Below are 72,089 nucleotides of genomic sequence, written 5' to 3'. Positions count from 1 at the left end.
CACATTAATCTTGACACCGGCAGTGGCCATGAAAGCTCTTCCAAAGATGATAGGAAGCTCATTGTCAACCATGGGGGCTTCCTCCATGTCTAGGACTATAAAATCCACCGGTATCACAAACCTTGCAACATTGACAAGCACATTTTCCAAGATTCCTCTAGGATACCTCACGCTTCTATCCGCCAATTGGAGAGTGATTGAAGTTGGTTTCAAATCTCCTTCAAGACCAAGCTTCTTTAAAGCCGAATAGGGCATTAAATTGATACTTGCCCCAAGATCCATCAAGCAATTGTCAAAAGTAGTTTCTCCAATCTTGCTTGGAATAGTGAAGCTTCCCGGATCTTTAAGCTTTGGTGGAAGCTTTCTTTGAATGATAGCACTCACTTCTTCACAAAGAGCCACTTGCTCATGTTCTTTGAACTTTTTCTTCTTCATGCACATATCCTTCAAGAACTTAGCATAAGATGGGATTGTCTTCACGGCTTCAAGGAGTGGAATGTTTATATGAACCTTCTTGAACAAATCAATCATCTCCCTCAATTGGCTCTCTTTCTTGAGTTTTTTCTCTTGTTGCCATATAGCTTGAGGGTAAGGGAGAGACACTTCTTTTTCTTGAACAATCTTCAAAGGAGGGTTGAAGGTGATACCTCTTTTGAATGGCCTTTCAATTAGAGTAGAAGGAGAGGCTTCATTATCATGAGTTCCAACCTTGGCATTAAAATTTTCCTTCAAGGCTTCTTCTTGCTTCTCATCGGCATACGCATTCTTCTTATCATTCAAACCTTCTTCTTCACCATTATTAAAGCCTAAGATGACTTCTCCATGTGACAACTCTCTTGCTTTCCCCTTTGATCTTCTTTCAAAACCGGGTGGCTCCCTTGGAGTTACATTTTCCTCATTGGTAGGCATGTACACATTGTTCTCCACTTGCCTTCCACTTCTTAAAGTGGTAATAGCTTTGGCTTCATGCCGTGGGTTATTCTGCACTTGGCTTGGAAACGCACCTTGCTTCCTTTGACTCCACTCATGGGCTAGTTGCCCCATTTGTACCTCAAGCTTGCTCACACTTTGTTGGATGACATTGATCTTCTCATCTTGCTTTGCTTGATTGTTCACAAAGGCTGCCATCATTTCTTCAAAGGTAGGTGTCTTTCTTGCTTCTTGCATTGGTACTTGGGGTTGTTGAGATGGTGCTTGATAAGGTGGTCTAGGAGCATGATAAGCATTGTTTGCTCCTTGATTGTTGAAGTGTGAGCTACTTGCACCTTGATATCCACCTCCTTGCCTTTGGTAACCTTGACCTTGTTCACGGTTTTGATTTCCACCCCAACCAAAATTAGGGTGGTTCCTCCATCCGGGATTATAAGTGTTGCTATAAGGATCATTCTTTGGCTTTGTTTGGTAGCCAAGGAGATTGCATTGCTCTATCAATTCTGGACACATATCGCTTTGTGAACACTCCGTTGTGCTATGATACACACTCTCGCAAATCAAACAAGCTTGCTCCATGGCTTTGACTCCCAAACTAGGCTCCCAAATTTGGCTTGGTGGTGCCATTTGATTGAGGGGTCTTCCTTGTGCTTGTAGAATCATGTCAAGCTTCTTTTGCATATCTCCTTCTATCCGCTTCAACTCTTGTTGCATTTGAACACTTGGAATGTCAACATTATACATGCCTCTCCTTTGCTCTTGCTCCCTCATAGGTACTTGTGCACTCTTCATCATCATTGGCTTTCTATCCGAGGCACTATCATAGAGTTGAGAAGACTCACTCATTTCATCTAGGATCTTCATCGCTTCATCTTCGGTCTTGTTCATGAAAGATCCCCCACAAGCATTGTCAACTCTCCTCCTCGTGTCTTGTGAAAGCCCGGTGTAGAAGGCACTTAGAACCGCTACCTTAGAGAGACCATGATTGGGAACACCACCTTCTATATCCTTGAATCTCTCCCATGTCTCATAGAATGACTCATTTGGTAGCTCTCGGAAGTTCATCAACTCATTCCTCAATGAATTAGACTTGTGAGGAGGGAAATAGAATTTGAGGAATACCCTTTGCATGTCTTCCCAAGTGTGGATACTACTTGGGGATAACTTGTACAACCATTTCTTGGCTTTATCCTTCAATGAAAAGGGAAAGAGCCGAAGACGTAAGTTGCCTTCATCAATACCCAAAAGTTGAACGGTTGAGCATGCTTCATTGAACTCTTGGAGGTGCAAGTATGGCTCATTACTTGGCAAGCCAAAGAAGAGGGGTAAGTTTGCAATAGTCCCCGGCTTTATGTCAAAAGCAACGGCACATGGTGGAAGCATGATGCAACTTGGATGATTGGAGATTGTTGGCAAAGTGTACTCCTTCATGGGGCGTGGTTCATCCATTGTAGGTATCCGGGCTATTTTAGCTTGCAACTCTTCCGCCAATTTCTTTATGAGATCAAGAGTTTCTTGCGGTATCTGAGTTTCTTCACCACTATCTTCAAGGATTTGATCAATAGATATGTTGTCTCCACTTGGTGTGCTTGGAGATGATGGAGTAGAATATGTTGAGTTGATCCTTGGGCTACTTGTAGGTGATCCGTGAGACATAAACACCTATAAAATTTCAAAACAAAGGTAAGAAAATAAGTCAAGATACAAAAAGAAACCAAAAATGAGAAATTGAAAAATTCTGAAAATAGGGGAAACGACCGGTCGGCGACACTTGCCGACTGGTCGGTGATCTTCTGACCCCTAAAATGACACTTGCTGACTGGTCGGAAATTTCTGACGACTGGTCGGCGAGACAAAAATCACACGAAATTAACACAAACGACTAGTCGGCGAAGACCAACGACTGGTCGGCAAACAGAGATAAAATAAAAACAAGGGAAATTTCAAGCTAGTCCCTAAGGCTACCCAAGCTAGGGATTGGTTTTCACACCAATCCCTGGCAACGGCGCCAAAAACTTGTTAGCATTAAAGCCACCCTCAAGTGCAAGAGGTACAAGTTATAGAATAGGGGATTAAGTAAGGATGTCGAACCCACGAGGATTGGTAAATCCTTTCCTAGCTAGGGAAAACCTAAGGAAAAACTAGAAGAATATGCAAATATACAATCACAAACAAAGGCTCACAAGTGAACCAAAGTTCATGGTGAGTATGTGCAAGATGGTGTGTAGAGATTTGATATTGATATTGAGATTGGTTTCTATTCAAATTGAAACAATGAAAGCAAGTAATATAAACTAAGCTAAACAAAACAAGTTGTTATCAAATGGATGGGAGTTAGGGCATCGGGTTTCATCTTTTGCCTCCCTTGCAAGCATTAAAGCAATTGAATATGAATGATACAAAGCTAATTGTCCAACTACCCTCTTAGCATCCGGATAGGACTACTAAGGCTTAAACCCTTTTCATTTTATTAACTCTAACCGGATAAGTCTAGAGCTAACTACCTAGAGACAAATTCAATTACCGGATAGGTCTCAATCCTTTGCCCCTAAATGCATAAAGCTTAGAGTTTAGGTAACCAAGCAAGCAAACCAATCCTATCTCTAGGTAATTTTAGCTCACTACCCTCACATGCACACATGGTGTGCTTTCATGCTCCCTTTTTGCCTAAAGGTAATCAATCTCTAGGAAAAACTTCATGTCATGGAAAACACATAACTCAAATTGATTAGGTCTAAGTAATGCATTGAACTATTGACTTAGCATGTGAGAATGACAACATGAATTTGCATTAATTTATAAACAAAAGCATCAATCCAAGCAAGTTTGGCTAGGGCTTTCAACCCTAGCCCCAACTAGTTCACTACTCACACATAGCTAGATACACAAGCGTCAACATTCTATTAAACATCAAATACATAAAGAGATAGGGAGTAAAGGGTGACTATTGATGATGCCGGAAGAGGTGGTGGAGATGGGTCTCCAAGAACATGATGTGGTGGTAGTCACCTCCTTCTCCTTGCTCCAAGCTCTTGATATTGGTGAGAATAGTGAAATTTGGGATCTCTAAGATGAGTTGTGGTGTTGGGTGGTGAAGGAAATGGAGGATGTAGTGGTGGAAATGGAGGTTTTAGAGGTGGAGATGGTGGTTTTGGTGGTGGAGATGGTGGTCTCTTCTCTAGAGAGAAAAATGGATCTTGGATAGGATGAAGATGATTGAATGGAGTCAAGAATTCTGAATAAATCCCCTTTGGCCTCTCCTTGATCAGCTATGTGTGTCCTCCTTGGTCCCAAAGTGTGCAAGAGATGCTCTTACACCTTGTCCCCCAAATGGTCCCAAATAGACAAGGTGACAAAAGGACAAGGTGTAGGGAGATATTTGAATTTCAAGTGATGGGATATTTTCACAACCATGGTCCTCCTTTGCTGGAGAAAAGACCCTCCATGAGTGGCGGCTCGCCGTAAAAGTTTGCCGGAAAAGTTTGCCGGAAAAGTCGCCGGAAAAGTCGATTTGCAATTTTCTTCTAATCTCCGTGTCTTCTTCTCCTAGCTTCAAATCTCCACATTTCAAGCCTCAAATGGTCATTTTATTCTCAATGCAAGGTTTCCTACAAATAAAAGGAAATTGATTAAAATGGGTAAAATGGAGTGGAAGACAAATCAATTTTCATAATTATGGGGCACAATTGCATAAGTAATTTGTGACTCAACCATCCAGCCGTCCAATAAACTTGTAGTTTTGTTATATTGACCGTAGAAGTGTTCCGGACACTTTAGGTGGTCTAAGATGAAGTTTCACCTCGATTGGCGTTACTTTCAGATTGTTGGATTGATTTGGGAGTTCTGAAATTAATTGTTTTTAGTGTTCAGGTACTAAATTGAGGTCGTATTTTATTAGGTGTTTGACGAAGTTGTTTAGACGGATGGTTACGCTTGTGTATCTCGTATGGCATATGAAGACGCAGTGGGATTTAGAGGTGAGTAAATCTCACGTGGTTCATTTACGAACCGAGTTATTTAATTGTCGGAATTGATTGATAATTGTAAATCTTTCTAAAATAAACATTTGTTTGAAATAATATGAACTCGATCGACTACTATTCATAGGGCTACGGCTCACAGGTAAAAAAATGAATTTAAGTATAAAATGAATTTTTTTATTTTAATACGTATGAACTATAGTTGATATTAGTGGTCATTCTTGCATGAATGACGTTAGCATTTAAGCCACCCTCAAGTGCAAGAGGTACATGTTATAAAATAGGGGATTAAGTAAGGATGTCAAACTCACGAGGATTGGTAAATCCTTTCCTATCTAAGGAAAACCTAAGGAAAAACTAGAAGAATATGCAAATGTACTATCACAAACAAAGGCTCACAAGTGAACCAAAGTTCATGGTGAGTATGTGCAAGATGGTGTGTAGAGATTTGATTTTGATTTTGAGATTGGTTTCTATTCAAATTGAAACAATGAAAGCAAGTAATATAAACTAAGTTAAACTAAACAAGTTGTTATCAAATGGATGGAAGTTAGGGCATCGGGTTTCACCTTTTGCCTCCCGTGCAAGCATTAAAGCAATTAAATATGAATGATGCAAAGCTAATTATCCAACTACCCTCTTACAAGGTTCTAAAAAACGCTAGGCGCTAGTCGGGCGGAGCTCTGAAGCCTAGCGCCCAGGGGCCTAGGCGGGAGCCTAGGCGGGGACTAGGCTGTTTTTTTATTTTTAATTTTAATTTTATTTTTATAACATATAATATCATTGACAACTATTTCTATATATAAATATAACTACAAAATGCTTCTATGTAGAACAATGAACAATCACATTTTAACAATTAAGTAATTAACATCAGTAAGAAGTTACAAACTAATTACTGAGAACCAATTAACTAAGTAAGCAAAGTCAAATAGATAAATAGTTCAATACAATTATTCAATTAATAGATGTAGTTCGTGTCAAAACCAAATTGAGGCAATTGCTGCAACACCTGTCAAAACCAAATTGAAAAGCAGAGACTTTGCTGCAACTCAGCAAATTGAAGTAGAAAGAGGCTCAAAGGAACTCTGAACCCGAATTTCTTCTCTTTCTTCTTTCTTTTCCTTGTTTTTCCATCTTCTTTTTCTTCTTCTCCAGATCTGCAACATTTTCATACCTAGTTTGTTGTTGAGCATAGTGGATCGGCTTTCTTCCTCTCTCTCTCTCTCTCTCTCTCTCTCTCTCTCTCTCTCTCTATTATCTTCGAACCCAAGTCCGATCCCCAATCTAAGAAAAAGATAGTTTGATATCAGATCTTTACTTGATCCCTTATCTCAATATTATGCTCAAATCGTTTAGGATCTTGAATTGTTTTTAATCTTATTGGTTCCTGTTGTTTGTTGTGGAATAGATGTGTAGCAAATTGAAGCAGAAAGAGGCTTTGCTGCAAAAAGAACCCGAATTTCAGATCTCAAACAGTGAAAGTGTGAAACAGATCGAAGTTTTGAAACAAATCAAATTTCAGATTGGGACACTTACCAAGTTTGAAAGTACATGGAGATGTTGAGCAGAGATTGGGAGGACCAAGGGAGCGAGAGAGTGAGACTTTGAGAGAGGGAGACAGAGAGACCATACCACTGCCGTCGCCCATCTGTGTTGAGGAGGATTGCCACCGTACCGTTGGAACGCTGTCGTCGATGAGGAGCCCAGAAGGTCGTCTTGATATTCAACAACGATGAAGAAAAAAAACAAAAAAAGACTTCAGCGGTTAGCGCCCAGCCACAGTCGGGAAACGCCTAGCCCGATTACCCTCCGCCTAGAGCGCCTAGGCGGACGCCCAGCAGCCCGGCACCTAAGGCAAACGATTCGGTCGAAATCGGAACGTCTCCTCCACGCCTAGCGCCTAAGCGCCGCCTAGGCGGCCGACTAGCCCGACTTTTAGAACCCTACCCTCTTAGCATCCGGATAGGACTACTAAGGCTTAAACCCCTTTCATTTTATTAACTCTAACCGGATAAGTCTAGAGTTAACTACCTAGAGACAAATTCAATTACAAGATAGGTCTCAATCCTTTGCCCCTAAATGCATAAAGCTTAGAGTTTAGGTAACTAAGCAAGCAAACCAATCCTATCTCTAAGTGATTTTAGCTCACCACCCTCACATGCACACATGGTGTGCTTTCATGCTCTCTTTTTGCCTAAAGGTAATCAATCTCTAGGAAAAACTTCATGTCATGGCAAACATATAACTCAAATTGATTAGGTCTACATAATGCATTCAACTATTGACTTAGCATGTGAGAATGACAACATGAATTTGCATCAATTTATAAACAAAAGCATCAATACAAGAAAGTTTGGCTAGCGCTGAATGGCTAGGGCTTTCAACCCTAGCCCCAACTAGTTCACTACTCACACATAGCCTGATACACAAGCTTCAACATTCTATTAAACATCAAATACATAAAGAGATAGGGAGTAAAGGGTGACTATTGATGAAGCCGGAAGAACTGGTGGAGATGAGTTTCCAAGAACATGATGTGGTGGTAGTCACCTCCTTCTCCTTGCTCCAAGTTCTTGATATTGGTAAGAATAGTGAAATTTGGAATCTCTAAGGTGAGTTGTGGTGTTGAGTGGTGGAGGAAATGGAGGTTATAGTGGTAGAAATGGTGGTTTTGGAGGTGGAGATGGTGGTTTTAGTGGTGAAGATGGTGGTGTCTTCTCTAGAGAGAAAATGGATCTTGGATAGGATGAAGATGATTGAATGGAGTCAAGAATGCTGAAGAATGAGTCTTTGGCCTCTCTTTGATCAGCTATCTATGTCCTCCTTGGTCTCAAAGTGTGCAAGAGATGCTCTTACACCATTGTCCCCCAAATGGTCCCAAATTGGCAAGGTGACAAAAGGACAAGGTGAAGGGAGATATTTGAATTTCAAGTGATGGGAGATTCTCACAACTATGGTCTTCCTTTGCTAGAGAAAGGACCCTCCATGAGTGGCGGTTCAGTGGAAAATTTTGCCGGAAAAGTCAATTTGAAATTTTCTTCCAATCTCCGTATCTTGTTCCCCTAGCTTCAATTTTCTGCATTTCAAGCCTCGAATAATAGTCATTTTATTCTCAATGCAAGGTTTCCTACAAATAAAAGGAAATGGATTAAAAAGGGTAAAATAGCATGGAAGACAAATCAATTTTCATAATTATGGGGCACAATTACATAATAAGTAATTTGTGACTCAACAAATGACTACGTGTGTGTGTGTGTGTGTGTATCTATTTACTTGGAATATATATATTGGATGGTGCGACATTGGTGAAGTAATGATTAAGAGTTGATTGAATTCTTATTTCGAGCATTTCTCTTTCGAGCATACAATTATCATGATGTGTTGATTATTGTGTAAAAGTGTGTTTTTCTTGAGGAAAGTATTTGAGTCAAGTGGACTTTCAGATGTTCGGTTGAGTATCGTTTATCACATTGGTGATCGAGGCAAGTATTATTGTAAGGCTGAACCTAGGCCGAGGTGATAGATTTCGATTCAGTTCGAGCTCTAGTCTGTTTGCATGCGTGCAGTCATAGTGGTAACTAAGTTACTGCATCATGAGTACATAGTCTGTTTGCATGCATGCGGTCATGGTGGTAATTGGGTTACTGCATCATGAGTACGTAGTCTATTTGCATACGTGCGGTCATGGTGGTAACTGGGTCACTGCATCATGAGTACGTAGTCTGTTGTATGCATCCGGTCATGGTGGTAACTGTGTTACTGCATCATGAGTACGTAGTTTTCGGAGAATATTTCTAGTGTTCTTTCTTTAATTTATAGGTGAGATTTGGATTACTATGAATTCTATTGTTTAATTTAATTGTAATCCCCTGAACCAAAATACACACAGGGATTACTATGATTTTGGATTGAGTGCTTTTGGGTGATCTCCTGAACTAATTTTCTATGCAGGGATTACTGTTTTTATTTAGTTTATTTTGGAGTACAATTGTGGTTATTTAGGTTTACTCATACGAGCTTGCAAAAGCTTACCGGGTTTGTTGTTTTAACCCGGTGCACTATTCCATGGTGTAGGGTTTATTGTGCAGGTTAGAATATCGATTAATCGTCATTGAAGCTGAGGTGTACCTTCTGTAGCATGGACATAAAAGTGTATTGGTTTTAGTCTTCCGTTGTGTAGTGAGTGTGGTGGGTGTGATTACTTATTGAATTGTTATTCAGTTTAATTTGTAAACTCGCGGTAATGTAATATGTGTCTCTAAAGAGCAAGTCAATATTGACATTGTGAGCTCAGTTTGTTTAGTTGCATAATTTAAATGACAAATTTTCTAAGTGTCTTCTTGCGTTTGTTGAGTTTTCACGTTTCGGATTTGAATTCCTTTATTCAAAATTCGGGGTGTGACATATAATATAGATAACTCATGCGTTTCGCCAGTCAAGAGAAAATTGTGCCTCTGCACATGATATAGATTGAGTCATACTATTGGTATTGAGAATGACACTCGTAAGCATCATAATTATGAGTCTTTCTAAATGTATCTAGTAAATATCTAAATACACCTAGCAAATCAATTTTGTATGAAAAACAGTTGTATCCCTATAAGAAATGACGTTAAAAGTCATGATAAATTAAGATAATAACAAAAAAACCATAAAATTGAAAATTGTGTGTCTATTTGTAATTTTGTATCCAGCAATTTGGGACTAGGATTGAAACTTTGAAATAATGTCAATTGTAGTAGTACTACAAAACTTTTACCTATACAACAAATGAACTCTTCTACTAGCGCACTTGTAATTAATGTTTGTTTGCGACATGATGCTAAATTTGTGAGTTATTGTTGCTTTTCCTTCTTGTTCCTTTTGTTTCATGGCTGGGTTCACCTACGTTGGTGGTTTTGGAAACTGATCTTTATGAAGTAGCTTTGCTGAATTGGTCAAAGATTCAATGTTTGCTTTAGACCTTGTAGGAAAAATATAGTCGAGCATCATGATCTTAGGGTGTTGCTGATGTTTTGGAGTGTCCTGATCTTACTTGAGGAGCCGAGAATGGCTCATGGCTCAACGACCTTGACAATAGGGTTTGACATGCATACACTTCAATACTAGGAGATAAAAACAACTCAGTGGAGAATAACCATGCAACACAAACTTAAAATTGAAGATTACAAATGGAGAAACTCATGAGTTTAGGACTAGATATTCATTCATCTCACCCAATGTTTTAAAACGCTGAGGCGTAGGTCTAGGCGTTTCGAGGAGAGCCTTAGTAAGGCATTCGCTTTGAGGCGTAAGGCTTAAGCCTTGCATATAAACTGTAGATACCTCTACTAGCAATGCTATTCTCTACATCACCAAGCATAAGTAACCTTCTCTTAGTGGGCCCACGAGCCATGGTGGGCCCCAATCACGACATGCATGCCGTAACTCGACATACAACCTACCCCGTGGTGGTCGGAGGCGGCCAAGACCTCACCGGGAAGCAACCTTCCCGGCCTTGCCAACTTGCCTTCACAACATGCTTTAAAGACTACAAATGGGACTCTTAGTCCCACATTGAAGAAAATGTAAATGAGAGGGTTCCCTTACCTATAAAAGGGACCCCTCTTTGGCCGCAAGGCCCAACACATATAGTTAAGCTTTTAAGTGGACGTAGTCTCTCGCTAAGGCGGGAGACGAACCACTATATTTCTTGTCTCGCTCTCTCTCTCTCTCTCTCTCTCTCTCTCTCTCTCTCTCTCTCACGTTAATAAGATCCCCATGGATCCAAACATTAACATTGGCGCCGTTTGTGGGAAGCCAACACAAAGGCTTCGTCATGTACCATGAACTTTGACCCGAGCGTCGAGTAAACGCTTGATCAACATCAAATCAGGGCTGGTCAAAGCTTGGTCAACGCTGATAAATAGAGGTCAACGGCCATTTGAAAAGGTCAACGTTGCACAAATTTTTTTTTTTGAGGTGCCAATTTCCTCTTGACACCCACAAATCTTCTTTGGGCACTCTGTTTCTTCTTTCAATCAATCATCAGCACTAATAGCGAAGCAGGACTCCGCCAACCGCTGGGCACCACAGCCGGCGACGACATCTATCTCCTTTTCCATCCCCATCTCCAATCATCAATCATAGCTCGTTGCCACCGCCAAACTCTAGTCAGCGACACTTTTTCCGTCATATCCGTCAGCAGAAAAGCCTCTAGTCAGTGGCACTTTTTCCGCTCATCTCTGTTAGCGGAAAAGCCAGGCTCAGTCAGCGGTAGAGCAGGCTTCTGGGCTTCTGTCGGCGGCACGGGCGCACTCGGTCGGTAGCAGCACCAAACTCGCACCTTCTGTCAACGGCACCACTAATCTCGGTAACACCAGCCTCTGTTAGCGACACCCAGCGACCAGCGTTCACTCTCTGTCAACCACCATCACGTCAAACTTTGCTCGCTAGCTCTCTGTTCGTTGCACCTCACTGCCTCATTAATCAATCATCAGCGCCAGTAATGAAAGACTGCCAAGCACCAAGCTCTGGCAGCTCTAGCAGCGATCAACGCTTGTCGTCATCCGCCAGCCGCTACCATTGGCCACCTACGCTACCCCCCACTGATGGCCAAATCACCGCCGAGCTTTGCTACTGGCTAAAGATCCATTGAACTTCACTGCCAGATAGCTTCACCACTCCGCTAGCCACCACTCCACTAGATATCCTTCGCTGGGCACCACCGTCATTGCCAACTTTGGATACCCAACTGATCGCACAACCACCACTACTTTTCCTTCTTGGCCGGATGCAGTCATGACGTAGCTTTAGCACATACACCACAATACCACACAGCATTCAACATCTGCTCAGCTCGCGGTATTCACCGATCAAAAACTGGAGCTTACTGGGAAACTGATTTGGCCATCAAGCTGATTTCTCCTTCAGTTAACCAACCCACGCTTGCTTGAGCACCTGCCTTCAGTCATGGCTTCAAGCTTTGCACTTCAAGTTACTGTGCTGTTCAAAATAGTCAAGCTAAGTCTCCCTCCGCTACACACTTATCTTATCTTTACTGATATGTACATCTGGACACCACGTGCTTACTTGTGGATATAAGCATGAATTCTAGTGTCGCCACGCTATATGCTTATTTGTACATACTCTGTATGCATAAATACCAGTAAGACTGTGCTCACTACTACAAAAATTGAATCAGACGACGGCTGAAAATCGTTGTCTGATATGGTGGCTAACCGTCGTATATTGAGGCGTCATCTGATGAAGGTTGATTGTAGGGAACCATCGTGTGACGGGCTCGACAGCATGTCAGCAGCCTGTCAACAACATTAGCTGTTGTGTGACTGTTCTTCAGACAACGGACGACATTAGAAACTGTTGTGTGATTGCGATTCAGACGTTGCTTTATTTTATAGCCGTTGTGTGAGTTTTATTCATCCAACTATTTTTTCATAGCATCCGTCATCTGTTTTGAGTTCAGACGACATTTTTTATTTTGAGATTGTTGTGAATATTGTTTTTTATTTTGAGATTGTTGTGAATATTGTGTACATACGACAAATTTTTTTTCTTCGTTATTGTTGTCCTAATAGAATGATTCAATGCATTATATTTGCTGGATGTGGAATAAAAAATGACTAAATTAACAGTAATTGATCAATATATATATATAGAAGAATTTGTTATAATCCACATCATGCACTAAAATGGATTGTGCAAAGATAATCTTTTATCCACAAAAGGAGTACATCTAATAGTACTCTCCTAGCAAAATACATCTAGAAAATTACTTAAGTGTCTAGCTTTGCTGTTCTCATGGCCACATTGGGGTCTGAGGAGCTCCCACACTCTACACTCTCTATCTTCTGGAGTTTCTTCAATAGCATCAGAACTAAATTCAACTTTTCTTTTAGCATGTGCTTTAAGCAACTCAAGGTCCTGTTCCAGCTTCTGAATGTGCTTCCTTACTGCTCGAAGGTCATCCATATACTTCGATTTATCCAAAGCCTGTAAGGGGCAAGAGAGAGAAAAAGGAGAAAAATGAGAATTAATGATGGACAAAGTCTCAAGTATATAATTAAGGGCTCTAGTTTTAATTTCAACATCTGTAAGCATCTGACCAGTGTTTAGTGGTCAGGAGATCTAGTTTCAACTAAGCAAAGTGCACAAAAACACTAATAACCCTACAAAGGAAGGTCATTTTAGAATCTAATGTGCCAGATAACATCATGGTACTTAAAAACATATCACTCAGAATAATGTTCCTAAATAGCTTTGGCAACCATTTTTTTGAGAAAATCCCATGCTGACAAAATGACCAAAAACTTTGGTATTGGAAGGTCTGAAGGTCCTAGAGATCAGCTACTTATCTTGCATGTAGTCCAAGTATTTACCAGAAAGATCATCAAACTAAGCAAGCCCTTGACCATTTGCAAGTCAAATCAGATGTACACAAGAAGCAAAGATTATGCTACTAGTATGGAATCTTTATTTCATGAACTTACTAGCATTTAGGCATTGACAATTATACATCTTAGATTAAAATATAACCCCACCCTTGCCCGAATAAGGGCTAAAAAACATTGAAATCATGAATATAAGGATAACACATCATTCATAAAAGATAACATAAAATGCCAATTCCTCAAAGATGCACCTCAGTACTGTAACAACTTCTGTCATAACATAGAGTATCCGGACAACAATAAGAGAAAAAGACATAACATGGAACATAGCTGTAAATAGTCATATTTGAGTACTGGAACATTTAGGCTCGCCTAGAAAATACAAGTGGAAACCATGTTTCTAGAACAATTATGATAGTATATAGTCAGTTATGATAGCATAATAGACCAAAGAAAGCTTCTTTAACATAAGATCACAAGTTACGATTAAGATGGGAAGTCTTTGATAGAAAAAAGCTGGTGAGATCAGGATGGATGTAAGGTAAAGTATTGGATGAAAAAAGGAAATGCATAGCAACTCCCCGCTTGATTAGCAATGACACGAGCAGAAGAAGTTTTCCCTGTACTTGAAATTTGACAGGCGTTGATAGATATCAAAACTAATGCAATTATATGTTCCTGACATATTTCAAAAGCAAGCACAAAAGTGGGACAAAGCTCACACATTCATGTATTAAAAAAAATTAAAAAAAAGATTGCTCAACACACCCAACTTTTGATGACAATTTTATCTGTTCACCTTAAATAGAAGGACTAAACTCAGATAAATACATAATGAAAAATATCCAAGGAATCATCTCAAATATATTGAATCAAGTACAAAATATATATACTCCTGGAACATATCTGCTCCAAGTACAGTTTTTTAAATCACCAAAAGAACTACATGTTTCTTGACACACTAATGAATCATTACATGCTCTTAACACAATCACAAACAAGAATCAGAAATACATGAATCCTCTACGTCAGTAACAAGGTTTAGAAAAGGAATCATATCAAATATATTGAATCAACGATGTTTAATTGGGTGCACCTGGTGGGCCTTAGAAGAGTACAGCTCGAGGTCTATTTGACTCAAATTTGCGACGAGTTCCATGGGCAATATCATCATATGTTTCAGGACTAAGCAAAGCCAATAATGTCGTTTCTTATATCTGTCTACACAATGAGAAGTGGTAGTTCAATATAGGTAATTATGTATTCTTAAGCCCTCATGCACCCAGATGAGTACGCTCAAACATAAGCAAGTAAGAGTTCAAGACAGAAAGTAGGTAAGAAATGAACTCATTTTAATATATTGGATATCACCACACATAGATCAGTGATATAAAATAAAACTCAAATCAAAACATCATAGATTTTTCTAAATATCTTCACTTACTGCTTTTGTAGATCATATCCAGCAAGATTATCCCATGAAATATCTTTGATTGTAGAACTCACATTGGGTTCATCAACTTCATAAACTCTCACTCCCATGGGCTCAAGACTGGTTATTAATTTGGGAAAATGATCATTTACCCAATTTTAGGCTAAAAATTGCCCACTTGCTCCACCAACTGTTTTTTAACCCCATTTACCCAAAACACTCTAAGGGATTATTTCCCCTTAACCCAATTAATTCTTTTTCTTTTTTTTTTTGAGACTTTTTTGCCCTCTCCTTCTTTCTCACTTAGAGAGAGAAGTCACCCTCCACCTTGCTGTGCTCCGGTGACCAGTGGCCGGCGCGGTCTCCGGCGACCGGTGACCAGACTCAGGCGAACGGTGACCGGATTCCGGCGACCGATGACCGGAATCCGGCAATTCGAAATCCCACGACCGATGACCGGAATCCGGAATCCGGCTATTATTGCCCCCCAGTAATCATATTACTGCCCCCCAATAATCATATTATTGCCTCCCAATAATCATATTATTGCCGTCTAGTGAATTGTATGAACTCCCAAAACCAAATGAATACACTACAGGCACAATTGATCAATTTATAATCATATTATTGGCTCCCAGTAATCATATTACTGCCTCCCAATACAAAGTCCAATGTCTCTACTGCCTCCCAATAGACCACCAAAAATGCACATTTTTGTAGGATTCACAGATAATTTGACTTTAATACACAGAAAACAGCATGTAACTTATCAAAACACCACACTATAGTGATCCCTGTCCCTCGTATCAAAGTCTACTGGGGGCCAATAATGATTCTATTGCCCCCCAGTAGATCATCAAACAAACCCCACAGTTTTTTTTACTGGGGGGCACCCATGCTTCTCCTGTGGACACCCATGCTTCTCCAGCCTGATTCCGGCACGATTCCGACCGGACTCTTCTCCAGTCTCTCACCTGCAGCCCTTCTCCGACCGGTCCCAGCCCCGACGCAGCCCATCTCCAGTCGCTCACCTGTAGCGCATCTCTGACCGGTCCCATCTCCGCCTTCATCTTCCCCATGCCCTCTTCTCCAGTCTCTCACCTGCAGCCCATCTCCGACCGGCCTCAGATCGGTGATCCGTGATTGAGGATGGTCGGCACCAGATCAGTGATCGGCACCAGAACGGTGTTCAGTGATTGGCAGAGGTCGACGAAGATGGGGCTTGGGATGTGCTAGCCGGCGCAGAGATCGAGGTCGACGAAGAAGGTGTTAAACGCGTGGTCGCCACTGCCGGCTAGAGAGAGAGAGAGAGAGAGGAGGTGGAGATCGGGGGAGAGCGAGAGAGTTTGGGAAGGAGAGAGAGACTGAGAGGAGATGGATGGGTTTAAATTTAATTAATAGGGGCTAAAATGTCAATAGATGTTAGATAGGGTAAACGAGGTTAAAAAACTCTTGGTGGAGTAAGTGGGCAATTTTTTGCCCAAAATTGGGTAAGTGGTCACAGCCCCCTTTCATTTCTCTATAGATGAAGTTTGTGCGCTATCTTCCCTCAATCTTAGTTCTGTGGTGGAGTTTTTCCCTATCACCCACAAGTTCTTACAAGCTTAACAAATTGCAAGACACAAATGTAAATAAACACAGAACACCCTTTTCTCAAAAAAAAAAAAAAAAAAAAAAAACACACACACACACACAACACCCACAACATAAAAAAGCAGCTCCAATCACAACACACACAACATCCAATCATCCTCCCTTCTACTCCCTACAAACACCACTTGTACTAATCAGCTCTAAACATCAAAACCCCCAAAATATACACCAAAAACATTCGAATAGAATAAAAAAAAATCATACCGTTGGTTCTAGCACGCTTGGCTACTGATGAATTTATGTTGTCCACCTGAAAATTTAAGAACAAAACTTATTCACAGTGGCTGAAACCTTCATTCACACTACCTCCCTGAAAGAGATCATTGCCGAAAGATAGTGATGAATTTCTCTTTTAGTTTCCGCAGATTCCAATCACAATCTCCCTGAAACCAATCAATCCCCACAAAATCCAAAACTCAAATTCAAGATGAATTGAAGAAAACCAAACCCTATAAATCAGATTTTGAAACTGAACAGATTATGGGAAATTGAAAATTGAGAGAAAGATGAAGTAGATACCTAGTCGGAGACCACGGAGAGCACCTCCATTTCAAGGTATTGAGCCAAGCTCTCATCATTTGATATCGTCATGCCAGTGGGCAGTGGCTGGAGATTGAAGAACCTATAAAGCTCTTCAAAACCTTCCACGTCTTGTCAGCGTATTTCAGATCCACCACCACTATGTGCTTGAATGCCTCTATCTGGAAATTCCTCTTCTTCTGGTTACTCATCGATTCTCCAATTTAATTCCCCCAATTCAAAAAATCTCACAAAACCTAGGTGTCAATCTTGGCTTGAAATCCAAGGCCTTCTCCTCCAGCTTGTCATAATCAATGACCCAGTGGAGGAATTCACCTTGTGGGGCAGACTCTCAAAATAGATCAAGGTAGCCAAGATCTTCTACTCGTTGGCGATGTAGTAACCATGGGTCAAGTGACCGCTAGAGGGGAGCCCATGATGTGGCCGTGAGGCAGGAACACGGCGATGTAGTAGTGGTTGCCGGGCATGCCCTCAGATTGATAGAGAGGATGACAACCGCTTGGATTATGGTCGGTGATGGCCTTGAGGGGCAGGAATCGGAGATGGTGAGGGAGAATAGCCTCCGCCATCGTGAATAGCCTCCGCCATGACGATGTCAAGCCGTCAGTTGGTTAGAGAGACTGGTCTTAGTTTGAAGGTGAGGTGCAAGCGAAGAGTGAGGGTTTGGGAGAGTGAAGTTTTGATTTTGGGGAGACACTGTCGAGAGTGTGAGGAGCTTTGGGTTTTGGTCTTGGATCTCTGTCGAGAGTGAGTAAGGCACTGCCACTTTGGGTTTTTTGTTATTTTTTTTAAGTGTCGGGATTTCATGCCCGACCTATGTCAATTAGGACAAGCTCTATCTAAATTGACAATATGACTTCCCTATTTGGGGAGTTGAAGAAAAATCATGGTGGGAAATCTCCCTCCTTCTATGCAATGTCTAGAAGCTTGTGACACCTACGACTTAATTAAACATGCTTGGATAAACGACTTGCTTGGGTAACGAGCATGGCCACGACTTGCTTGGGCCACGCCCCGCATGCTCGCACAACGCCTACCCGCTCAATTACACCCAACTTGCTCGAACACAACCTAACTCGCTTAAACACATCCAACAAGCTTTAATTAAGTTCCAAGTTCACAAACGCTTCATCCTATTTCACCGGAAGATACTCCCAAAATTTTATTTGGACACCATCACACTTGCCACTATCTATTGTGCATGTTACATGGTCATAAGATCCACACAAATATCACATGCTATTTTGTTGCCTATACAATTAGCAATATTTACAAGTACTCTATGTATAAATATATTGGCTAGCCTCCGGGTACCATATCTTGTCAAACTCTCTCCATGGAAAAGAGACCTAAAACGGGTCTAGACTCCACGAGTCTATGGTCTATGACCAACTGCCAAGCGGTAAGGCAACGCCTCATAATGACAATGACAGCTATGCGGCATTGCAGTCAAGCTTTTCTCATCCGGGAAAGAGTAAAGGGACCGGTTAACGCAGCCCACGACAGCCATTGATCAGGCAGTTAACTCCCGACGCTTGGGTATCAAAGATTAGGTTCGCTACCTAACACCCACTGCTTATATGCAGCTCCTCTAATCAAACAATTTTCCTACCATATGGAGGTCTATAGCTAGGAGTTGGGAACTTCTCGAAGGGCCTAGCAGAGCCCACCCAAAAGGGCAAAGCGTTCACTCTAACATAATCCTAGGTGGAACAACGCACTCACCCTAGTTATGCTCGATACATGGCATAAAGCTACGCTTTGGTATCAACCCGCAACAAAACCCCCCTTGATTGGGGACTTTGGGGACTTGTACATACAGCACAGCATAATTAGCAACGATTATGTTTACGCCTCAGGGCATCACATTAGAGCTTCCCGCTCACGAGCTCCGCGTTCACACCTTCACGGTACCCACGAGCTTCCTGCTCACGAGCTCCGCACTCAGGCCTTTGCGGCACCCCGAGCTTCAACTCACGAGCTCCGCGCTCATGCCTTCCTGGCACCCCGAGCTTCCGCTCATACCTACACGGCATCCCCGAGCTTCCGCTCACTAGCTTACCACTCACACCTTTGCGGCACCCCCGAGCTTCCTCTCACGAGCTCAGCACTCATGCCTTCCCTGCATCTTTGAGCTTCTGCTCATGAGCTCCTCGTTCGTGCCTTCGCGGCACCCCCGAGCTTCACGCTCACGCCTTCACTGCAGCCCCGAGCTTCCCGCTCACGAGCTTACCGCTCATGCCTTTACGGCACCCTGACCTTCCCACTCACGAGCTTACCGCTCACGCCTTCTCGACACCATCGAGCTTCCTGCTCACGACTTACCACTCACGCCTTCGCGGCATCCTCGAGCTTTCCGCATGAGCTTACCGCTCATGCCTTCCTGGCAACCCATGAGTTTCCCTCTCATGCCTTCCCGGCAACCATCTAGCTTCCCGCTCATGCTTTCCCGGCAACACTGAGCTTCTCGTTCATGCCTTTCGGCACCCCCGAGCCTCCCTCTCAAGCCTTCACGGCACCATCGAGCTTCCTGCTCACGCCTTTCTGGCAACTCTGAGCTTCCTGCTCATGCCTTCACGGCACCCCCGAGGTTCCCGCTCACGCCTTCCCCGATACCCCGAGCTTCCCGCTCAAGCCTTTCGGCACCCCCGAGCTTTCCGCTCACGCCTTCCTGGCAACCCTGAGCTTCCCGCTCACGCCTTCACGGCACCCCCGAGCTTCCCGCTCAAGCCTTCACAACACCCCCGAGCTTCCTACTCACGCCTTCACGACACCCTCGAGCTTCCCTCTCATGCCTTCCCGACAACCTCGAGCTTCCTGCTCATGCCTTCCCGGCACCCCCGAGCTTGCACGCTCTTGCCTTCCGGCATTCCCAAGCTTTACACTCACATCCTGTCAACATAATACACATTAATGGAACATTGAATTCTTCTACAATTTGTCGTTTGCCACAAATCGAATTCCTTTCGAGTTCCATTAATACGAGCGAGAACCAAACGAACACAAGCTTCCGCGTGTTCATCGTTCACGAATTACAAACGCTTGCCTTCATGGCACTTATGCAACTTACACGGAGTGTAACCTTGTCAACTCGACTCGTTAGTTTTCTTGCGAGCACCACGCGCATCATATGCAATTCATATGCTTATTCATGATATATTCACACAGCCATACGCTTTCTCGAGTTTATACATCATAACCGATCATACTCGGAGTCATTCACATATATACATCAACATGTATCATGCACATCGTACATTCGTATATGCCAATGCATATCCGCGCAACTCACATACGTTGCCCAATACAACAAGCATTCTACATGCGCACGCCTCTATCTTTGTTTTACAGGTTAAGAGTCTGTTCTTGCTTACGGAGTTTGGGGACTTATAGAGGCTGGGCGCCGCCCGGACGTCATTTATGCTTGATGACATCATGTTTATAACTCCCCAACCAAGAAGCTCCTCTTACCTGGGGACTTCAGAGACTTATAGATACCTCTACTAGCAAGGCTATTCTCTACATCACCAAGCATAAGTAACACTTTCTTAGGGGACCCACGAGCCATGGTGGGACCCAACCGACATGCATGCCATAGCTCGACATACAACCTACCCTGTGGTGGTCGGAGAAGGCCAAGACCTCGCCAGGAAGCCTTCCCGGCCTTACCAACTTGCCTTCACAACATGCTTTGAAGACTACAAATGGGACTCTTTGTACCACATTGAAGAAAATGAAAATGAGAGGGATTCCCTTACCTATAAAAGGGACCCCTCCTCACACTTAGAAGCCATCCCATTACATCTCATGTAATCCTCTTGGGCCGCAAGGCCCAACACATATAGTTAAACTTTCAAGTAGACTTAGTCTCCTGCTAAGGCGGGAGACGAATCACTGTACTTCTTGTGTCACTCTCTCTCTCTCTCTCTCTCTCTCTCTCTTTTAAGTTAATAAGATCCCCACGGATCCAAACATTAACATAAACGATCCATATATATGTCATTATTTGTCCCTCTCCAAGCATGACTTTCCTTTGTTGTTCTACTAGTACTAGAACTCATTGTGCATGCACTACACATAGCATTTCAGTACTTAATAGGGACAAACTACCAAGAATATGTCAAGATTATTAAGCAAAGATGAACCACAATACAAGTAATACACCATCACCATTCAATGCTTGGCTTAAACGAACTGGTAACCTGAACTTAGTGATTGGTTTATCACTCTCCTTCACACAAAAGCTTCCTGTTATACTGGTAACCTGAACTTCAGTGATAATCGTTCTTCTAGCTCACTAAAGTTGGGCTTGGTGCCCTGGTGGTATCATTCGTGGCAGGTCTGCTGCTAACCTGCTGGCCAAGTTATTAATACAGAATTATGGGGTCTCTATTTTCTCTTGAACTTAGCTACTGGCTTGAATGTAACTGCTATATCCATTGAGATGGATTCTACTATATCCTAATTCACAATTGCAGAATGAATGAAGGATAATCATGATGATGAAATTCAAATTCGCCGCTTCTACACATCTACAGAGAAAATAATACTCGACTTTAATTAGTACCGAACCAAACCAATTTCCATGCATGTATGATCGGTTGCTAAAAGTAGTAAAGGACAGGACAGAAAACTGATTGAATCTGAACATGAGTATCCTTGACATCACAAATTCACAATACCTGCCACCATCTGATTCAAGAAACGCATTCACAATAACTGAAGTAGCACTCATTAATTCATTATAGAAATAGAAGGAGAGGAAAATTGGAACTAACCATAACCTGGGAGCAAGAGAGGCAAGGAACCCAACAGAACTACTAATTCGAGAAACCTAAAGATGCATCTTTGACAATATTCTAGGATAGTGTAAACTATACTGGGCATATTCCAACTCCAAGTCTGCGAATCGAACTCCAAGTCTGCAAATCGAACTCCAAGTCTGCAAATCGAACTCCAAGTCTGCAACTTGAACTCCAAGTACGAAAATAGTCTCCTTTACAGCCAAATCCTTGAGAAAGCTAACGGGTTCTCAGAGATTTGCATCAGCTTGCTGCCTTTTGGAACTTTGGAAGTGCGAAGGCTGAAACGGAGAGTCGAACGACGTCCTCTGCTCAATGTCGTTACCTAGATAGGTCTTTAAACCTCAAAAACCAAAAACGGCTTCTTCTCGGAAAAAGACCCCAAAAAAAAAAAAACAGTGCGGGTATGCCTTGGGATCGTCACGCGTCGCCTTTCACGCCTTGGTCGCCGCCTTAGAAGCCTAGTTGTCTTGTCGTCGAAACTCACTCAATTTAGGGGATGATTTCTGCTTTTGAAGCCTCAGGCGTGTTTTTTAATTCATTGATCTCACCGGATAGACTTCTTTTTGGATTGAGTGTGATTGAGCAGTAGAAATTCACTTTCTTGTCAAAAAAAATTGCTCAGTCCCTTGGCGTCTAAGTGTTGATTGGGTCAGTTGTTGTGCTATTCTCTCCTCTATGCAGATTCGATTTTCACATATTTATCTAGAAGGGAATCAAGTAGCTAACTATAGGGTGGATCATGAGGGGCATTATTGGTGGGACTCTTTCCCTCCTTGTGCTTTAGCTGCCTTTATTCACAATCTGCAAGGTTTATCGAATTTCCGTATTAGCTAATTCTAATGTGCTTGATAGATTTGATGCAAAGGTGGGCTTAGGTTATGGTGGTTTTTGCTGCATGGTTGCTGAGGCATGATATGTTAAACAGTGACAAGCGTGGCCCGTGGTCCACCATTGTACCGATACTGTCCCAACTTAACTACTGTTGGGTTTTAATCACAAAAAGCCTCGGTACAATTGGGTGAGATCCACCCACTTATAAGTTATATTTTATTTGTCACTTTTTCAATGTGGGATATTTCCTCTCCAACACGCCCCCTCACGTGCAACCTAACTCTAGGTCTGCACGTGAAATTAATTAATCCAATTTCTACATTGGGAATTGGGACACAAGTCTCATATTGGAGACTTGGTCAATACAATCCAAGGCCCACATTGGACACTTGGTAATTTCGATGGCAATACAAGGAACCCCAATTTGGGCTCATGATACGTGCCTACGTGGAGACGCAATTGGAGAAGGATCCGCTTTGATACCATGTTAAACAGCGACAAGCGTGGCCCGTGGTCCACCATTGTACCGATACTGTCTCAACTTAACCGCCTGTTAGGTGTTGGGTTTTAATCACAAAAGGTCTCGATACAATTATGTGAGATCCATCAACTTATAAGTTATATTTTATTTGTCACTTTTCCAATATAGGATTTTTCGTCTCCAACATGATATGTGTGTTCCATAGAAGTGGTTGTTGCGTGGTCACATACATATGCTCTTCTTCTATGCATCAGTTTGTGACTATTTTAGCTAGCTTTATTTCATTTTGTTCTCAGAGAGGTTTTGGTTCTTGTCCCCCTCTCTCTTCTTGTTCTTTCTTTTCTTTTATTAATAAAAGAAAATAGAGGGACGGGCGGTGGGTTCCCTATTGTGATGGCTCCTTTTTTTCGAGATTGTGGGTGGGTGCCAGTCACCCCAAATCTAGGGATGGCAGTGGGGAGGGTAGGGTAAGGGGATTAAATTACCATGCCCATACCTAGAGGTGGCAAACGGGCCACTAAGCACTAGCACGGCACGGTTAAAAGCGGCCCGGCACAGCCCAAGCCCGTTAGTGGCCCGGCCCGGCCCGAGCACGATATATTGTGGGCCGGCCCGTTACAAACACAAAATTTCATTTTGTTTTTAAAAATATTAAAAAAACTACAATGATGAGATTTGAATATGAGACATTTTTATTTAAAATCTCATGACAATTCCACCAATGCTTTCTTTTATATTGTCAAAATAATGAAACAAAACATTATATCTTTGTTTTGACATAAGTATTTTTTTCTAAATATTAAATATATGTTTATTAATAAAGACTAATTTCATAATAATACAACTATAGAATGAAGGAAAGAATAATAGATACTAAATCCTCATTATATTAATAAAGATTAATCTCACAATAATATACTAAAAACAATATATTTTGAGTTTTTTCTTCTTACAGTGGAATATAAAAAATTATTAGAAATCTAATCTTAAAAAGCTAAGATTAAGAAAAACGTTGTAGAACTTAATTTATTTTAATTTTCTAAATAGTTAAATAAATGTAATTTTTATTTGTTCAAATTAAGATTTTAAAATCATGCTTTATAGTGGGTAGGCACGAGCACGGCCCGTTATTAACCGGGCACGAGCACGGCCAAGCACGGTATGGGCTCAGGCCATGGGCCGGGCCGGGCTTAATGTTTATTTAAATGGGCCGGTACGAGCCCGGCACGATAATAAATGTGCCGGCCCAAGCACGGCACGAAGCACGACTAGGCCCTCTTAAAATGGGCCGGGCCGGCCCGTTTGCCACCTCTATCCATACCCGATTTCATTCCTCATCCTCTTACCCTCCCCAATCCCGGTAATAAGATACTGGGGATTCCCTGTCCCCATCCCCATTGGGGATTAGGTCTCTGTACCCGCCCTAATCCCCGTTAACAATATTACTAATTTATTATATAAAAATTCATACAAATAATTATGAATTGTAAAATATGAAGTTAAAATCAAACATCAAAATAAAATAAATTTCTTATTTCAATCAAGGAAAATTGACATGTTGATAAAGATCTTTTATAAAAAGAATTTTTTTTTAACATATTTATTAATTAAATATTGACAAAAAGATGAAATTTACATAAATATTTACTAGCCCTTTAACATGTGCTCTGCACATGTCAATTGGCTTTTGTTTATTTTATTTTTTTTAATTAAAAAAGTTACAGCAATTTCTCTCTTAATTTTATGGAACATTCTCCTTTTTTCATGGAATGTATTACAATTTTTTCAAATATGATATAGTTAATTGACTATCTTATCCTCGTATAGAAATAATTTTTTTTATTAATATTTGTATTATATGAGGGCATATATGGTAGTTCAAAAATTTCACCATTCCCTCAAGAATTGACTTAATTATATAAGAGATTTATAAATAATAATATAATATATATATATATATATATATATATTATTTCAGATAATTCTTATTAGGTGGGTATGGAGATGGGGATCAAAATACCATCCCCGCCCGTACCCGATTTCAGAATTTGAATACTGGGGATCCCCATCCCCGTTACCCGATTTCACCCAAATTTCTCTCCATTAGGGTCGAATGCCCGATGGGTACCCTACCCGATGGAGATTTTTGTCATCTCTAACCAAATCGGCTGTCGAAGAAACATCTATTTAAATTATTTAAAAAAAAAAAAATCGAGGTGATATTGACAAAGCTTGGTATTCTTCATCTTAGAAGAACGAGGGAGTCTGCTACTCTGCCGGGTGTTTGGTACTCTTCTTCAGGGTGTGTGATTTATCATTCCAAAAGATCTTTCCCATTCTAAAGTTCTGATGTTAATCTGTTCACATTCCATTTTCCACAGCTTTTCAAGTTCTTGAACAACAGTTGTTCAAGTATTGTTGCTCTCTACTTTCGGTCCTAATTGCTAGCAATATATAATGTGATCGAAGGCAATTTTCACTGCTCTGAAAGACTGAAACTGAAGATCGATAACCTATCTCTCGCAATCGGGGGACCGGAACTTTCAGGGGAAGGGAAGTTTTCGAAATCCTAGGTTTATTCCATGCACCTTAGAGCATTATATAAGTTGCAATTTCATTGCAATGCATCATAATTACTCAAGGTCTCAAAACTGATATTTACGGTATGTGATGCCCATATTTTTTTTATATCGTGAAAACGTGATGTAGCAATGAGAATCCATATATTATTATCAACAAGAAGCTTCTAGAGTGAAACTCACACAAAATATGAATCTGCCACATGGATCCTTATTTAGGTAAACGACATTTAGCAACACACTTACAACTAAAATCCAAGAGCTAGAAATTATTGTTGACTCGATAGCGATCTGGTTTAAGGAAGTTATCTGTTTTGTGAACCGGTCAAATCTGTCAGCAGCAGTGCGGCTGATGACATCGATCGATTACGACTACTGCAGGCATTTTGTTTATTTCCTTTTACTTTTGATGATACCAATTTTTGGTTCTTTCCCCTTTGCTTGGTCTATGTCGATAACTGTACCTGGAAGTTTTGAAGGCTGTCGTACTGATATCGTTATCATTAAACAAGTGTATTTATGAAAGCTTCAGGAGAGTTGAATCATTGACTACTTTGTTGCACCTAACATGCATGATATTGAAAATTATATACGTTGACTACCTTTGGATTACACAAAAAGGTAACACTGAATTCAAAATGTACAATTGCTTTGCTCTTCACCTAGCTAGTCTTTCTTGAATGCATGTCAAGCATGATTAATTGATTTACATGTAAATTTCAGTTTTGAATTTTGATCATTTCTTCATATTATATAGATAAAAATGTTTGGAAATGGACAGAAAATCAAAAGCCTAGGAGTTCAGTACGGATGATAAAAATTGTGGAATTCAAACACAAAGACGACCAAAACTGATATCGAGCAGAACTCAGAAAACCAAAAAATGGAATTGACCTTTATCTTGTTAGGCCGAAAATTATGACCTCGTCCATTGTTCAATTAAGTCCTAGGAGTACGACCTGGTCCGTTATCCATAAACTAATGCTTGAAGAGGACAGTTTATTTGCTTGTATTGTAGCATATGTCAATTCCAAATCTAACCGTTTTGCCTGCTCAAGAAGATTGATAGCATGATGTGCGCGGCCAAACCACCCCACAACTCATCACCATGAGCTCCACCACTGATCCCAAGAAACTTCACATAGCCTTGTTTCCATGGCTAGCCTTTGGTCACATAATACCATTTCTTGAGGTTGCAAAGTGCATAGCTCGAAGAGGGCATAAGGTTTCCTTCATCTCCACCCCAAGAAACATCCAACGCCTCCCCAAAATTCCTACAAACTTAACCCCTTTGATAAATTTAGTCCAACTCCCACTTCCACAGGTCGAAAACCTCCCAGAAAACGCAGAAGCCAGCATGGATGTCCCATACCACATTATCCCATACCTCAAGCTAGCACATGATGGACTTGAAGCTGGTATTTCTGAATTCCTAGAATCTCATACTCCAGATTGGATTATTCATGATTATTCCCCTCACTGGTTGCCCCCAATAGCTACTAAGCTAGGCATATCACGAGCCTATTTCAGCACCCTCAACGCTGCCACTGTATGCTTCTTGGGGCCAACAGCACCTGATGTAAAAGATCGCTATGCTCCTCGAACACGGCCAGAAGATTTCACTGTCCCGCCCGAGTGGGTTCCTTTTCGTAATTCCAAATTGGCTTTTAAGCCTTTCGAATCCAAGAAAATTTTCGAGGCTACTGTACAAAACCCTTCTGGCTTTTCGGATTCGTTACGCTTGGAGTTCACGACCAAAGATTGTGAACTCTATTTAGTTCGAAGTTGCAAAGAGATCGAGGGTGAGTGGCTGGATTTGGCTCAGGATATTCTTCCAGCACCTTTAGTGCTTCCGGTGGGGTTGTTGCCACCAATAGTAGAGCAATCTGATGAAGACAAGGAGGATAAGAGCTGGTCTATAATTGATGACTGGTTGAACAAGCAAGAGAAGGGGACTGCTGTCTATGTTGCGTTAGGAACTGAAGTGAATCCAAGTCAAGAAGACTTCACAGAATTGGCTCTGGGATTGGAACTTTCTGGGTTGCCTTTCTTTTGGGTATTGAGGAAATTACCAAGTGGTTCAGGGGATGGTAACTTGGAGATCAAGCTACCAGATGGCCTTGAAGATCGAACCGAGGGACGGGGGCTTGTTTGGAGAACTTGGGCACCTCAGCCCAAAATCTTGGCTCACAAGTCAATTGGCGGTTTCTTGACTCACTGCGGTTGGAGTTCACTCATAGAGGGACTCTATTATGGACATCCTCTTATGATGTTTCCATTCTTATATGACCAAGGGCTAAATGCTAGGCTTTGGGACAAGAAGGTTGGAATTGAGGTACCAAGAGACGAACAGAGTGGATCGTTTACGAGGGATTCGGTGGCCAACTCACTGAAATTAGTTATGGTGGATAAGGATGGGATGGCTTATAGGGATGGGGCTAAGGAATTTAGTGCAACATTCAGAGACAGAGAGCTTCAAGAAAGATACTTGGACACATGCTTAGACTATTTAGAAAAACACTAGCCTCATGACCTTGCGAAACAACTGTTATTATTGAAAACAGAAAAAACGTGAAAACTTTGTTGCACCAACTTCTTCAACTTTTTTCTATTAATCTATGTTATTTGGTTTTTCGTTTTACCATAATAATCTTTTTGAATGATTCCTAATAAGTTCTTATTTTTTATTCAGAAATGCATTACAGGCAACTCACATTTGGTGTCGCTTTTTGACACAAAAAATCTTGCCTTGACTTTATAGATAGATAGATAGATAAGGGAGCAAAAGAGTTTGATCAATAAATTAGAGTTGTGTTAGTTAATAAAGAGAACATTAGAGAGAGCACAGAGAAATTGATTACATGCGTATCTTCATTCCATCTCATTATATATTCTTTTCATTACTTCAAAACTTTTCTATTTACATTATGGGTTTGTCTATAGCATATTAATGTCGATATTATTAAGTAGATATAGAAGTAGACTGGCTTGATTTGTTGATAGACTAACTCAACCTGATCTTGAGCTCATCCACAACTGTAGGAAGCTAGTCGATCTAGTGTTGTAGAAAGTTAGTTTTCTTGATGTACAAATATGTTGATATATATAATAGACTTTTCCTTATATTAGAAGAAGACTTTTCCTTATATATAGTTTTTAAGGGACTATGAGGGACAAATGAATCTGACTGCTGAAAATAAATGCACTATCACCGCCACCAAATTCATCATCTTTTCTATTTACCCATTCTATTTCATATACATAAAGCTTCACAATTCCACCATTTCACCACTTGATTATTTCTATATCTCATATTCCATCATCCATCTTTGAAGAAGAAGGAGAGGATTCTAGCATCACTTGAGGAATCATCATCACCATGACAAAACTTCCATGAGTTCATCTACACCATCCTCAATTTGATCATCACTAGTCACTTCTCTATCCCTTCTTTTTAGTTTGATGCTCATAAACATGTTGGAGCTTATGTATTTGATTATGAGTGAGTAGTTAGTTTCACTACTACAAAAATCAAATCAGACGACACCTCTCAGACGACGCTATGCAATTATCTGTCGTGTGATTGAATTTTTTTTTTTTTCAAACGTCGTTTTTTGTAAGAGCGACTAGTCTGATAGGAACTTAGAAATTAGTTCAGAAGATATTTAAGATAAAAACTGTTGTGTGTCCCTTAAAAAAATTGAGCGCCAAGTTTCTCACCATGTAAGTGGTGCTAAACCCCATATGAAACCCCAAATTTTGTCCAACATGTATTGATCATACGATGAGAAATGATATAACTGTGGTCTGATCAAAAGTTTGACAGAAATGAGGGAGATTTCCCACCACCATTTTTCTCCAACTCCCCAAAAGTCAGGAGTTATATTGATATGAGACAAACCCCAAATTTAAATGGCTACATTCAGAGCATTCTTACACAAATCTGTTGTGTGAGTCCTTGTCCAACTTAATAGGGCCTCACAAACCTAGCTGAAACCCTAGCACTTAAGCAAAAAAAAATAACAAAACTGACCCAAAACCAAAACCCCCTCTCGACAGCGCCTCACTCTCGACCTCACCTCACTCTCAAGTCTCAACAGACCCAAAACCAAAACCCTCATTCTCTCTCTAACCAATCTCATCTCTCTGCGTGAGATTGTTGACCGCGAATGGGATTGAGCTGGTGAAGTTGTTAGAACTGAGATCAAGCCAATTTCCTTGGAGGGAAGCACTATTGGCGAAATCTGCGAAGACTCAGAACTCGGAGCTGACTCAGCCGGCCGAGCGTGTTGGGTGGAATCAGACCCACAAGCCCAACACCGGGAAGGTGAAGCGAGTACACATACAGCTGGTTCCCGTCGTTGTCAGAGCTCCAGGTTTGAAGAAGCTGAGCTATGGCGAGATTACGGCATTCAGTTCGAGTACTTGGGAAGATAAGGGTTCATGCCTCTGGTCATTGACAGTTTGACACGGGTCATTCAGGTAATCTAGGTTTAGTTGTGTACTTGGTGTTTATTCAAAAGGACTCAATTCACACCTCTCCATTTACCGTAGCTCTGCCTCTCTCTCTCTCTTGATGCCGAGGTCCTTTCTGAGTTATCTGTGGTAGACTTGTAGGGCTCCAACATCGTTTTCAGATTTGTGGCTAGGCTCCTCTAAATCTTTATCCGTTTCGCACTCTCTCTATTAGAGTTGGATCTAGAGATACTTCGCATTGTTTTCAGATCTGTGGTAAGCACTTTGTGAAACATCTTTGTTTGGATTTGACGTTTTCTATGTTTCATGTACTAAAAGCATAGCTCGCTCGATTCAGTTGCCTCAAACCTTAGTCTCCTTGCAGCAACTTCTGGAATAGTGAAACCTTGGAACTCGCCTTCTGCTAAAATTCTTTGCTCTTCTTCTCTCATTCTTGTTCCACTTTTCAATTTCTTCACGTCCTTGCAGTCATGGGTACCTCTGATTTTGCAGAAATGGTTAGGATTTGTTCAATTTAATTTTTTTTTTTTTTTTGTGATGCTAATCTTGAAATATGGTAGGATTTCTTAGGTATCTCTCGATGCTCAAGAGACTTGCCACTGGATACAAGAATAAGGTGTGGAGAAAGAAGCTAAAGTAAGATTCTTTCATTGTTCTTGTGGTTGATCAAATATGCTTCTGCACTTTTCTAATTTTGTAGCTCCAGGTCTTCTATTGCTTTTCATGTCTTGTAAACATCCTCTAATTCACATATTTCACTATGACATAAAAAATGGAGGACTTTGAGATTTCAAACCACTGAGCTTCTCTCTATTTTGCTTCAATACCAGAAATCTACTTTCTTTTGGTAAGAACTTCTATTTTCAGTTAAATTCCATCTCTTAAAGCTATTCAAGGTTGTAATGGAATGCACTTTTGATTATTACATTTTGGTAAACCCATTAGGATGGATAGGACTGGAAAAGATCAAAGATCAGTTACTGCACTCCATGTGTTTGATGTTATGCCTCAAACACAACACCCAAGCTGAACCAGTTGGCTGTTCCATGATTTTCGAAAAATCTATACTCCTTGTTTTACTCTCAGTTTTTGATAGCTTAAAGTAGACTCTTCAATGGTCATTTTGAGCTTTGTTTCACAAAAAACGGAGTTAAATTGAGTTACTTGTGCTATTTTGAAGTTGCTGCACTGTTTCAGGATTTCTGCAGAATCAGCGTTTAAGCTATAGATTCCTGTTTGACCCTTCATTTGAACTTCGATTTGCATGAAACTTTGCAAAATAGGAGCTTTGCATGTCTACTTCAAATCTGGAAAGTTTTGCTTGAAATCACTGAAAGACTAATTGTTGGTGAAATTTTCTTTCTTGTTACCAGTTTTCTGAAATTTTCTCAAACTTGCAGCTTATTGTTGCAAGCAATTGATTTGAGAACCTTTACACTTATTTTTCTGTCCTCGATCTTTAGTGAGTCAAATTAGACATGCAAAGCATGCCCTGAAACTTGACTTCAGTTTGAAAGGTTTAGAAAAGGTTTTGTCTTTGTTCAAAAGTGACTACAAACCAGTGTTTTCTATGCATTCTGATCAAAACATTCTGATCAATGTTTTCTTTTCAGAATAAGCCCACACATGGAGAAGCTCTAGCTATTCCTCAGTGTCTAATTGAGTGATTTATTCTAAGGGAGACATGTTATTAGGACTGATGGTGGGTTACAAGTTCATAATAGGTTTTTCAGTTTCTTTAATCGAACCAAGGCTTTGAACCTAATTATTGTACACAATCTTTATGAGCATGGCTTGTATATTTTCTAGTTATTTATAGTTGCTGAACCTATTTATTTACCTTGGTTTATTTTTCATCACCTATTGTATTGCAAAGAATTTGAATTTTGTTGTCTAATGACATGAACTGTATGACGCAGTGGCTGATGTTTTCCTGTGGAAGGATAAGAAGCTATCAGGAGGTTGATAATTGCACAATGTTAGTCTTAATTAGTTTTGTTAGTTTAGCAAGATTGATACCTGCATATACTGAAAGTATCAGCAATTCAGCATTGCAGCAGCTCATCTCAAGAGAAACAAATCTGCTCCAAAGTCAAGTGAGTCCCTTTCTTTCCAAAAGATAATGTACCATGCAGTTTTCATGTAATAGCTTTAATATCGATGAAATTGTTTGTCAAGGAGGAAAGTGAAAATACATAACTATTACTTGAAACGTTTGAAAGCTCTGATAATATGGCTCTACATAATCTCAGTTTAAGCCTTCTTCTATTTCAGTTGGTCAGCTTTAATATCCAATTGCTCCATTGTAGGCCAAAGATTCATTGCAAATTTTATTTGTACTGATAGTCATTGGAGGAAGTAAACCCACTATGTTTCATTAGTTGTAAAAATTTCTACTGGTTGAGTATGCATATGTCAATAATGAAAACATAAGAACATTCATTGCAATAAGGTCCTAATAGCGGGTTTGATTGGTCCTACTTCGCTTTTTTTTTGGTTCGATCTCAACGCCTGTAGAACCGTTTTTCTTATTAGCGGGTCCGAATGTGATTGAATCCGAGGAGCAAATTTTCCGGATGGCCAAGCACATAAAGATTATTGCGACAAAGTATGCTTCTTTTCTTTGGAACTCTGAGACACTAGCTCAAGAAAATGAGTTTGGTTAATTTTTATTTTGGTATAAAAGATGATGGGGTTGAAGAAAATAGGCTTCAATATATAGGTTCTATGGAGTAGAAGGTCATGTCTCTCTATTTGTTTTATCTGGTTTCATACGAGTTGCATTTTCAGTTAGAGTGTTTTTTATAATCTTAGTTTTAAGAGCAAGGAGAAGGTCAAACTCGACCAATTATTCTAACGCTTAAGGGAGAACTCTGTCCTCTCCAGTTTGATTATATTGAGAAAAGTAAGAAAAGTAAAGAGATTACTATGTATCTTCTATGTGCTAACATAAGAGTGTATTCATAATCTATCTTGATGGTTTTTGCTAAGATAGACAATCTATTTTCCAATATTATAGAGTTGGATTGCCACTGGTGTTCAAGTCAAGCTTTGACAAAGCTAACCGTACAACCTCAAAATCATTCCGGGGCCCTGGCATGGTTGAAGGGTTAAAGGTGATAAACTGATAGGCAGCGTTTGTTGTCATTCATTTTAAGATACAACTTGCATTTTTTGCTATGCAAATAAACATAGAGAATATGCTAGATATCAGTAAATTCATATAGATTATTAGCTACAATTGGATTTTGAGGCTTCGAATTCAGTATCCATGATCAGTTTCCCATCATGGTTTGTTCATGTGTTATTGCCCTTTAAAGTTCTCTCATGACATTTAGTGATCTATTTAAGCTTGTAATAGCTCAGCTGCAATACTACCAAGACATACAAAAATCATGGCCAAATTTTTCTGAAGTAGATTTTCTCTTGTTATAGTAACTGGATACGTACATTTAATTATCTACAGAGATCGTAAATTTATTATTTTATTTTTCTGGTGTGATCACTTCTCTTGATTTTACCCTTTTACTTTCAGATCCTTAAGAAGGTTAAAATAGCTTTTGACCTCCCTATAGTTACAAATGTACACGAGTTTATACAGGTGAGCTCGCATCCTTGTTCATCTTTTAGATTCCCATGTTCAGCAAGCAAAATTCGCACTGATCATAAGTTGTTTCTCACATTTATCAATGTTGTTTTCTTTTCCTAGTGCGAAGAAGTTGGCAAATTAAGTTGCAGATATCATTCAGATTCCTGCATTTTTATGCCGTCAGGTTAAGTTTATATTGAACCCTGTGTACTTTATCGTGCTCCACCTGCTTTGACGCTCTCTGGTTTTGCTATTGCATGCTCTTTCCACACTTTTTGTCTTTTCAATTTCTATTTCAATTCCTTGTCTTTCGCTCCAACTCTTACATTTGATTCAATTAGTTCATAATTCTATGCCTTACCTCTTGCTTCTTGGGGTCCTACACTTCAATCCTTTGTCTGTTGTCAGTTAATGTAAGCTTTTCATGCGTAGCCACTTTTATGCTCAGCACGTGTATATGTCACTCCTCTATGCAGTAATTTGCTTTTGATTTGCTTCTCAAAAGTGTAAAATTTTCTAATTGTGATTGTTATTCATTGTCCCTCTGTTCCACTAGAAGAGTTGGACAATCCTTGGTTGCTAAAACTGGAGCTCTCTCTGCCAAAAGTTACTCTCTGAAGGTGTGCTAATGGCTCTTTGTGTTTCGAATCATAAAGTTATAACATTGTCAAGTTTCCAAGTAATGGGTTATAACTTTGTTAGTATTATCTGCTACTGTTGATCTAGGATTACCTATTACTTTATTTCTTTAGTGATTGGTACTGTTGATTGAAAAACATTCATCTTATTGTTGTTACTTCTTTGGAACAGACTCGCTCAGCTGTATGGTAGACTTAGCAGGAAAAGATGGCATTGCGAAGGTTGGGTGTCAGGAAGTGTTTATATGCAATAAAGCAAGGTTTTGTTCCAATGAGGCCATGAGAGCAGCAAAGCTTGCAAAGCTAGACTCCTTAAGTAAATTTCTGGATGTATATTGCTAGGAGAGTACTATTAGACGTACTCCTTTCGTGTATAAAAGATTAGCTTTGCACAATCTATTTTGATGCATGATGTAGATTATAACATTTTCTATATATTGATCAGTTACTGTTAATTTGGTCATTTTTGATTCCTCTTCCGATCCAGCATATATAATGCATTGAATCATTCTTTTAGTACAACAATAACCACACAAAACTGTCATATGTACACAATATTTACAATAGCCACAAAATTAAAATTGTCGTCTGAATGCAAAACAGATCACAGATGCTATGAAAAAACTGCTGCGTGAATAACAGTCACACAACGGTTATAAAAAAAAAACGACTTCTAAATCACAATCATACAACGGGTTCTTAAGTTGCCCGTTGTCTGAGTAATGTTCACATAATAGTTAATGCTGTCGACATGGATGCCGAGTTCTTCAGACGACGGTTCTCTAAATCATGTTTCATCAGACGTCAGCGAGATATACGACAGTTAGCTCCGTATCAGACGACAGTTTTTAGCCGTCGTCTGATTCAATTTTTGTACTAGTGTTTGTTGGGGCTAGGGTTGAAAGCCCGAGCCAATCTTGTATGACTTTGATGTAAATATTATGTTTGATGCACTTTTCTTTAACACCTTAACATGCTAGTTCAAGAGTTGAATGTTTATGCTTAAACTTAATCAATTTGGGTATGAATATTTGCCATAACATGAGAAATAATTAAGGTTTAATTAATCTTGGTTGTTTGAAGCATGATAGCATATCATATGTGCATGTTAAGGTTGTGAACTACAATCACTTCACTACTAGCATAAGCCTCATAGGACACTGTTATTTTTCTGTATCTTTTGCTCTAGAGGATATGGATAACCGTATCTAAAACTCATTAGATATGGTGTAGCCACGGAAAGTAAAAGGGTGTTCTCTATTGCAGGCTCCACTAACCAAAAGCCACGCTTATGACTATGGTGTGTCCATTTTTTCTTTTTTTAATATTGCATTAGTTTTATTTTCTTTTCCTTTTTCTTTTTTCATTTTTCCATTCTTCCTTTTTTATTTTTTTTATTTTTCCTTTTTTATTGCTTGTCTCCAGATTTTGTTTTTTGGTATTAATTTCATATTTAGCAAACATTATTCACCGTATTTTTGTGTATTTTTTTATACTTGATACAAAATGCACAAAATATATACTGCAGAGAGTTTTCAATCGCCAATTCTAGAAAATCACATCCTCTCATTCCCTCCTCTCCTTTCTTCTATTGCAAGGACTGATCAAGCAACCAAAACTGATAGCAACGAACGAGAGATCAAAAACTGATACACAAAGTCTTTCAATTTTCTCCCCGTACATTAGAACCTCTTAATCTCGATCATAAGATATTTGATCGTTGATCACTGCCGATGCTTGTCTTGCACTTCGATATTAACATTGCTGATGTTTCTGTACATTCAACATAGATCAATCCAATTTGAAGTGAATAATTGGCTCAAAATCGTTTATAATTATTTTTCATATCTGAAGATGGCTAACTCAATTTGAGTTTGAGTTTGTTCCAATACCTGTTGATGAAGGAGATTCCATAATTCCTTTTGAGTAAAACGAGTGAAGCCAGGCTTGCTTTTCTCTGCAAAACAAAAACAAAAAGAAACTTCAGTAAGCAAAAAGAATAGATTGAAAGAAGAAGAAAGAAGAAAGAACTCTAAGAATACTGAAAATGAAAATCTTAAGTCAAGGAGGTAAAGGAAGAGATGGGGATGGTTATCCCCATATTTTGAATGAATCTAATGCATAATTGGATATTAAAGACTAAATGCGTTAGAGAAAAATTTGGGATTGGATTAAAACTCTCCCTCTCTCTCTACACTTTATCTACAAGAAAAAGTTATTAATATTTTTTTTTAAAAAAAAGCTATTAATTACAAAGATATTAATCTGCAATACGGCTGAAAGAGTTAATGTTATTAAAACTTTTTTCTATTTATCTATTAATACAAAAAGCTCTAATAATATTTTAAATAGAAAAAAATTAAAAATATATAATTTTGTGTAATACGGCTGCAAGGAAGGGATAATTAATTGTAAATTTAAATATATTAAATGTAAATAATTTGTTAGATAATGTTTAGGGTTTAGGGTCAAATGGGGAATGGGGATGGGGATCCCCAATCCCCACTATCTAAGATTGGGGATGGGGCGGGGATGATATTGTGATCCCCATTTCCAAATCCGCCCCAATAATATATACATATATTTAATTTATATAAATATATAAATTTATTTTTTATAATATAAATCACAAATATATACATTTACTACTTTACTTTAATGGCTACACTTTTACTTTAATGATGTTTTGACTTTTGCACTCACTGAATTATGATTTATGAATTTAATCATGTTATGATTTTATTTGTTGTAGATTTTGCTTTTTAAAAAGGCAATATGAGAAAAAAGTTATTTTATTCATTAAACTCTTATTGGGGATTTGGGGCGGGTTTGGAGGCTTAGTCCCTAGTGGGGATGGGGACGGGGAATCCCCAATATATTTTTATTGGGGATTGGGGTGGGGATGGGGGTGAAGAATGACCCCGGGGATGGGGATGATATTGTGATCCCCATCCCCAACCCGCCTCATTGCCATCCCTATTCACACCTTTAACCGTATGGATATATAAGATACTTATCTGAATATTTAATATAATACATTAATTTAGTCTTTTATTTAGCAATGAATATAGATTTTTGTCTTTAATAAGTGTATTAGATTATTTTGTTGATTATATTTTTTGTTTTGTCATGGTTATCAGTACCCATAGAGTAAAGAATACTAAAAATGATTAGTAATGATTAGTAATGTCTCAACTCAAATAGCATGGTTAGTAATGTGTATCCAAAGGAGGGTGGCTATTAGCCAATTTTCTAGTAGTGCTTAGAGATAAGCTTGGTTGGTTTGCATAATTTCTTCATCTCTAAGCTTTATGCATTTAGGTAAATGCGTTAGATACCTAAGCGGATTGAAATGCATGACTTAAGTAGTTAAGTACTACACCCAAGAGGGGTCGCTTGATATCATCAAAGGAGCATGTCCCTTGTCATACCCGAGAGGGATGCAAGGAGAGAAATTGACTAATTAAAATGACATCATTCATTATAGAAGCATCATTGTTTGCAAGAAACAATACAAAAAACAATTCCAATGACTACAATAATTAGCGTCGGCGCAAAAATTCCGTCGCCAATGGTCATAGATTTGCTACGGGAAACAAGTTGTCGCAAAATTGAAATAAGTTTGCGACGGCAATTGAGAGCCGTGGCATAAAAATGATTCAATTGCGACGGCATTAAAGATGTCGTAGTTTCATTTTTCTTGATTCTTGCTTCGCTATAATTGCCGTAGCCATTTTTACTTTTCAACTTATTTTTTTAATATAATATTTGGGTGTTAAAATTACAAACAAACTTAACCTAGCTCTACAAGGCGCCATGAGACAAAAATTTGGCGCGCCAAAAATTTTACTTCCCGATGAATGAAACCTCATACTCCATCTTCCCCCCTCCTCAACCCTAAAACTTTTCTTAGTCTTCTATGAAGACTCATCTAAGTCTCAAAAACTTCATACCCCATAGTCAGTACTGACCTTCTTCTCTCTCACTCTCTCAAGTTGGGTTCAATTCGGTGGGCTTAATTCACTCTCTCAATTATCTTCTCCCTCACTCTCTCAAGTTGGGTTCAATTCGCTGGGTTCAATTCGCTCTCTCAAGTATCTTCTCTCTCCCATCAGTGGGTTCAATTCGGTTAGTTCAAATTATCAAATGAAAGAGATAAGATTTTTGTAGTCTGAGAGGAATTAAGTATAGAAAATTTGTTTGGGTATCCGAAATTACTTTTGATTTTGCTTATTTGTGGAAGAACTATTATGTTTTTTGGTTTTGGTGGTTGGGTATGTCCATTGGGTTTCGATTTGGTATTGAAAAATCTTGTCAAAATCTCTTGTTTGATGATATATTATATGTCAATTGATAGCCTTGGATGATCAATTGGTATTGTCTCTCAAATATCTCAATATGAATGGAGCTTACCTTTAATTTGCTCAGATGTTGATTGATTATTTTGATATATAATAAATACAACAGCTATTCTTTACGGGCTTTTCTATATATACTTGTATCTTAGTCCTCCCCCTAAGTTCATCCTTTTTTCTTCTTCCCCTTATTATTTTACTCTCTGGTGTTATTTGGTTGCTCGAGTGATTAAAGGATTGTAATTGTTGATTACAGGTACAAGAACCCTTGGAGTACTAGTAAGATAGACCAATCCGTGTCAGATCCAAAAGCACTTGCTGCATTCCTGGCTCTGCTTTTAAATTAGGGGTCATCCAGAGCATATGATATTTCCTGGATTGCTATAATATGTCAATTAGTTTCTATAGCTTCTGCACAGTGGTTTTGAAATTTCAGTTTTCGGACCTCCTTTCTAGGTAACATTTCCTAGATCCTGCATATCTCTTCTCATGTTCTTATAATTATATGCCTACATATGACATGCCTCAAAACATTTTAAGATTGTTGTTAATCTCAGAGTTTTGCCTTTCTAACATTTGACCAAGTTGCATGTGCCCAACAAAAGTAGTTCAATATGTAGTGAATAATTAATATCAGCCAATGAGTTCTGTGTAGCTGTGATCACTTTCACTTAGAAGTTGTTCAAAATGATATATGCTGCATATATACAACAAACATTATTTCCAATTATATCAAGGTCATGACCGTTTATTACTTCTTTTAGGTATTTTAACCAATTGCCACCATCTTTAGGAAGAAAGTAACAAACATACATCATTGCCTTCTGTCAATCATGAAGTAATAGATTGAAAAGCTAATTAATCATATTAATTGTTGACTAGAATCTTGATGTAGTTTAATCAAACTATGTAAGTGTCATTTAGGCAAATAGTTGAAAACAGTGAGCGACAATTTATAGACATAATGGGTCAGTTTCTGGAATATCAGAGTGTTGACAGCAAATTATAATTATCTATTAAACTTTTGTTCCAATCAAAAGTTTATACAAGTAATTAAAGTTGGTAGCATGTTAGAACACTCCTCATAAATCCAGCTATCTACCAATTACGAACCAAATAATAATTTATGATATTTAGCCACTACTTGAATTCATGAAAGATCCCAACAATGAGAATGTATCCTCTTTCAAAATCGAATATGTCCAATAATAATTGGTATTAGAACCTAGTTTTACTTCTTAATAACCCTAGTGGACGTCCACCACCGTATTAAGAGAGGCCAATCATCAAAATATATTTTGTGAATATTGTAAATGGTCCTGACCTTATATTTATTTTGACCAACAAATTAAATAGCACCATTGTGGTGTAGGTCACATAATGGATTCTTTCTTTTCTGTAATATCAAGTGCCATAGTTGGGTCATGTGGCTAATACTTGTGCCACGAGAGGAGCGAAGCTTAGTTTTGGTCGTTTTCTCATTTTGTTTTCAATTACTGTTGATATTTCCACTTCTTTATGATTTTCATGATATCTGTCAGTTAGACATGGCACAATGAGTGTTTATAGGATAGGATATGCTTGAGTTTGACATCTTGACATGAGTGTTTAGGCCCCTTCCAATACACACACACAGACACACACTTTGATTGTTATAGACATTACAATATTTCCAAATTATAATCTGCATGGCGGGCATATATTACATTCTCTATTTCTGTCACGCCCCTGATTTTTAAACACAAATAAAAATCTATATATAATCCCATAATTATACATGCATGAACATTCAGTCATCAATATAAAATACCTGAAAACTTTTTCATTTTAAACAAAGTACGTACTGATGCCCTGAACCCTCAAAATTAATATACACTCGCTCCCCACAGAGTTATATATTACACAAGCTTACGAATTGAATTGTCAACAAAAAAATAAACGTAAATGCCGCTCAGAGTTAACTATACAACGGAAGTCCTTGTCAACGGTAAGTCACAAAAATGGCTTCCTACCATAAAGCTGCAAAGGCACTATCTCAGCTTCAGCCCCGATTATCCTAACCTGCAGGATTAACCCCTACACCGTTTGAATAGTGTATCGGGTTGTCACACAACAAATCCGGTAAGCTTTTGCAAGCCCCTATGAGTAACTCAAAACACACATGCACAATTCACGCCAAAAACGAGGAAAACCTTTCAACTCGCAAATAAAGAAAACATACCATGCTTCCCAAAACAATACTCTTTTCCCAAAAGAAACAACAAAAGTCACACCATGACAAAATCATATAAATCGTTAACCTAACAATTCAAATATGATAAATCGATCCAACCTGGATAAAACAACAAATCGGCTCAACCTAGACAAAACAACAAATCGGTCCAACTTGGACAAAACAATAAATCGGTCCAACCTGGACAAAACAATAAATCGGTCCAACCTGGACAAAGTATCAACACACATAAATCATACCTATCGTTAACGTAACAAATAGAATATGATTCTTTAGTCCAACCTGGACAAAACATCAAATAGGTCCAACCTGGACAAAATATGTACCCAGGAGTCTTAAGTAACCTACTTAGATCCATGAAGTACGATGGCAGACAGACTAGAGCTCTAACTGAATCGTAACTTGTCACCCGGCCAAGGTTCAACCTTACGATATAACATTGTCATGAGGATGCAACCTACAACCCCGGATCCTTAGGCTGACCTGACCCTCAGATCAAAATGTCAAATCAAATCAAAAGGAGAAATCACTACCTATGACTTTTAAATCCTCAGACCACCGGTCATCAGATCAAAACGTTAAATCAAACCAAAAGGAGAAATCACAACCTGTGACTCTCAAATATTCAGACACTTTTCAAAACAATAGAAATACCATTTCCCACCATTTGTTTTCCGAAAAGTCACATCACAAACAATAAAACGCATCATTCATGCATATTGTTTCCAGAAATCCACAAATCCACCAAAACATATATATTTCACGTAAATATATAATTACGTCCGCTCAGGAATGCCTACTAATACGAACTATAGTTTGTAATTAAATCAATAACTCTCAAAACGATAAAGGTAATCCGTTCATTAATGAACCTTGTGAGATTACTCACCTCAGAATCCCGCTGCATCTTCTATACATAACCGAACTAACACTCTCACCAAAAACTAGTCCAATTCACCTTTAGAAGCACCTAATCACCAATGATCTCAAATCAGTAACGATTCACAAATGATTTAAGTCTGAAACCCCTGTTTTGAACTAAAATCCCCAAAGTGACGCCAATCGAGGTGAAACCACATTCGAGACCACCCAATGTCTCCGGAATACTTCTACGATCAATATGCCAAAACCACAAGTCGATCGGATAGTCGGATCCTCACGGATCAAAACATCGAACGGTCCGAAATCGTAAAAACCCTAACATACTCATACGATCTCTAAAAATTACAAACAATATATCGAAATGCTCGTATCGACGAGTAGATCAAATTCAAGAACAGAAACTATCCTTGAGGTGGCCGGAAACCACAGGAAAACACAACCAGCCGCCGGCCCAAAGTCAGAATTTGACAAAACTCCCAACACCAAAGTTCTTCATCTCAACTCTAATTTTAACTTTCATAACTACACCAAAGTCCAAATATGAACCAATAGATCAAATTTTACCTTAGAAGCTGACGAATCAGATGAACCCTAGTTTTGAATTCGCTCCAATTCGATCCCCACAGATGAAATCGATGCAACCCACCTTGGGGGAAATGATCTACGTCCCTTGAAGTGCAAAATCTGTTTTGGAACCACGACCAAAGGTTGCCGGAGCTGGGAGAACGAAGATCGGCGAATAGAGGCGATTCCGACCTCTTCTCGGGCTTTTCTTGAAGTTGTAGCACCAGCTACAGCTCGACCCACCCTCGATTGCTTTCACAGACGTGTAGAGGGCAGCAAGGCGAACAAAACCCACCTTGGATAGAGTCCTATGGTGGCCGGAGGAGGAAGAACGAAGCCGGCAAACTGGAAGGTGCAACGCGGGCTCGGGAGAGAAGAGAGAGAAAAATCCTTCCCAAAATGGAAATCTGATTTTTCTGAAAATTTTCCGGAAAATCCCATATATACTAAAATGGAAACTTTTTCCAACGGCCATAACTTCTTCATACGAACTCCAATTTTCGCGTTCCATACGTCCACGAACTCGTATCGACGCGCTCTACGACTTTCGTGAAGGATGTTTTCAGAGAATCCCAACGTATAAAAAGTCAACCTTTGCACTCCCCTAAAACCATACTTTTCAAATAATTAATTCGCCCGAAACACTTCCGCTCCGTCCACGAGCCACGAAACCGTCCAATAACCATAAATTAGATTCCAAAAAATGCTCGGAAAATAGCTACAAATTTCCGGGGCATCCCAATTTCAGTTTAATTTGTCCAGTTTTCTTGGTCTCATTATAAAACTTAGAAGCTTCCACTAATGTGGAAATCTTCAGCAAAGCACCAAAGAGTTTTGTATTTTGTTTGATGCATGTTTACTGATTTGGTTGAATTTCATTCCCTTTCTTTTAATTGGTTTTGTTTGCCTCAAGCACTAAAGTTTGATACTTCATAACCTATTTGCATCTTATTGTTTGGCTTTGCAGGTTATTTGCATATTAGTTGGAGGCTAATCTGCTCTATCCTCTATCTTTCACTCGTCATAGAGTTTGATTCTAGATAAGCCTCATCTTTTTCATGTCTTGGCTGAGATTCTTGGGTGTAAATGCAAAAGTTATCCGCTTTTTCTTTTTTGTTTGCTACTTATATATATATATATATATATATATATATATATATATATATATATATATTTAATGTATTTTTGAACAAAGCTTATTTATTTATTGCAACTGGAATATATGTTCTCTGCTTAATTAATTACTTTCTTTTAGGGACTGGACTTACCGATAGTTATGCTATACTTTTGATGTTGGGGATTTATTGTTTTTGTGTTGTATTTTGATGCCAGCTCACTTATAGGCAATGTTTGTTCAGTTTGGTTAATTGTTTGAAGTCCTTTGTTTGGTTAGTAGTCATGGTTATAATTTAATAAACTGTATTTTTCTTGTTTATTTGACGTAGATATTCAATCTGATTGCTAAGGATAAATATGGATAAATCGTGGATAAATTTAGCAGATAGGCATTCTCCATCATATTATGATGCAATAGATCAATTTATGACTTTTGCATACATCAATAGGGATCCTCAAGGATTTATTGTCCTTGTAGAAAGTGCGAAAATCATTATCTTTATGTAAGATTAGTTGTGCGGCAGCATCTTCGTGATCATGGTTTCTTTAAGAAGTATAGGAAATGGGATAAGCATGGTGAGCCTAATCATTATGTTGATCCAGTGGATGGAAATCAACATGGAATTGAGTTAGATTCTTATATGGAGGATGATATGGTCAGACTTGTCCAAGAAGCTTTAAGAGCTCCAAATGTAGGAACACATGATTAGAATAGTGAAGAAAACTTAACTAATCCTCATGTAGGGCCAAACGAACCTACCAAGAAGTTCTTAAAGCTTCTTGAAGATGCAAACCTTCCATTGTATCCGGGTTCTAAGAGACACACAACTTTGTCATATATAGTTCGGCTTTTGTAAGCAAAGGTACTCCATGGATGGACAGATAAATCCTTCAAAACTTTACTTGAGATAACAAAAGAATCTATGCCTGAAGGTGTGCAACTTCCTAAGTCATATTACGAAGCTCAGAAGTTAACAGAAGATTTGGGATTCACTTATAAAATAGTAGATGCATGCCCAAATAGTTGTATATTGTTTAGAAATGAAGACATAAATTTAGATGAATGCATAATATGCAAGACATCTCGATAGAAAGATAGTGGTGGTAATTCAAATGATGATGTAGCACTTGGGAAACGAAAAGCAGCAAAACAAGCAAGATATTTTCCTTTAAAACCAAGGTTGCAAAGGTTGTTTATGTCTTCAAAAACAGCGAAGCTTATGAGATGGCATGGAGAGGAAAGAACTGATGATGGTGTGTTTAGGCATCCTGCAGACTCTCTTGCATGGAAAGATTTTGACCAAAAACACACAAATTTTTCGAGAGACATTCGCAATGTAAGGCTTGGGTTAGCATCAAATGGATTCAACCCATTTAGGTCTATGAATATAGTTCATAGTACCTGGCCTACCATATTGGTTTCTTACAATTTACCACCTATGATGTGCATGAAGCAGCCCTTTATATTTCTATCTGTTCTCATTGATGGTCCTAAGGCACCCGGTGATAAAATTGATGTCTACATGCAGCAACTCATTGAAGAATTGAAGGAATTGTATGAAGATGGTGCAGAAACATTTGATGCATTCAGCAATGAAATGTTTCAAATGCGTGTTGCATTTTTGTGGACGATTAATGACTTTCCTGCCTATGCTAACTTGTCGGGGTGAAGTACAAAAGGTGAATTTGGTTGCCCATCATGCAACTCCGAAAGTGGTTAACAACGGTTGAAATTTGATCAGAAAGCTTCATACATGACTCATCGACGGTGGTTACCCTATGATCACAAGTATCGAGCAGATCTAAGGTCATTTAATGGCAATACAGAATATATAAGCAAGCCTAAAACATTAGTTGGTGTTGATCTTCTTGAACAATTAGAATCAAATGGTGTTCTTACAGAGTACGTGCAAGCGGGAAAATCTGGAGCAAAGGAAGGTAATTGGGGTGCAAAAACCAGATAATGATCCTTTGAAGAAAAAGAAGCATAATTGGAAGAAGAGAAGTATATTTTTTGAGCTTCCGTATTGGAAAGACAACCTGATATGTCACAACCTTAACGTGATGCATATATAAAAGAACATTTGTGACAATGTTCTTTTCTCGATATTAGGAGTTGCTGGAAAATGTAAGGACAACTTGAATTCTCGTCGTGATATGGTCTTATGGGAATTAGACAGAAGTATCATCTAAAGAGGAGAGAGTCAGGTACAGAGTATGCTGATCCAGCTTAGTTTGAGATAAACAATAAGGGAAAAGATATATTCCTTTCAGCCTTATCGGGATCAAGAATGCCAGATGGAGCTGCTTCCTATATTACACGCCGAGTACGTTTACAAGATCATAGTATTAGAGGTCTTAAGAGCCATGATAACCATATTCTATTACAGCAACTTATTCCTTTATTTATACAAAGTTCTTTACCAAAGAATGTAGTTCAAGCATTAATTGATCTAAGCAGATTTTTTAAACAGTTATGCTCAATGGATAATTGTGTAGCAGATCTAGAAGAGGCTCGTGCTCACATAGTGCTGACACTTTGTGAGCTTGAGAAGATATTTCAACCATCATTCTTTGATATAATGGAGAATTTATCAATTCATTTAGCTGATGAAGCATTAATTGTTGGTGCTGTAATTTTTCAGTGGATGCATCCTATTGAAAAGTATCTACTGACCTTAAAAGAATATGTGGGAAACCAGGCTTGTCCTGAAGCTTCAATAGCTAAAGGTTACTTGATGGAAGAGTGCATGAACTTCTGTACTCAGTATCTCAATGATGTGGAGAGTAAGTTTAATAGGCCATCAAGGAAAAAAAATGATGATGATAGAAAAAAGGGAAATGACTTTGTACTTGAGGAAATTACTCGAGCACAAGCTCATCGGTGGATCTTATTTCATACAAAGGCAGTCACACCGTTTCTCAAGTATGTCATGTTGCTTATTGATTTTGTCTTTTTATTATCTGCATCGAATCTACAATATATATGACAAGTAAAACATTTCTTAGAAACTTGGAAACTTAGCGGATAGTTTCTGAGTTTCTGGGCAAAAAAGTAATGATGTTCTTGTTACTTTGCAGTGAACATCTTGTCACTATTCGGCGACAATTTCCTGCTGCAAATGAACACTATGTTCAGAGTGTTCATTTCGGGAATTTACAAACTGGTTTAAGGAGCATGTATGTTGCTAGCTGTAATTAGATATATTTAGTTCATCTTTCGGTGTCTTATGGTGTGCAGTTTTTAACTAGTGTTTACCTAAATTAGGTTATCAATTTGCAAAGACAAGTGATGTATTGTTATCAGAAAAAGTTATTACTTTGTCTAATTCTCCTAATCCAGCAGCAATGAGATTGACTTCTTATAATGCCAATGGGTTTTTCTTTCGAGTGAAAAGTCTTGATAATCATCGCTCAACACAGAACAATGGAGTAACTTTACAAGAAGAAAAGAATCTTTCTATTGACTCTTCATCATATTATGGGAGATTGACAGATATTATCAAAATCACTTACTCTATTGGTATCAAATATGTTTTGTTTAAGTGTGATTGGGTTAATCCTGCTACAGGTATAAAGTTAGACCATTTTAACTTTCCTTTAGTTAATTTCAAGCATTTGTTGTACAAAAATGAATGCATAAGGGATGAACCCTTCATTTTGGCATCTCAAGCTCATCATGTTTGGTATGCTCCAGATCCTTCAGGATAAGATTGGCTGAATGTTGTTCACATGCCTTCAAGAGACTTATTCCTTGTTCAAACTAACAATACTAAAGAAGCTGGTATTTCAAGCGAGTCAATGGGTGTTGAAATAGATGATTGAGATCGTAGCTTGTAACATAGTAGATGTAGGTTAAGATGGCACTTATAGGTGTAGATTTTTGTGTGCAAAAGTCTTTTTTGTTTGCTGGAACTTGGTCTTCATGTATGGAATATATGATATTAATTATTGTAATCTTTTTTAAAAAATTAAAAATAAAAAAAACTAATGACGATTAGGCGATATTAGCTCCTCTGTAACAGTCTGAAAGAGGCACCAAGGTACCCACACAACCCCGAAGGGTACCATTACAACCGAGAGCCCACTGCCCGTCCCTCATTAGAATATTTATTAAAAAAAGAATCCAAAGATACAGAGTGAGGGGTGGGGGACTAGACCTTAACCACTCCCATACATAGAACAGACAAATAGAAAACCAACCAAAACTAAGCAAACCACTAAGTAGTACGTCCAGAAAAATCATGCCCAAGAGAACTAAACAGGAATTGAGGGATTGAATCCCACCAAACTGAACCACTATTCAAGGCACCGTGTTTAGCTAGCTTATGTGTGACTTGATTCCCCTCCCTGAAGACATGAGAGATGTGTACCTGAACCTGGCTAATGGATGCAAGGCTATTCATCCATTTCACCCGAAGCCTCCAAGGCGCCAAGCCTGGCTTTTTAAAGTACTGTAATGCCAACATGGAGTCTGTTTCTACCCACAAAGGAAACCAGCCTCTCTCTTTTGCAACCTTAATTACCTCAATCACAGCCAATAACTCTGTATCTATAGCACAAGGGACCTGTGCATTACAAGAAAAAGCACCCAAGAAGGTCGCATCACTGTTTCTGAAAATTGCTCCATAGCCTGCTTGATTAATACCTCAGTAAGAACCATCAGAGTTAGCTTTAAACCAACCTCCTTGGGGGGTTGCCAAATCACAGGAGTGAAGCGGGGTGCCGCGGGAAGAAGAGGTGAAATGCCCAGGTAGCTAAAGATGGGAACCTGACTCGAGGTAGAAGATGCGGAGACAAAAACTAAGCCTGCAGATTCTTTTAGAGACAATAGGAAAAATTGTTTGAACCTAGAGGGGCAACACTCACCACCTTCAAATTTTCTTTTATTACGTTCACTCCACAGGCACCAAAATTAAATTGCAAAGGAAATAAACCATAGCAATTTTGATGATTGATTAAGCGTAGAGAGGGTAGCAATAAGAAACAGGTCATGCAGTGATGTACCTGCAGAAATATGAAGCCGGAACATTTGCTGGAGCCAAGCCAAAGATGACCCAACCGCCACACACTCAAGAAATAAGTGGTTAGTAGTTTCAGTATGTCTCCGGCAAAGATAACATCTTGAACAGAGCTTGGTACCACGACGCTGAAGCTGCTCATCTGTAGAAACTCTATTAAGTAAGGTTTTCCATGCCACCATGCTCTTTCGTGGCTGAATGGCCTGATGCCAAATCCGCTTACACTAATGAGGTACTGGTATGGGAGGAGACAAAACCTGGTATGCCACCTTGGATGACAAAGTGCCAGATGATGCCTCAGTCCAGATCAGCTGGTCCGGGGCAAGGTCAGACGATATTAGGACTGTCCTGATCGCTTGGGCAACTTGGGGAAAGACCATGCAAAAGCTAGGAGGGAGATTCCACTGACCATTCAAGATGAAGTCACCAACCTTGTCATTTAGGAGCTTCCTTACTTCTTCTTCATAATCTGTGGAGTGAATTAATTCCTCACCTAATCATTTATCCTTCCAAAACCTTATTGTATAACCATCTCCCAGGATCCATTGCACCCTCATAAGGAGCATCGGCCATAATTTTTTTAAACCAAGCCATATTGCTGATTTCTTATAGTATGAACAAGGGTGTAAACCCACTTACAGAAAGCGATCATGAAGGAACCTTGCAGATGTAGATGCCTTTGAAGCCACCTCCCAACAGCGTTTTAATAACAATGATCTATTCAATGCAACAAGATTCTTTAAACCCAACCCTCCTTGAGATTTTGGAGAGCAAACTGTGCTCCAAGCTACTAGGGCAGACCCACTCTTGATTGGATCGCCATTCCAAAAGAAATTTCTCATCCATCCCTGTACTCTATTTAGAAGAGACTTTGGCCATTCATAGATATGGAAGCTGTAGATCAAGATGCTTTCTATTACGGAGGATATAAGTTGCAGCCTACCAGCTTATGACAGTTGTTTACCTTTCTAGGAGCTCAGCTTGCACCTCACTTTGTCTGCAATTGGAACCAAATGCTCGGATTTCGGATGCCCAATAAAAATGGGAACACCGAGATAAATGAAGGGAAGTTGCCCCGGTCATATTCCAAGTAAGACACAAGTTCTGTAATCTATTTGAAGTCATGACTATTATATTTGAACAATATTCTTTGATTTTGTCATTTTGATTTATGATAAACTATGGTATTTCTATCATATAAAACTTGTTGGCTATTTCAATTCAAAAGGTTATGACATCATACAATTGTAAATGTCTTTTTTCAGTTAACCATGAAGAAAAGGAAGATTGGTCGACCGCGCACCATGTTTGAATTTATGAATTCTAGTAGCTCTCAATCTTCAAGTAGCAGTATCTCATCACAACAGCCAGCATCACCTCCTCCACCTCCACCTCCACCGCCACCTCCTCCACCACCGCAACCCCCTCGACTGCCATATCCACCATCAGGTAAATCAATATATAATATATTTATAATGCCGTAATTTTTGTTTTAAAGTTACAATTTGATATTTTTATAACTTGATTAGAGGTGGAAGTACATGTTATTGCTGCAAATACCAAAGGTCAAAGTAAGGGTATTCCAGAGTGGAATGCTGGAGGTAAAGTCGAAATCATGTTTGATTCTACCTTCCAGCCTGTAGGAGATAGGGCTGCCCAATTAAAATCGCAATTGGGACAAATTGTATGAGATGGCCAAAGAATTCCCCTAACAATAATAGATTGGAAGTCTGTTGGAGCTGATGTGAAAGATGGAATATGGAAAGAAGTTAAGGTATACATGTCATTTATATTTGTAGGTGAACACTTGAATTAAAAAAAAAATGCTCTATTCCACATATTTACAATTTGTCTTGGTTTTGATTTGTTTTAAAACAATGAAGCACAAGTACTAGTTTCAAGTATAGTCTAATCCTAACCCCTCAATCTATTTTGTAGGATAATTTGCTGAATGTTCTAGAAGGATATAGAATTGTATGTCTAAGATGTTGCAATAATCTGTGGAAGGATCATAAAAGCAAAATGAAACTCCACTTCTTTGAGAAAAACAAAGAAGATCTAGATCCTATTTCAAAAGTTCCTAACAATATTGTGACAGAACAATGGAGTGAGCTAGTTGCCTATTGGAGTAGTGAGGATGCTAAGGTACTAGTGGCACAATATTTATAAATAGATTATTGAATACCAAAATAACTATCATTTAACCTTGAGATTGATGTTGTAGATGATAGCAAGAAGAAATTCTATCAATAAGGAGCTTCAGGGACCAGTTCATACTACTGGTCAAAAACATTTTGCTCAATTACGATTTTGAGGTATTCCAGTTCATAATACATTTATGTGTTTTCGTCTGTAGGAGATAAGTTTCTTCTTGTTTTCCAATTAAACTATAAATTTGGTACTTGTACTTGTACTGAAATATGAAAATATGGAAATCTGGACTGGAGTATAGATTCAGTTTGCCATTATTTTGTATTTGACAGGTGGAGCGAAATGGAGAAGAAACTGATAAGATGAATGTGTGGAAAAAAGCACGAGACCAGTCAAAACCGGAAGTGGTCCAAGTCATTGTAAGCTTTGCTTTTAGTATATTATATGATAATGTTTCAGTTTCTAATTTATATTTCCTTTTTCAAGCTGGTAATTCTATACTTGAATGTAGGAAGAATATTAAAAATGACTTTTATTAGAATCTGAGGACCAAAGGAACCTTAAGGTTGTTAAAGACCAGATATTTCATGAATTGATTAGAGAGGATGACCATGGATATTTTTGCACCTATGGATCTGGCGTGCCTCGAAGATTTATCTACCCACTTGCACCAAGTTCCTATGAAATCATTGATGATCTAATACAAAAGGTAACACAGTTTGTGTCAAAGAAGTTTCAGGATCAACTTAATATGTTTCAAGATCAAATTGATTTTCTGGATAACAAAGAGGGGAGAGGTACATACCAAATTGGACAGGTTTGTTTCAATGTTTAGCTCTTATTTGATGGGCACAATTTATTAGATGGTATTGATGAAATAATATAGCAAGACAAGAAATATGAAGTAATACAGAGACATTGAGATTTCAGTTTGTTTTGACAAGAAATATCATCCTTTGACAAGAATTGTTTAGCTTAATATGCTTCCTTTGCCTTATATAGGTCATATGTTGGTTTTGTATAAATGTCTCTAAAAGGTCTTTTTAGTGAGAGGTTTTTCCTTGTTTAAGTAGCTCACTTTTGTTAGTTTTGCATATGTACAATAGGAAGGTGGTTCTACTATGATCATATATGTACTCGGTCCTACAATTGAAACAATTGATGCATCATTGGGAATATTCAATTGATCTATTTGCCCTTTGCTGTTGTTTGAAAAATTGATAGCACAGATGTAACATTCTAGAATTTTCCTCTCATACCTTTATTAATTTAGCAATGATGAATATACATACTAGTATCAACTTGTAAAAGAAACACTAGCTTTGAAATTTCCTCTCATACTGCCCTTCTCTTTGTAATATGATCATAAAGAATGGTGCAAATTGCGATATTAATTAGTGGAATTGGATCATGGTGTGACATTGAAAAAGGGTGATATGCAAAGCTATACATGATATATCTATTTTTGTTTTTGTTTTGTTTTGTTTTTTTATTTTTTTTATGTCTTAGGTTCCAGATGCAACTAGTGGCCATGAAATTCGGAGGGAGTCTATAGGAGAAGAAGGGAATCCAGGTTCAAGCAGAGATAGAGCAATGGACTGAGTTTCAATATTATTGCACATATACTGACTGTGCAATGTTGAAATTTTTGTTAAGTGTTACTTTTGGTTGTCTTATTTTGATGCTTGGTTTTGGGTATGACTTTGTAGTTTGTACTTCTTCTAATTACATATTTGGACAGTGCAACAACTTAATTACATTGCAATGAAATAGATGAGTTAATGAACAATATGTGTTGTATATTGGTATTTTTATCCCATATTTGAATATTGCAAAAATACAGGTTTGGTTAAAAAAAAAAATTGCTGGTTGACTAATAGCATCAGTTAATTGCCGTAGCCAAGAATATATTTCTATATATAAACATCACACCGAAGTTACGACAACGAGACTGTAGCAAAATTTGCTGTTGAAAAATTGGTGGGAAAAGAATTGGCGGGAAACAAATTTGGCGGGAAAAATTTTGGAAGGAGATAATATAATTCTAAAAAAAATTAATTACGCAGCGACGGAAGGTTGCCGTAGTAATTTTTGTAATGGCGATGGCATTAGGGGTAGCACAAAACCATTGCAGAATAAGTGTCGCAAATCTCTTTGTCGTCGCAAAAGTGGTATGCGATGGTATTTTTCCTTGGCTGTAAGTATTTGCGACGCCACCATTTGCGTCAGAAGCATTGTCGTCGCAGAGCCGTCGTCAATGCTTTTTTGCGACGGCAAAATAGCTTTTCGCGACAGGGGGGCGCTGTGGGAAATGCAATTTTTTTTTTTTTTTTTTTGTAGTGAAAGGCTAGAGGTGAAAACCTTAAGTCCTAACTCTCATCCATTTTATTGCATCTAATTTAGTTTAGGCTAGTTTACATTTCAAGTATTCATTTAGCTATTTCCGAATCAAATCATATGCAAAACCAAAATCAAAACACTACCCCATCTTGCATATAGTCACTATGAACTTTGGTTCACTTGTGAGCCCTTGTTTGTAATTTGTATATTTGCATATTCATCTAGCATCTTTTAGGTTTTCCTTAGCTAGAGTGGGTTTTTCCAATCCCTTAGGTACGATATCCCCTACTCATAATCCCTATACTATAACTTGGCCCTTATACTTGAGGGTGGCTTCTTGGCTAACAGCAGTTGGTGAACCGGTGGAATATTTGATGCGGGTGGTTTGGAGCTTCCAGTGGCTGGTTCGGTAGGTTTCCGGCCAGTTCTGGTGGTCCTGCCGCCAATTCTAGATTTCTGGGGTCGAGGGCTTCAAGTTGTATGGTGGAGGCAGAAAAGTTTTCAAGGTTTTGTATTCGGATTTAGGGTTTTAGCTTCTTGAATCAAGGTTTGGCTATTTGTTTCAGGGTTAGGATTTCGTGCTAATAACGTGTTTCAGAAAAACTGAATTGGGAAAGAATTGATTCATACTTTCATTGATAATAGGGGCCTCTTTATATAGAGGATTATAAGGCATAGAATAAAAGTTGTACAAGGAAAGATAATTGTACAATTAATCGGATATCTATGAATATCTCCGAGAATATCTTAATTCAAAACCCTATTACAACTAGGTCAAGTAACCTAGAGTTTGGGCCAAACACATATTCTGAATTTACTTGAACATAACTAAAATTTGTGTTGGAAATGAAATACTATTGTAATGAGCATATACAGAACTATATATTTAAGTCAGTAATCACAATATAAAGCAAGGAAGAAATTAAGGATGTAATTGATTATGATAAAGTCAAAACGCATTGATTTTTTAGCTTAATATTTCAAATTCAAATGGTTGATAAGATTAAGGAAGATACTTGATTAAAAAATGAGAAAAACTATTAATTATAGGCATATACTCTATATGAAAGGTTTGCTTATGTAGAGTGGGTGTAAATTGAAAGAAAAATATATATGGATTTTTTCCAATAGAAGCTTTTATTTTTTGGGTTTATATCTAATTTTCAAGCACAAATTACCTTTTGTGACAACCCTTGTTGTGGTAGTTTTTTAGTACTATAAGTTTTTATTTATTTATATATTCAAAAATGCTTGAGATATCAAAAGATTATACCAAATATTATTACCAAATAATGTGGCACCTGCTATGTCATCAATTTTTCTTATAAGATAGTGATGATATGGAAATAATACAATTTTATACTTCTCATTAAAAAAAAAATTTTAAAAAAAGATAAGAATAAACCTAGACCATTATCTTCTTCCTTATGCATTTGAGCATCCCCTCATGCTTCGCCATTCCTGACCGGAGCTATCAAAGAGTGCTAGAAATCTTGGCTTTGTTCTCAGATGAATTCATGAATTAATTAAAAGCCGCCCACACTTACCAAAGTTCCTTTCTCCTTATCTTACTCCCACTCTTTTCATGACTTCTCCTTATGAGATTTGAACTTTAAAAGGTTGGATTAAAGATTCAATTAGAGATTGAACTATATGCAGTGCCAACAATTAGAGATCGTGCTATATTTGCAGTGCAGTTAATTGATACCTAGTGATGCTTTAATTTGTGTAATTGAACAAAACTCACCAATCCAACCAGATCTACAGAATCCAATGGTAAATGATCTCCTCTCGATGAGGATGGCGGCCATGGGACTTTGCAATGGTTTTGGGTTTTCTTGATTTTTAATTTTTTGATAAAGAAAAAAATTATAAGGAAAATTCATGTTAGCAATTTCTTCGATGAGTTGGCACCTGCCATATCATTCGGTATATGAATTTGGTATGAATATTTGGTGTATCTAGCGGTACTCTTATTTATTTTTGAATTGAAAATGTCATCCATTTATACAATTCGGCAAGCATTACAATAACGACTTGTTCAAAGGGCAGACCGAATAAGCCATTATATAATGCATACTACACTAAGAGTATCTTTAGCAATGCTAGCCATTTTTGAGTCAATTTTTAGCCACATTAGCTACAAAATCATTGTGGATAAACACTTTAGAAATACGTTTGCATTAGTGCTCTCTATTTTAGCTAGTTTTGAACTTTTATTATTTTTTAAATAAATATTAAATAACTTAAATGTATTTATAAATTACTTACAATACTCAAAAAGAATGTTTTAAATTATAGAGAGGTTCATCTCACTCTCTATATTAGGAGCGAGATAGATAAAAGTTATAATGGAGAGCCACTTAGGCGTCTAGTGCAGCTGCTAAAATAAATAAAAAGCTAAACATGTTCTCCAAATATAGATAAGGAGCCAAAATAGTGAGTGCTAAAGATGCTCTAATACACCCCTCACACAAGTATACTACTAGCCACACCCCTAGCGCACTAAATTTTTTATTTATTTATGCAATTCAGTAAGAAGTATAATAATGATTTGCTCCAAGGGCTAACTGAAGAAGCCGTTACATAAAGCACACCACACTAATACACTCCTCACACAAGTACCATTACTACAAAAAGTTAATCACACAACATAACAGAAATCATATGTTGTGTGTTTAAGTAAGCTAGATTGTACAATGATATTAGGGATATTCTATTGTGTGAATGTCAAAAAAGTGATAACTTTTTTTTATCAAAACTACATTGCACAACGGAATTATGTATTGTCCGTCGTCTGAGTGTTAAAAAATTTAGCGGCAGATTTTCCTCCACTTTGGAGTCTTGGTTGGCTCTTGAAACACTGAAATTTGGGCTACTAGGTACAACGAGTTTCATTATTTCCGTTGTGTGATTGAAAAACTAAGCACCAAAGTTTGAGTAAGCTTGCTTGAATGTCTTCCCCTAGATAGGCCTAGTGTTGTGTGAAGTAGAATCATAGGTGGCAACATTTTGAGCCAAAATGTTGTAGGAAGCATGTTTCCCTCCATGTTTTCACAATTTGAATTTATGTAGTGCACTCATACGACAGTTGGTGAAGTTTCTGTTGTGTGAGTAACTTTGAATTTTTTGCTAGGTTTAATTGCATGCCACATTATGTCCAAAAGAAAAAAAATTGTTTTCCTAGCTAGCTTCTCGACCCTCTTAATCCTCCCTCTCGACATCAGTTTTATAATAGCCTCCATGAAACCTAGCCTCTCTCTCTCTCAGTCCTCGCTCTTTCTTTCGTGAACCTCTCTTTCCATCAAGTCTAGCCATCTGCAAGCGTTTAACGATAGCCAACAAGATTGGACTTTGCGACTCGACTCGTTTTTCAACTCGTTTCAGGGGTTCTCGAGCCTCTCATCGTCGCCATGAAGACCTCGACATGTAGCAACAGATTCATTCAGTGCCAGTCTTCGTCCAAGATCCACCAGTTTAGGTTGAATGACAAGGCATTGCCGGTGAAGGATGGCGGGAATGAGGCCTACTTGATTTGGCTGTTAAGATTAGAGCTTTTTGGGTCTAATTTCAATTCTTTTCTGCTCCTGCAGGTGGCGTTGCCAATATGGACGACGGGAATTTTCTGGGCCTAACTTCCCAAACCTTAGCGCTCCCAATTCTTCCACCATGCCATGGATGGCGTAGCTGGGCCTGGGCTACTTCGATCTAGCGTCAGCAACTCAGTTAAGGTTAGTTTTTGCACCTCTTGCTCTTACAAGTAATTCTCTTTCTTCTATGTTTTAGTGGGTTTATTTCTTTGTGCTTATAATTCAAATTGAATATTGCACAGATGAAACCGCTCAGATTCTGGTTCAGTTTTTAGAGGTGGCAATCACATCAATCGTTTTCCTCAAGGAATTTATCCTGCAGGTTTGCTTTATTCTCATTCAATCACAAAGCCCAGTTCTTGTCTGTGGTTTCTGGGAAAAATTTTGATATTGGGTTTGTGTTTTTCTTCCATTATTTGGGGAACCTAGAAAGGAAAACCATACAAGCCCATATGTATGAGGGTTTAATATTTGAAATTGCTTGGTCTTTAGGTTGAAGGTGCTGTTGAGAGAAGGAAGAATATGAATTTGGTTGTTTATATAGCTCGGCACTTTGAGCTCAGAGATTATATCCATTCTGCTGTCTCAGGACTTCTTCCTTTTATCAAAAATGTGGGTCCTTTGGGAACAAATTCCTTTACTTTTGTTTTTGTTTTTTCTTCGTAATATATTGTCTTTTGTAATGAGACGTGATGTGATGAGTTCCGCTTTCTATGATGAGAAGGTCTAAGCCGCCAACAAGCTTGTTTGAAATTTTGAATTTGAGATTGAAGGGTTGCAGACTGAATATTGTTTGGTCGAAGAAATAATTTTAGATATGGGGGTCTAGGGTTATAGATCTATCCCAGGTAGCTAATCCAATCTTCAGGTATAAAATTTCCCTTGCATTTTGTTTCTTTACTTTATTTTCTCTAGATGAGAGATATATCTTTTACTATCATTGTTTTGACAGATTGAAAATGAGTATGGACCCATGCAATACGAAATTGGTGCACCTGGTAGAGCGTACACTGACTGGGCAGCTCAAATCGTTGTGGGACTAAACACTAGTTTCCCCTGGGTCCTGTGCAAACAAGATGATGCCCCGGCCTGATCCTGTTGTAAGTCCGTCTAACTTTTATCTTTCTTAATCCTTTACTTGTCATGTTCTAGAATCCATTTGTGGATGGCGTTCATCTAATCTTCCGTCTTCTTAGTGGGGTTGCTACTCAATGGTGTGTCTTCTTAGAGATCGTCATGGTTGACATGAATAATGATTCTTCATTGCACATGGTAGATCTTTACTCTCTCTCTCTCTCTCTCTCTCTCTTGTTGGCCATATTGTCATTACTTATTTATGTCATTACTTATTTATCTTTTCATGGAGGTTTTGTTTTGTAATGATTGAATGATGGCCAGGTCTTTTTGTTTAATTATGTGCTTGGATTTGTAGTGCTGTAGGTATACATTTAGAGATCTGGAGATGCATTTGATTTGTATTTTGTAACCTGATTTGAGAGTCATGTTTGTGGTTAAATTTTTTAGCTATTAAGAGCATGTTTTGTCATTTGCCTCAGTGTGGCTTGTTATCTTGGTTCTTTATTTATTTTTTGTTTCATAATGATTTGTTTGTCTCAACAGATTAACGCTTGATATGGCTTCTATTGTGACTACTTCTCTCCAAACAAGGCTTATAAACCAAAGATATGGACTGAAGCCTAGACTGGATGGTAAGTTATTGAGGCTTGTTACCTATAATTCGAATCAGTTCGTGTACTAGTAGTAGAACCTACTCGATCGTAAGGTTTAGGTTGATAAATGGCTCATAGGTTTCTTCTGGCTATACTTACCCAGTTTCTGCAGGTTTACTGAGATATATTGGAGGTGTAGTTCCTTACCGACCAGCTGAGGGTTTGGCATTTTCAGTTGCGAAGTTTATACAAAAGGTGGATCATTCATTAACTATTATATGGTAAGGTTATATTATAGAAGTTACCAAGTTAAATCATATTCCTGAACATCTCAATAAATGTAATTGCATGTTTTTATGATTCCAATACCATGGAGGAACAAATTTTGGGCAAATTGCTAGCTGGTGGTCTTTTCATCGCTGCTAGTTATGATTACGAAGCTCCTATGGATGAATATGGTACGCACAAAGCATTTTGGATGATATATTACCTTGTCATTCATGTATCCTATGTCTGGCAAATGATCAATCTTTGGACATTGCTTTAGTTGGAAAATCATATCTAATTTGTTGAATGTTAGTCTATCTTATAAGCTTCCCAAATCAAGGGCCGTAAAGCTAACCCTCATCATCTCTCTCACATCTTTCTTTACCTTAAAGTAATTAAAGGTCAAATTTTGACGTAATAATTCTATAAATAGCTATTATTTTACTTGAGCATGAAAATTCAGCTCTTTCTTTATGCAGGAATGTTGGGGCAACCTAAATGGGGCCATTTGAAAGTAATGTGGTTCTGTTCAAAACTGATGGTTTTTAGAAGGTAAAGAAGGTTAGTTCTTAGGACAATGTGTGAAAAATTTGTTAGGACAAGGGTGTTAAGGAAAGAACTTGGAAGTTTGAAACAGAGGAGATGTTTTGAGTTTAGAAACAGAGTAGGTAGGATGTATGAAAGGAAAACAGAGGAGAGGTTGGTTTGTATATATTGAGAACGGGGGAGCTTTTGATTATAGAGGAGCTTTGATGATTGTTGTTTTCCCTTAATTACAAGTGCAAAAGGCTCGACACATATTTATAGACTTTGATCACTCCACCGACATAACTAGCCGACATGGCATGTGGTTAATTGCCAACCACATATTAACGGACAACACTAGAACTCCCTAGATGTTTAATTACACCATGACTCTAGACCTTTCTACACTAGCTACCATGATTAGTCTAGATTAATCTAGATAACTAGATTATCAATGTGCATTACTGTTCTAACACTCCTCCTTAATGCGCATTGGTGTTACTCCGAGCATGCCTCGAAGCATTTCAAATCTTGATCTTGTGAGTGCCTTCGTGAAGATATCTGCTAGTTGCAACTCTGTCTTGCAGTACTGCAGCTCAATTTCTTTGATGGTTGATGCTTCTCTTAAGAAGTGATGCTTGATATCGATGTGCTTCGTTCTGTTGTGAAATACCGGATTCTTTGTCATTGCAATAGCTGACTTGTTGTCACTGAAAATCTTTGTAGCATTTGGTTGGTGCTCTCCCATGTCTTCAAAAATTCTTCTCAACCATATTGCTTGACATGCTGAGCTTGCCGCTGCTACGTACTCTGCTTCAGCTGATGACAGAGCCACTGTATCTTGTTTTCTTGAAGACCATGAGAATATACCAGACCCGATTGTGAATGCATAGCCTGAAGTGCTTTTCATGTCATCCTTTGATCCGGCCCAGTCACTGTCTGTGTAGCCAAACAGTTCTGAATCATGGCCAACTAGCCTTGTTTTTGATGTAGGCCGATACCAGATACCATAGTTAATGGTGCCTTGAAGATATCTTAAGATTCTTTTTGCTGCACCATAATGCGTTCGACTTGGACTATGCATGAATCTTGATAGAAGGCTTGTTGCGTACATAATATCGGGTCGAGTAGTAGTCAAATAAAGTAAGCTCCCAATGAGACTTCTATAGCATGACGCATTTGCTTTCGGAGATCCATCCTCCTTTCGAAGTTTCTCATTGGTGATGAGTGGAGTAGCCACCGCCTTGCACCCATTCATCATGAACTTTTTCAAAAGATTTTGTGTATACTTCTTTTGGCATATAAAAATCCCATTTTCTTCTTGGTTTATCTCAATACCAAGAAAATAGTGCATTAGGCCAAGATCACTCATTTCAAATGTCCTCATCATGTCTCGTTTGAATTCTTGAATTATTTCTTCATTATCACTAGTATAAATTAGATCATCCACATATAAAGAGACGATGAGGATAGAGTTACCTTGAGTTTTGGTGTAGAGTGTTGGCTCACTTTGACTCCTCCTGAATCCGGCATTGATAAAGTATTTGTCAATGCGACTGTTCCATGCTCGTGGTGCTTGCTTAAGCCCATATAGAGCTTTCTTTAATCTGAACACTTTATCTTCTCCTCCTTGCTTTATGAAACCTTGTGGTTGCTCCACATAGATTTCTTCTTCAAGTTCCCCATTTAGAAATGCTGACTTAACATCAAGTTGGTAAATTTTCCATTTCTTTTGAGCTGCAAGAGCTACAAGAGCCCTTATGGTGTCGAACCTTGCAACTGGTGCAAAGGTCTCATTGTAATCTATCCCTGGCTGTTGTGAGTAGCCCTTAGCTACTAGTCTTGCTTTATACTTTTGTATTGAGCCATCGGAATTGAACTTGGTCTTATAGACCCATTTGACACCAATTATCTCTTTATTTGATGGGCGCTCTACAAGCTCCCATGTTTTATTTTTTTCAATTGTTTTAATTTCTTCTTCCATAGCTTTTCTCCAATTTTCTTCTTTTATTGCAACTTCAAAACTATCAGGTTCTAAAGACATGAAATTGCACGTTTCATATATATCCCTCAATGACTTTACTCTTCTAGGTGGTGACTCTGGATCAGAATCATTTTGGTTTGGTGGAAGAGTATTAGAGGGCGTACCTGGAGGTTCTGAAGTTGCTTCTTCATATGCTTCTTCTCTCAACTGGTTTGGAGGAGTCATTTGCTTCTTTCTTGTTGGGACAAAAATTTTCTTCTCAACTTCTTCTTTATCCCAATTCCAAGAAGCAGATTCATCAAACTTGACATCTCTGCTGATCAAGAGCTTCTTGGTTTTTGGATTATATACTCGATATCCTTTAGACTGCGAGCTGTAGCCGACAAATATGCCAACTTCTGATTTTTCTTCCAGCTTATGTCTTTTAACTACTGGAATATGGACATAACATATGCACCCAAAAACTTTGAGATGCTTTGCCGACGGCTTTCGATTGTTCCAAGCTTCAATTGGGGTCTTGTCTTGTAGAGCTTTCGTTGGGCATCTATTTAGCAGGTATACTGCTGTATATACTGCCTCTGCCCAAAAAGTCTTTGGCAGGCCTTTTTCATATAACATTGACCTTGCCATCTCCATCACAGTTCTATTTTTTCTTTCGGAGACTCCATTTTGTTCTGGAGTATAGCCCACTGTTAATTGGTGCTCTACTCCTTCATCTTCACAAAATTTATTGAATTGATTAGAGGTATATTCTTTACCTCTATCACTTCTGAGAACTTTGATATATCGGCCACTCTGTTTTTCAACATGATTTTTGAACTTCTGAAAAATATTGAATACTTCAGACTTCTCACGTAGAAAGTAGACCCATGTCATTCTTGTATAATCATCTATGAAAAGAATGAAGTACCTGCTTTGATCAAGAGATGGCGTCCTCATGGGTCCACAGACATCGGTATGCACTAGCTCCAAATAATCTTTTGCTCTCCAAGCTTTTCCTGACGGAAATGCTTGTCGATGTTGCTTGCCAAGCTGACAGCCTTTACAGACACCTTCAATCTCCTTTATGCTTGGCAAGTCTCTCATCATCTTTTTTTGAGAGAGAATTTTTAGTGCATGGAGATTAAAGTGGCCGAATCGTTTATGCCATAGCCATGAATCTTCTACTTCTGCTTTCATGGCCATATGTAGCCACTGGATAGGAAAATTTCTATTTTCCATCCTTATTTTAAAATTCAACCTTCTTTTTTTATCAAATATTTTGCAGGAGTCTCCAGAAAATAATAGAGCATAACCGTTTTCCATCATTTGGCCAACACTGAGTAAATTATGCTCTAAAGTAGGAACTAATAAAACATCATCAATATATTTAGTTCCTAAATTAGTCTGGATGGCGATCGTACCTTTTCCTTTTGTGTGCACCAAGTCACCATTCCCCAATTTGACTTTTGACTTCCTTGATGTATCAAGGGTGGTGAAGATGGATTCATCGCCACACATGTGATTGCTACAGCCACTGTCTACAAACCACTTCCTGTTCTTCTCCTCAAATGCAGCTTGACAAGAATAGAACAGGTGCTCATCCTCCACATTCTCTTCTGAAAAATTGGCTCGGGGTTTCTTCTTGAGTTGACAATTTTTCTCTATATGGCCGAATCTATTGCAATTTCGGCATTTTGGTTTGCCCCGGAACCAACAGTCTATTTCTCGATGATTAATCTTTTTACAAATTCCACAAGGAGGATAATTTATTTTCTTCCTTATATCTTTTTTATTTTCCCAATTTTTGGGACTTTCTCCTTCTCTAGAAGATTCATTCAACTTTGCATCTTTTTTATATTTCTGAGATCGTAGATTGAGTTTAGACTGGAATGCACTCTCTACAGGAGTTTCATTCCGACTACTCAATCTTTTTTCATAAGCTTCTAAAGAGCCTATTAGTTCTGTCACCGAAAGAGTTGTTATGTCTTTAGAATTTTCGATGGCAGTAACTATTGGGTCATATTTTTCAGTGAGACTAATAAGTATTTTTTCGACTACTCTAGTCTCACTAACATTTTCACCATAGGCTCTTATTTGATTCACAATTTCCTTGAGTCTGGAATAATAATTTTTAACGATCTCAGAATCTTTCATTTTCAAGTTTTCTAGATCTCTCCTCATTGTTTGTAGTTTAACAGCACGTACCTTTGCCGTCCCTTGAAACTCCTCCTTCAACATGTCCCAAGCTTCCTTCGCTGTAGAAGCTCCCATGATTCTTGAGAAGTTTGCATCATCTACGGCTTGTTGAATAGCGTAGAGAGCATTCGCATCTCTTTGTTTCTCCTTCTTTTCTTGCCGTAATTGCTCCACCGTGGGGTTTTCCGGCGTTGAGAACCCTTTGTCAACTATGTCCCATAGATCTTGGGACATAAAATAGGTTCTCATTTTGATGCTCCAGAAGTCGTAATTCTCCCCTGAGAAGATTGGAAGAGGAAGAGATGTTTGATTGGATGTAGAGGATGACATGGTGGACTCAAGTATTACGCCCCGAATTGATCGGAACTGCTCTGATACCACTGATGGTTTTTAGAAGGTAAAGAAGGTTAGTTCTTAGGACAATGTGTGAAAAATTTGTTAGGACAAGGGTGTTAAGGAAAGAACTTGGAAGTTTGAAACAGAGGAGATGTTTTGAGTTTAGAAACAGAGTAGGTAGGATGTATGAAAGGAAAACAGAGGAGAGGTTGGTTTGTATATATTGAGAACGGGGGAGCTTTTGATTATAGAGGAGCTTTGATGATTGTTGTTTTCCCTTAATTACAAGTGCAAAAGGCTCGACACATATTTATAGACTTTGATCACTCCACCGACATAACTAGCCGACATGGCATGTGGTTAATTGCCAACCACATATTAACGGACAACACTAGAACTCCCTAGATGTTTAATTACACCATGACTCTAGACCTTTCTACACTAGCTACCATGATTAGTCTAGATTAATCTAGATAACTAGATTATCAATGTGCATTACTGTTCTAACAAAAACTTCATTCTCTCGTTTGTATTTTTCCAGCTAGAACAACTAAGTAGCAACTTTAGATTCCAATTGTCTTAACGATAGCATTTCTTTTACTTGTATATAAGTTGTTCTTTTAAATGTTATGTAATCTATGCCTAGTTTGAAATGCAAATTATGTATCTGAATTGTTTATTATCTGTTTTGGCAGAGAGAGAGGCATTCAATGCTAGAAGGTGATAGAACAAATGGAAAGCTTCCTTTGAAACCTATTATATACTTCCAAGAGTACCAAGTCCTCTCTCTCTCTCTCTCTCTCTCTCTCTCTTCCTTCCATTGTCAAACTTCATATCACTAAACAAGTTTGCATCTTGCAGCGCAAATGGTTGAGTTCTTGTCTTGATACTTTAAAGATCAGCATGGAATTCCTTCAGCGTTGTATATTTCCTCGCTGTACTTTCAGCATGCCAGATGTTGTCTATTGGGCCATATTTGTGCACACTCTTCATTCCCTGGAGACACCATTTTTTAACACAGTCAACCACATGGATGTTCTTATATGTAGAACCTTACAGTCTATGATATGTTGCTGCACTGAATCTGAAGTTGGTAGACTGGGGAAGTTTCTTTGTGAGACCTTGAAAATTGCTTACTATTTGAAGGTGATAATTTATTTCTTTTCATTCTTGGGCATTAATCTTACGAGTTATGTGTCATATAAAAGGGTCTTTTGATAGTATTTGAAACTCTCGTATATTCTTTTCCCATTTTTGATTGGATTTATGGTATCATGCTTCTTTAACAGAGTGAAGGATCTATTTATGAGCGCTGAGCGCGAGTGTGGAAACATGCTAGGATTTACAGTCTACTATAGGTTTCCAGATAGCTAGCGGGTCCGATATGGCCAGTTAATTGGTCAAGGTGAGTTCATGGCATGGGCATCTCTTTATTTAATGTTAACTTGCACTAAGCTTGCAGTACCAATCTCATAAATAAATAGCTAATCAAGGTCAGTACATTTGGCCAGTTCATGTACTCCTGGGATCTTTATAGCGGTAGCTTATTGCAATCATTAAAAACTGCAGATGAACTCTCCCAGATGAGCTGGCATCTCCAGTTCTGTGCTTATGTGCTGGTTTTTTGAGTTTTTGTTACATGATTCAAATTTTCTGCTTCTTTTTTACTCATGCGCAAACATCTGTATAACACCTAGTCTGTGGTTCAGCTCTATACTTGAACCTATCCCAATAGCATGATTCTTTCTTAATGGTCTTGTAACCATAAATATTGCATGCCATTTGTTTATGACCATATTATGAAGTCCTTCCTTGGACTTACTTGCAAGTCATGTATTTTCTCTAATATGTTCGTGTTTTAAATTTCTTATAGGTGCACTGGAAATGGAGTCAAAGGATCACGAGATTATTGGATCAGTGTCTGGAATCTCCGGAGTACATGGAAATTCGAAATGCTCTCATAATCTTATCAAGAATACCAAGTCCTCTCTCTCTCTCTCTCTCTCTCTCTCTCTCTCTCTCTCTCTCTCTCTCTCTCTCTCTCTCTCTCTCTCTCTCTCTCTCTCTCTCTCTCTCTTCCTTCCATTGTCAAACTTCATATCACTAAACAAGTTTGCATCTTGTAGGCCAATTGCGAATGAGACATTCGATTGAAGCCAATGGCAGCAAAGACTAAGAAACATCAAGAATAGGAATGTTTTTTATACGTGTAGCTAGCTAAGAATGCTCTTCTTTGGTGCACGTACTATCTAGTTACTTGATGTATGGATGCTTGAACAATGGTATTTGTAGAGTATTTTTTATATGGTAATATATCGAGCATTATTTCTGGACAAACGTTTATATAGATATTCTTCTTGTTGTCCAAATTTCAGTCATACAACACAATACAAAATAATGTGTTGTATGACTGTAAAAGAGTTCAAAATTAAGGTTTCTCTTACAAGAGCCAATTTGATTACAGTATTCACACCACAGCTAACCAAATATAGATGTTGTGTGAACTAACAATCAAGAACAAAAGAAAATAAAATTATGTTGTCTGAGATTCATAACACACAATAAAATAAAATTATCTCTGTTGTCTGAGTGAATCAACAGACAAGGGAGATAAGTTCACTTCAGTTGTGTGTTACTTATCTCAGACAACAAAAAATGAGTAATATATGTTGTGTGTTATGAATCTCAGACAACAAAGAATGAGTAATACCTATTGTGTGTTATGAATCTCAGACAACGGCAAAACTTATTCTTCTGTTGTCTGAATGTACCGAGGCATCTCTGCTCATGCCATGACAGTGCACATGCCTGCACAGAATTCACACAACAAAAATAATTATCTGTTGAGGAAATGAATATTGCACAACGGTGGAATCACCGTTGTGTGATTTTTCAGTCACACAACACTCGTTTAGACCACAATGAAGCTGGTCATCACACAACTCCAAATCTCTGTCGTCTTATTAACTTATTGTAGTAGTGTATACTACTAAGCACACCCCTACCACACTAACTTTTTTTTATTTAGTGCAAAAATGATACTTATTAACTCCGAATCAAATAAATGACCAACAAAGCTACTAGTATCTTGTCGATCTTTACCCCTTAAAAAAAAAAAAGTACAGGCCCATCATTTTTTTTTACAAAAAGATAAAGACCCAAAACTAAAAAAAAATAAAAATAAAAGGACTATGACTTGATACATATTTATGCAAGCGTACGTATCATTGTCAAGATAGAAAATATTATGACAAAAATTATCGTATTATGGGGATTAGTGGTTAACCCACAAACCTTTAATAATTAGAAATAAAGACACTTAGCAAACAAAATAAAAATTAACCCACAAAAATAAATAAAATTATATTCTATGGCACCAAAGCCTTACATATTTACGCAAGCTTATGTATCAGAAGACATGGACCCAAATCTTTGCCCAAATTATTCCTAATTCTATCTTGGACCCCAAGAAGCCCAATATGAAAAAACTCTAGCTTGCCAGGCTGCCACACTACACTATCGCATCTTTTATGGGTATAGGCTGCTATCACCCCCTAAGTAATTGTTGTCGACTCTGGAGAAGCTGTTGCTGCCACCGCGGAGGCCGCCGTTGCTCGAGCAAACCCACAACCTCAACCAAGAGCAATGGCCAGCGATCGAGCTTGAACCTTAGCAGACCAACACTGCCGATCCCAAACATAACCAATCTGCCATCACACCAATGGACCCAGAGTGATCACTATCTGATTTTCAAAAGCAGATAACAATTTGGCGTCGCAGTAATCATCAACAACTTGTGGATCTGATCGGAAATGCCATGTCTGATTCAATCTTGACCAACCCATGACTGGATCAACTCTCCTCCACCACCTAATGCCTTCCCCACAAACGAGAACCCATCTCTAACATCACCACCAAGTCTAGCTAGTCGCAGTACCCACATCAACAATGTCCCTAATCTCAAAACCACCACAAAACCAACACTACCCAGAGAAAAGAATATGAGAATAAGTAGACTAAGATTTGTCATAGCCACCATTGACGAGCAATAAAGAAAATACGAGAAGCCACCGCCCTGAGGGGTAGGTTTCTCAAACCCTAGCAGAGCACTAAGTTAGAGGAAAAAAAATTAAAAGATGATTTAGTATTATAAGTTGCATGGGGAGAACTTCTAATGAGGACCACTAAAATAAGGACTTCATGAGGACTTTCTAATCAACAATTTGGGAGAACAACTTTTCGACCACATTACCACAAATCAACCATTAGTTGATTATGTATGCATTTGTAGACTTAAGGTACCGAATTAGATCAAATCAATGAAAGAACCAAATCTGTCAACTTGAACGGTTCATGTTCATAAATGATAAATTACGATTATGAATGCCGTAACGATTTCAATTTGGTTGAAAAATTGCATAAATGATCTAAACATGAATACCTAAACATGGTTGATTTGTGGAAATGTAATCGAAAAATGGATCTCAAAATAAAGTTCTTATTTTAGTGATTTTCATTAAAAACTCTCCCTTATAAGTTGTTTCACCTCATTTTTTATACTCTCCATCTATTTATTTAAAAAGATAACTAGAGATTTTTTTTTCTTACCTTACAAAGCGCTCTTCTTAACTTTGGTTTTCAAAGAAGTTCTGTTATTTACAATAAAAATTAATAAATAATAACATGTATATAGAATGAGCACCCACTACCTATGTACGAAGTCATGGGTTGGAGTCACCATGGGGGCAGGAGTGAAACCCTTTGATCCTCTTTTAATTTAAAAAAGAATTTAAAAAAAAATGTATATAGAATGAGCCTCCCAACTTAACTGGTTTCATACTCCATTATTCAACCAAAAAAAAAAAAAAACCTGTTACATTGCCTTGAATGGAACCTAGTTGAATAGCTTCATCATAATTCTATAAAGCTCAATACTTATATTATGCCTAGGAGGTGGGACCCACATAAGTAAAAATCGTCCCGTTTAAGAAACAGTCCAAAGATTAAATTTTTTTGTAAATTCTTTTTGTAAACTTCAGAACATCTTCAAATCCTAATTGCATGGTTCTGAAAATATTGGTCATAACTCTCACCAGCTACTATGAGGAAGTAAAGAGACCAAGTAAGAGCAAGTTTACCCGTTGGGTCACTAGGTCATATACTATTCACTACTTTTTGATGTTTATTTCCACCATTTGGGTCAGTTTTGTGATTTACAAACTGACCTGGGTAAACTGACCCAGAAAGCGATCTAGAGTTACCCAAGTCAGTTTAGAAACTGTGCCAGTGACCCAGAGAGTAGTGTTTGACGCGAAAATCCAGTATGGTACAAACTGTCTCTTTTGAATGCGCGAGCGTGCCAGCACCGTGGGGTGCAGTCGTCGGGGCGTTCCTTGACCTGACTTCTTGATCAAGCGTTGTGGACGAGGAGAGCACCAACCTCGTCACAAGGCTCTTTTCTCTGCCTTCCGAGAAAGGACTTCTTGCCTTACGGATAAAGGATTTGGTTGTGATCTCTTCGCGTCACCGAATCGATACTTAATGTTGTAGATTAAGCAGAGCAATCACTGGGAAGTTTGGAGAAAGCACAGGGTTTGCTAAAGCGTGACTTTAGCTTCGCAAGGTTGCGAGGGCGTTACCCTTGCTTCGCTGGTAGTATCGGTGGCAGTAGCACTGACAGCCGGCTCTTGGAGAGACTAAGACTAGAAGTACGGTCGCCGAGTTTCAACGAGGTTGAAGGTTTGCTCCGGGGAGGCTTGATAATCTGAGGGATTGATTGATTTAAGAGTTGTGTCCTTTGCTATGTCGTCTTTAGCCTCTATATATAGGCTGCTCGTAGATTCACTTCCAAATAGGAATGCAATACTATATTTTAGGCCACAGTTATTGGCCTTGAATCAAATCAAAACTCTTAATAGTTTTGATAACTATCGTAGGCAATTAATAATTATCCTCCTCTGTCGCCGCTAGAATGTAGGCAAGGATAATTGCCTCTTGGAGTCCTAGACATAATATTCTCAGATATGCAAAGATTGCCTTTGCGAGCATCCTGCAGCTTAGCGGCACATGTAATGCAATGAGATTATATATCCCTTGTTTGTTGCAACTAAGTATAATTGCATCCTTCCATATACTAACTATTTGCATGGCTCACGTCCATTATATATAGTTAATGGCTACCTTGATTCCTTGCATATATCTCTGCGCCTTGTTCCACATAACTTTGCATGGGAAAGCATTGGCTGGTGGCCCACCTTAATTCTTAATTGATCAACCAATGATCTTAATTGCATGGGAAGTATATATACGGCCAACTTGATCTTCGCGAGAGAACCAACTCGTCCGCACTCGCATCCTTGATTATTTTCGCGAGCAATCTTTAATTGTAATATATATCTTCAGCTGCAAGTCCACGCCATTAAGAACCCATGCTTGCACGTCCACATCCTTCCCTCCTTCTCAATCTTGGTAATTAATCAAGCAAATCATCATATTTAATTATCAAATATTTGATAATTAATAGTAAATCGATGAATATCCAGATTCGCTTCAAAATTGCTTGGCCTCCAAGTAGGCTTTCTTAGCCTCTAAACAATATATTTCGAACTTATCGCAAATAAATAGCTTGGGCCACAGATATTGGCTCGGATTTCTTCGAGCCCCCCTTGTCGGGAAAAAAATGTTATTTTGGGTTCAAACAAGTAGAAATAAACATAAAAAGGCAGTGAATAGTAACTGACCCAGTAACCCAACGGGTGAACTTGCTCTAAAGGAAAAGTTGGTGAATCTATCCGTAGTTCTTCTCTGACTGCTAGTAGTCATTAGATTAAAAATATTAATTAATCCCAGTTTGTGATCTTTAAGCTAGGCAAAGATATGTTCCCAATGCAGATTGCTCAAGAATGTAAAGAAATGCTCGCAGGTACACAAAATAAGAAACAAGACTACAAGAGACCAAGTTTAACACTTGATATTGTAGCAAATCAACAATACATATGGCCTTACATTGCATCATAACTCTTGAGTATGGACCATTATTCATAACTTGGCCTAAAATCAATCCAAACTAAGGCACTTGCAAACCAATTAAGCCTAAAAAACCTTATTTTCCATTCAAACATTAGTCACTTTGTTTTCCAAATACTCCACGCATTTGTCCATGTATCTGTCATGAAGGTCCTTGTCTCCAAATAACCCACTGTACTCTTTGGCAACATCTCTGTAAGCCTTCCCCTCCTCATCCTTGACAACCAGACGCAGTGACTCAGCCACCGTGTTCCTGGTAAACGATCCATTCTCTTCGTCTCTCGGTACCTCAATCCCAACCTTCTTGTCCCAAAACCTAGCATTAAGCCCTTGATCATATAAGACTGGAAACATGATAAGAGGACGTCCATAATGCAGACCTTCTATGACGGAACCCCAACCACAGTGAGTCAAGAAACCGCCAATCGACTCGTGGGACAATATTTTGAGCTGAGGAGCCCAAGTTGTCCAGACAACGCCACGACCATTTATTCGGTCCACAAACCCATCCGGTAACTTCACCGAGTCACCATCCTCACTATGTGGTGATTTCCTCAATGCCCAAAAGAAAGGAAACCCAGAAAGCTCTAACCCAAGAGCCAATTCCGAGAATTCTTCTTGACTTAGATTAACCTCACTTCCAAATGCCACATAAACCACAGTCCCCTTCTCCTGCTTATCCAACCACTCAGCGATTCTAGGGTCTTCTTGATCTTCACTCCTCTGTTGTTGTAACTGCGGTGGGAGCAGACCGGCCGGAAGCACTACAGGTTTTTGGTGGAGGTCTTGAAGCAAATCAAGCCACTCCCCTTCGATCTCTCTACAGGTTCGAACAAAATAGACCTGACAACCTTGAATAGTTGAGGTCATACGAACCCAATCGTTAACCCCGGAATCAGAATCAGAAGCATACTTTGGTTTCACAGCATGGAACATTCTCTTGGTCTCGAAAGGCTTCATAAACTGTTTCGAAGGAAAGGGAATCCATTGGGGAGTGACAGTGAATTGCTTGGGCAGTTTTCTAAGACCATAGCGGTTTATTTGGTCCGGTGATGTTGGTCCAAAGAAACATAGAGCTGAGGCGTTGAGAATACTGAACTGGGCTCGTGAGATGCCTAGTTTGATAGCTAGTGCTGGTAGCCAGTAAGGGGTAAAGTCGTTAATAATCCAATCCGGAGTGTGAGTCTCGAGGAAGTTGGAAATACCAGCTTCAAGTCCATCGTGAGCTATTTTGAGGTAGGGGATTAGGTCAACTGTTACATCCATGGTGGCCTCTGCGTTTTCGGGAAGGTTTTCGACGTGGGAAAGTGGGATTTGGACCAAATCGATCGAAGATGCTAAGTTTGGAGGGATTTTTGGGAGGCGTTGGATGTTTCTTGGGGTTGATATGAAGGAAACACGATGACCTCTTTGAGCAATGTGTTTGGCAAACTCGAGAAATGGGATTATGTGACCAAAAGCTAGCCATGGAAAGAAGGCTATGTGAAGCTTCTTGGACTCTGTCTCAAAGCTCATGTCGATGAA

At 38.6% G+C, this 72,089-nt stretch overlaps 3 protein-coding genes across 48 annotated transcripts in view; 2 read left to right on the top strand and 1 right to left on the bottom strand.

The window, feature by feature from the left end:
* Positions 1–26,654: 26,654 nt before the first annotated feature.
* On the top strand, positions 26,655–28,271 carry LOC112189500 (putative UDP-rhamnose:rhamnosyltransferase 1). Its single transcript, XM_024328841.2, has one exon. The coding sequence runs from the start codon at positions 26,733–26,735 to the stop codon at positions 28,146–28,148; it is 1,416 nt and encodes a 471-aa protein (XP_024184609.1). The 5' UTR covers positions 26,655–26,732; the 3' UTR covers positions 28,149–28,271.
* A 1,351-nt stretch (positions 28,272–29,622) lies between these two features.
* Positions 29,623–34,800, top strand: LOC112185892 (2-dehydro-3-deoxyphosphooctonate aldolase). 46 transcript variants are annotated; one of them, XM_040515359.1, is made up of 11 exons: positions 29,623–30,106; positions 30,242–30,355; positions 30,465–30,597; positions 30,671–30,736; positions 31,714–31,802; positions 32,020–32,061; positions 32,150–32,196; positions 33,120–33,216; positions 33,636–33,701; positions 33,810–33,873; positions 34,500–34,800. In XM_040515359.1, exons 5-11 carry the CDS (start codon positions 31,785–31,787, stop codon positions 34,667–34,669), a joined length of 504 nt encoding a protein of 167 aa, XP_040371293.1. In that variant the 5' UTR covers positions 29,623–30,106; positions 30,242–30,355; positions 30,465–30,597; positions 30,671–30,736; positions 31,714–31,784; the 3' UTR covers positions 34,670–34,800. The 46 variants fall into 46 exon arrangements, 27 of the variants coding, with proteins under 27 accessions (XP_040371293.1, XP_040371289.1, XP_040371291.1 ...); XM_040515355.1 differs by having other exon boundaries at positions 30,438–30,597; XM_040515357.1 differs by having other exon boundaries at positions 30,234–30,355.
* Positions 34,801–70,543: 35,743 nt separating this feature from the next.
* The window catches only part of LOC112189267 (putative UDP-rhamnose:rhamnosyltransferase 1), a 1,555-nt gene continuing 9 nt past the window's right edge, over positions 70,544–72,089 (bottom strand). The window contains exon 1 of the mRNA XM_024328559.2: positions 70,544–72,089. This exon is cut by the window's right edge and continues 9 nt beyond it. Coding sequence (XP_024184327.1) covers positions 70,653–72,080 — 1,428 coding nt within the window. The 5' untranslated portion in view covers positions 72,081–72,089 and the 3' untranslated portion in view covers positions 70,544–70,652.

This window comes from Rosa chinensis, chromosome 2 (assembly GCF_002994745.2).
Source record: "Rosa chinensis cultivar Old Blush chromosome 2, RchiOBHm-V2, whole genome shotgun sequence".
NCBI classification, from domain to species: domain Eukaryota; kingdom Viridiplantae; phylum Streptophyta; class Magnoliopsida; order Rosales; family Rosaceae; genus Rosa; species Rosa chinensis.
This window is presented reverse-complemented; position numbering and strand designations above follow the sequence as displayed.

Excerpts from the sequence above, each read along its gene's own strand:
- LOC112189500 (XM_024328841.2), top strand. The coding sequence starts at position 26,733 with ATGAGCTCCACCACTGATCCCAAGAAACTTCACATAGCCTTGTTTCCA.
- LOC112185892 (XM_040515358.1), top strand. Across the intron at positions 32,062-32,149 it reads GGATAAGAAGCTATCAGGAG|CATTGCAGCAGCTCATCTCA; the intron begins GTTGATAATTGC and ends TCAGCAATTCAG. Across the intron at positions 32,197-33,119 it reads CAAATCTGCTCCAAAGTCAA|AGTTGGATTGCCACTGGTGT; the intron begins GTGAGTCCCTTT and ends CCAATATTATAG.